Here is a 72089-nt window from a genome sequence, read left to right as displayed (position 1 = left end):
TCTTCAGGAGCCTTGGAGACTGGAGAACATGCTGTGTCGCCTTGTGAAGCTATTTCCATCAAGTTCAGCATTTGAAACATTCTGCTTTCCCTCAGTGTCTGTTGGCTACATATTTTTATAACCGCATCTTGTAGCATCATTCTACCCCAAAGCTTAATTCTTTACTCATAGCATATGGCAAAATATTATGGCCCAGAAACTGAACAACTAAGATCAGGGACTGTTCTCAGTTATAAGGTAGTTCAGATGACACAGATATAGTTACATTTTTAAAAAAAACATGAAAATAAAAACACAAAGACTTTAATTCCAACAAACAAGTCTTGGAGTCCTAAAAAGGCATCAAAGACCTTGGCCTCAACTTGAGATTCACCACATTATAAGGAACAGCAGTGATGGTCAGAATGTGTATGCAGGGGGAATGGTCAGGGGTGATGCTCTGATTCACTGTTTTCTCACCTCCCTTAGGTAACGCTTTCATATTTCCATAGAAATGGTCCAAAAAGAAAAAGCAAAAAAGCTGCCATGTCCAACAATGTTTATAGTAAACCTTTTCATAAATATAAAACATTGGAAAAAATGGTACCTCCCTAAATCACTTAAAACTGTATGCGTATTTTCAAATCACACATTTGTTGCAGATGTCATTCACATCACTACTTAGAAACTATAACCAGTTATTAGATCTACCACTATAGCTCGTTTCTTAGTATGTTAAGAGAAGCAGATCTATGACTATATCGATAGCTTTAAAAAATATTTGAAAACTTTTTTCAGTAATAGTTTTCCTTTATTTTCTTATATATTTTTTAAATTTATTTTTTATTGTTTTTCTATTTCATTTAAAAACATAGAGACTAAAGTAAAAAAGAAGAAGGCGAAGAAATCCTGCTCTGGGGGGGTCTATTGACCCTAAGTTAGAGACCTCTCCCTCATAAGGTAGAGATCTCAAGCTGACTTAGAAATCTTCAACACTTCCCAGATTCATGCTATTGTCTATCAGATCCCAAACACATGTTATTTAAAAAAACGAATGTTTAATTTTTAACTTAAAAAATGTGCAATGTATATTTCTCATGGCTCAAAATTCCATAGGTATATAGTTACACAATCCAAAGTTTTTTCTCCTACACCATCTTTCAGACTACTCCGTTCTCTCTACTCCTTAAAGAAAACTAATCTTATTTATTTCTTGTGCTAAATGACTTTCATTTTTCTTACAAGTTTGGGAAATAAAATTTCCAATTCAGACTCTATCATGGAAAATATAAACTATATATAATTTCAAAGAAATTCATAAGTTAAAAAAAAGAAAAACACCTGCTTGGTTCTAGCATTTTTCGTTACCAATAAGATATCTTAGAGGGTGATCGTAAACCCTGTTTTTAGATTACTATGGCTATTTGGTCTCTTATTATTAACTCAGAGGTTGTTTATGACATCTGTTCGAGTTGACCTAATAATATGACACACAAACTTGTCATAAAAAATGCCAGTTAATTACTTTGAATGTAAATATTTTTTCCCAAACTACCTGTGTACCCAAACTGACTTTTCTACAAATTGATTTAAAAAAGATAAAAGAGAAATAGGCAAAAAAGGACAGGGCAAAGTCAGAGAAGAAATATAAATGTTCAATATTTAAAGATTTCTTAAAATTGTTGTTCTCTTACAATTGTCCCCATTTTTCCCCTCATTGCTCTCCCCTGCCCTGCCCACCCCCAGCCCTCTCCCACAGCCAACCCCCTCCCTGTTGTCCATGTCCATGGGTCATTTACACTAGTTTCGTCACTAGACCCTTCCCCTTCTTTCCCCCCTTTTCCCCTCTCCCCTCTCCTCTGGTCACTGTCAGCCTGTTCCTTGTTTCCATGTCTCTGGTTCTACTTTGCTCATTGGTTTGTTTTCTCATTAGATTCCTGTATGAAGTGAGATAATATGGTATTCTTCTTTCACCACCTGGTTTATTTCACAAAGCATGATACTCTCCAGTTAAATTTACAAGTAACCAGAAAAATTCAAATTCAGATGGGACCCCTTTTATTCACTCATTACATCAGCCAAAAAATGGAGACTATCAGTGCTGGAGATGAATGTTGTCGTGGCCTACTACTGCCTGGAGCATAAGTTGGCACAACTTCTTTGAGGGCAGTCAAAATGTTATATCAGTATACTCTTCGCCCCAACAACTCCATTCCTAAATGTCTATTCTGCAGAAAGCCTGTCCATGTTCACAAAGATGCATGTACAAGAATGTTCGTTGCAGCAATACATGCAACAGGAAAACTAGACATAATCTAAACATCCACCAATAGGGGGATTTTTAACTGTAACACACCCATCCTGTAGAATATTATGCAGGAGTTTAAATGAATTGGTTAACCAGGAAGGAAACAAATCTAAGACATAGCAAGAGGTGGAAGGACCGAGTTGTTACCATTTATGTAAAAAAAAAAAAAGAAAGAAAGAAAATCACACAACATGCCTATTGTGCTATCAGTATGTAGGCAAAGGCCCGGGGAAAGGTCTGCAAGGGCACACAGTAAACAGCTCAGAACAGCCTCACCTTAAGGGTGGGGGACGAGGGCAGAAGCGAAGGTTTCACTATGCCTGTATTTCATTTTTATATACTGAGAATATAAACATGTATTACTTGTTACAGTGAAGAATAAGGTTAAATTGACTCATTTTAAAGAGAGCCTGCCAATTTAATTTTTTAAATAAACACAGACTTGGAATCAATAGAGGTTGATTTATGATATGGAGGTGAATACCTTTTCTCAGAGCTAATGACCTCAAAATTGGGGACCAAGAAGGACCTTACAATGCAGTCAGGTTTGCTTGTTTGTTTGTTTGTTTGTATACATTTTTGGAGAGAATATACTCACAGTTTCTCAGTTACATGGAAGAACCTCCATGAGTCCTTATCAAGGTGAGAAATAGAGTTGCCTTTTAAATCGCTGCAAAGAAACACAGTTAGTATCTTTAAATAGGCAGGAAAAGAACAAACAGAGTAATTAAAACAGTCATGGCAACCTTGTGGGGATTAATCAAATGAAGAAAATACCAGCTTTCTAATTTCCACAGCTATCAGCTTTCCCAGTCTGCACAAATTAATAAAGACATAATGTGGGGCCCCTGGCACAAACCATGAGGCATCTCCTCAGAACCTCAATTTCTTATTTGGCTAGGTGTTGCCAGTTGATTACTTTGAATGCATTTTCTCCAAAACCACCTGTGTCTAAAATGACTCCTTGTACAAACGAATACAAAAATAATAATTCCACAGAAAAATACCAAAAATGTATCATTATCAGCAAATTAACACAAAGAAACCTTGCGTCAGCCAGGCCACAGCAAAACTTTGGGTCAGTGCCCTCTGTGGGAATCTTTCCAGGTGTTAGAAAGATAAGGGCAATTAGAAATGAGAAGGACTGATATGGAAAGATCTGACAGACATATGTGACAAGGGAAAGCACAAATCACTGAGCAAGGAGTAAAGTATTACCTCTTTAGGGGGGAAACTGCAAAAGAAAAGGAAAAGAAGAAAAAGAGAGAGAGATTGCAAGAACAGACACATGCCAAAGTGGTAACAGGAGTGGCGGGAAGTGCTGTGTGGGATTTTCACATTTATCCTGTGTGTTTCTGTGACTTTAACACCAACACCAACAACACAGGGAGGCTGTACCCATGAATTACAAGCGTTTAAAAGAATCTGTGAAATTCCCGAGGTTCAGTCTCAATCACTAACTCCGTGGGTAACTTTGAATCTTCACCTTTAGCTTTGTCCTCGTCCCTCAGCGACAACTTACCTGTCCAGTTTATATGCGCGTTTCCCAGGAAGGTGAGAAAAGTCAAACAGGTCCCTGTCTGTCCCTCTGCACAGTGGACACTTCCACCCAACCAGAAACCTTTGGTTGCTTTCGGCTCCCCAATAAAAGCTGCCCAGTCTGAACTCATCGCCTTCAATCTGGCTCTCCTCTCCAAATGCTCTTTGTCCACCTCGTACACCACTGTGGTTCTCCTCATCACCCAGGACAGAAACTTTACAGGGTCGTATTTGATTTTTATCTTTCCTGTACACCCCATTCCCCAACTCCAGCCAGTTACTACAGCCTGTCAGTTTTTCTTTACACTGTTCCCAGGATGTTCTTTCTCCTCCTATCACAACCACTCTTCTTGCTTTACTGCTAGATTTTGCTCAAGTATTCTACCGGTCTCCCTGAATCAAGCTTTCCTCTTGAGATCACTCTACATATGGAATTTAAAATAACCCTCTTATTTTAATCACCTGTCTCTCTCACTTGAAAACATTCAGGGGCTCTCCCAGTCTCAGTGCAACTTCCAAACTCCTAGAGCCAAAGTTTTTCATAATCATATTTTTCACCGCTTCCTAAACCAATTCTTGACAGCAAGACTAGCCTAATAAGTCCTGGTCGTTCCTGCAGCCATGCTGTTGCCAAGACTGTACGCATTATTTTTCCTCTATGTAACAAACCACAGGCACCTTTTAGTCCCAGTTAAAGTTATAGCTTAACCATGCAGTCTTCCGACTTCCATAGGCCAGTGACTACCGATTCTGCTGAATTATACCACCTCTGGTCTGTATCTTTTTTAGTACTTAACTATATATCATCTCCCTTTTTAGTCATATTCCCTTTCTTCCCACCTGTCATTGTCATGTTTCATAGACAATGTCATACTTCTGTGGCTCCCATAGTACTTAGCCCTGGCTGGACACAGAATGGGTGATATATTTAGAAAGCCAGGTGGCAAATGTGAGTTCTGGGTATAACTGGATATATGATAGGCACTGACATAGGTGAACTCATCTAAATCTCACAACAATCCTAAGAGATGGTAACTATCATAATCTTGACTTTACAGATGATGAAATTGAACCCAAACACTAATATATGGCATAACTACATTCAAACTCGGGCACTCTGGCTCTAGAGTCTCTTCTCTTAACCAATTTGTTGTATCACCACCAATGAGATTCGGAGAGGGCCACGAAGCTGTAAAGAGGATGGCATAGAAGTGGGAGGAGAGTAGAGGGTTAAGGAATGAAGCGATGGGGCTAAAGAAAAACCAGTAAGGACACATGCAGAGGAGGAAACAATGGTGAGAAGGGGAATGAAGATAAGGAACAGATGACAAACAAAATATAAAAGCAGGAAGTAGTCAGTGTGGGTTTGAGAAGCTGAGGAAGGCCCAGGGAGACCAGGAGGAGAAGGCTGGCAGGTCAGGCAGGTTGCGGAGAACAAAGGAAGAAAGGCAGTTCTTACAAGGTGGTGAAGATGTTCTTGTACGTGTCGGAGTCTGGCACAGGCACTCTGTGGAGCGCCTGCGTTGGGCCGAGACCAGAACAAGACAGCGTCTCATTTCGGCAGGAACAGATCTCACATATATGGATGACGGCCTTCTGTTCAGGCATTGGAGGACCGACCTCAGATGACACTGCTTGATGGGCCCTGAGAAACTGCTCAGACCAGGGTGGCTGCTGGGGCTGAACAGTCTCTGGACCTGGAAGCAACGCCTCAGGGTGTTTCGGAGGAGCGGTGGCCTGCTGCAGCGGTGTCGGACGGTCAGCCTCCACAGTAGCCTCTAGGTGAAGAGTTAGCTCCAGGTCCAAAGGCCGACCTGTCACTCTAAAATATCTATTTGGCTTGGGAGGGTGACCTGGAGACTTCTGCAGGCCTGTGGAAGGTTCTGCATTGTCTCCTGGATAAAGAGGCCATTGGAGCAGAGCTGAGCTCTCTTGCTCCACCTCAGGAGGGTCTCTCGTCTCAGGGGCTTCTGGCTCCTGAGCTCGGATCTCCGTTGGCGATGGTTCGGCCAGCAGCCACAATAGCTGCCAAAAAATCAATGGGGCCCAGAGGTGCAGCCCGGACATGCTAACAGAGGTCCGGGAGACACAATGAGCAACCCAGGAAAGCTGGGGCACAAGGAGTGACCCGGAGGGGCTGGGGCACAGTGAGTGACCTGGGGACCCAGGGCACAGTGAGCGATCTGGAGTGGGGGTCAGGGGGTCTGGGGCAGCGCAATGAGACCCAGACAAATGAGGTGCAGGCGCACGCACTGAGCAGGAGCCTACAATTTCCAGCCGTGTCACAATTGGCAGCGGTGTCACAGTTGGCAGCTGTGTCACAGTTGGCAGCCATATCATGCACGTGCCCCTTAGCACAAAGCACCCCTCCCCCACCTCAGGTTCCAACCTTTACTTAGGCAGTTATATTAGTCTGGGGTGAGAGTACTACAGGAGAGCGAGCCTTTTTCTCCAGAATCAGGGTCCTTTTCCCTGCAGAGGGGACAGCTCCCTCCTGACGGGCCTCCCCTTGCCCCTCACAGTGAGGCGGGATTGGGCTGCACACCTGGTGGCCACGGACTCCAGCAGCCAGGGGTGGTGGGACGCGGGCGGTAAAGAGGGTGGGAAGTTGCGGGGCAGGCGTGCGTGCTGCATGCAGAGCTTCCCAAGGAAGCCACAGGGCCTGGCACCCCAGGAAATGCCCAGGTGCTGGTCAGGCTCCTGCAACCTGAACTCCCCCTTAAAGCTGAAATCTGAGTGACATTCGTCCTCCCTTTGGCTACACTGCTCTCAGAAAAGTAGCTGGCCTACAGAATAAACACCAGTGTGGGTGGCTGGGAAGGGGACACACTTTATAGCTCTAAAATGTTGTCACTTCCTGGAAATTCTCAGAATCCACGTCTGGTTCTTCACTTGCCACTCTGTTAGGTGGGGGCTACCACTGAGTCAGGGACGACTCCAAAATTTCTGCAGATGGGGTTTGACAGTGAACAATGCACTCTGGGAAACAGGGTCTGAAACCCAGTAAACAATGCTTTACAATGGTTGGGGAAAGGTGCCCCTCCCACTTGGCTCAACACAGCCATTGATCTAGCAAAGTAAGGACGGCCCTTTCAGAGGTCTGCCCTGTGCGCACACGTGGAGAAGACACTCCGGTGTGAAAGCCGGCACATTAAGTCATTTTCTTCAGACACTGTAACTAGCACCCAGTTTGCTTCCCTCACAGCCCTTTCATATTCTATTTTACTTCACTCCTTGTTTACTGCCTGGCACAACCTCTGGCACATAAATCCGAGAGAGAAGGAGCAGCATCTTATTCCCAGTGTCTAGCACATAGTACTGGTTTCAAAGTGGAACTGATTCCAGGATTGCCCTCATATAGCAATGGCTCTCATGCTAGAATCAGGTTTCTGAAAATTTAGCATCAGTATGGAATCCCTTCCTCACATAATTCAAAGGAAGACAGGCTTCTTCAAGCCCAGGACAACACCAGAGCTTTTGTTTCTGTAGCCATCAGAGGTTCCAAATTCAAAATTCCACATAAGTATTCCCATCAGGCTCACACAAGGTAAATGCAAGAACTATTCTATTTCAACTACAAGTTAATTTTTCTTTAATTAGCAAATGCTTGATTTCACGGTGCTGACAGTACTTTACTAAATACCTATTCTAAATAGGATTTCTAGACCAGCCTTCTCAAGATACTGGCAAAGTATATCATAAAACCTATAGGCTGAAATAACTTTGAATTTTAACAAGAAAAATAAATAAAAGCCTTATTCAGCCAAGTACCTCTAGCTTAAGCAAGGCTAGATGATTTTGATTTTGTATTAACAAGTTGGCAGCCCTGCAAAATCAGTGAACTTTTGTGCAGTCATTTTAATACTAAAGATAGAAAATACACAACATTTTGAGCACATATGCTTTATTACTGCAAAATAGGTAAAAAAATGCAACTGAAATATTTTTTAAATTGTGTAGTGTGTGGAGAAGGGGCTGTGACTGATCGAACATGTCAAAAGTGGTTTGCAAAGTTTCTTGGTACTGTTGACATTTGAGCCAAAGAATTCTTGGCTGTGGGGTTATCTTATGCATTGAAAGAAGTTTAGCAGCACCCCTGGCCTCTACCCTATAGAAGTCAATAGCAGGAGGTAGTTCACATACTCAAATATCCAAGTCAACAAAATTACTGGTGAAAGTTAAAAATGTGTCTTTTATTTTATGGAAAAATCTAAACAGACTTTTTGACCAACCCAATAGTACAATGACATCGTTGAATCTTAAAAAATAAATGTTGATTGAAAGAAGACAGAAGAATATATAATGTATGGTTTTATTAATGTAGAGTTCAGAAGCAAACAAAACAAACCACAGCATTTAGGGATGCATTCTTAGAGGGCAAAAGCAAGAACTATGTATTGTAACAAGTATATCAATAATTAGTTTAGAGGAAAGGTTATAATAGGGGAGGGAGACAGGGCTTCTAAAGACATTTATAATGCCTCTTTCTTGATGGTTAAATGGGTGTTTGCTTTATGCTTCATTAATTTATATATTTGTATTATATACCTTTCTGGATGTGCTATAGTTCTAGTGAAAACATTAAAAAAGAAAAAAAATCAAAGGTTTTTTACTATTGCTCTTTATCTAAAAACATAACCAGATACACCTTGGTAGTTTATGTTCTCTGGTTGTCATTTAGTCTCAGGATAAACAATGGGAGCATATGATCAGCAACAGTTTAATGAAGCCATAGCATTTACAGGATTCTCAAATAGGTACAATATAAAATATGTCATAAAAATTATTAAGTGATCCAAGGTAGAATACATTTTAATACTGGCACAATGGCAATAGCAGCTTTACAAATATTTATCTACAGTATTTCTATAACATTTTTAATGAACCTTTATTCCACAAGAATGATCAAATCATTTAAATTAAATTGATATAATACACAGTGGTTTACTAACATTAGAAACACTATGAATGCCTCATAAAATAGTTTGTACAAATATTCAACTGCTTTATTCTCGGTAATCATTCTTTTTACTCACATGTAATATAAATGCAGCTAGCAGGTTTTAAAAAACTTACTGGAAGCACGTGTTTCTTAACTTTATTATCTGTTGAATTTTTATCTATAAGTGTGTTGTAGACATAAATGTGGGTGTCATAAAAACAAAAGTGTCCCCAGGTCTGCTTCCCAGTCTGGTAACTTTTATAACACTATTTGGCACCTCAAAGCAACATTCATCTGGGAAATTGCTAAAATAACTTTTTAGCCTCAGCTAACCAGAGATATTTCATGGATATCATGTATGTAGCTGCTTCCTCGCAGGCTAAAAAGTGCAGTGAATATGTGAAATCCCTTGGTGACTATCCATGAAAAACTGTTGGCCTTATTCCCGGAACTGCAGTGGGGGTTACAGCATTAAAGCTGGTCCGGCCCATCCAGGCACATTCACGCTAACGAGCGCTCCCCTCCCTCCAAGGCACTGAGAGCATCGGTGCTGGGCCCGGTTGAAGCTACAATGACGCCCACTGCTAAGCAGGTGAGTCTGACACGCTGAGGGCTCCCAGAAATACTTGGCAACTTTGCAGGGGACTGACCGACAGGGTCGCCAAATAAAATGTAGAATTTCCAGTCAAATTTGAATTTCAGGAAACAATACATTTTGTTACATGTCCCATGTAATATTTGGGACACAATTATACAAAAAAAAAAACGGTTTGTTCATTGTTTAATGGAACATATTATATTCAAAATTCATTGTTATTTATCTAAATTTCAAATTTGATTGGGTGTTACATTTTTGTGTTTACTAAATCTGGCAACCCTGGACTGGCAGGAAAGAAAACAAATACAGTTAGGTATGCATTACTACTGTTATTGAAACAACAGGGTATTGAGGACAGGGTATCAGGCCTTACAGTGAACCTTCTATAGGACTTGAAGAATCCTTCACGGGGTACTGTGGAAAATACAAGGTTCGTGTTGAGTCTTCATGAAATTTATATTTAGCTGTATGAATGTGGACAGCAGACATCAAAATAACAAATATCTCAGAATTCAGTGAGTCAGATATCACTACCTATCTAATATACTAAAAGTTACACATTCTAATTTTTAAGGTCACATTAGATCTTTTGCTTCCAAATCTCCTGGAAAATAGTTGGGTTTCGATGGAGGATGGTCTCACCTCTTAACTGTTTATAATGAACAGAAATCAAATCCAGCAGGTCTTTTTAATTGATCAAGTTCATAGTACTTAATGAATGCATGAGCTTTACAGGCTTTACAGGGTAAAAATACCCAAGATGAATGAGAACTAGCTTATTATCTGAAGGTTATAACTGCACCTACAGAATACAAATTAGAATTATAGTTAAATTTGAACAACCTCTCTATCCTCAATTGAGTAGTTCCAGGATAAACACTGCTTTGGAGATTGTATTTTCCATTCTGTTCTCTTCCTGATCATGCAAACTAGAAAATATCCAAACACCCACTTTATACCACAGTATACATGGGCTCCATACATACTGTAATTCTTTAAATGGAATTATATATTAGAATAATTACACGTACTACATTTCTTAAAAAGGAGTGAGGTGATTTTTATCAGCATATTTTACGGATGATCACAGGGAGTCGGACAGCGTTGGCATCAGTTTTGTTCATCAAAGCTGCTTGTAGAAAGGGGCAGAATTTGAGTTGGGCTTCTAGGGTGAGCCAGCTATGAACAAAAAAGAGGGGTCTCAGTTATAATGTGGACTATGTTCCTGTAGCCTGCACAGCTCTCCTTCTTCCTCACTAACAGAACCCAGGCTTTGTGCGAGGAGCGATGCATCCAGATTCCAAAAACCAATTTTCCCAGTTTCCCTCACAGCCTTTTTATATTTTATTTTATAAATTACTGTCTGGCACAACGTCTGGCCCATAAACTCCAAGAGAGAAGAGCTGCATCTTATTCCCAGTGTCTAGCACATAGTACTGGTTTCTAAAGGAAACTGATTCCAGGATTGGCCTCATGCAGCGATGACTCTCTTGCTAGAATTAGGTTTCTGAAAATTTAGCATCAGTATGGAATCCCTTCCTCACATAATTCAAAGGAAGACAGGCTTCTTCAAGCCCAGGACAGGACGACAACAGAGCTTTTGTTTCTGTAGCCATCAGAGGTTCCAAATTCAAAAGTCCACATAAGTATTCTCAGCAGGCTCACACAAGTGAAATGCAAGAACTATTCTATTTCAACTATGAGTTAATTTTTCTTTAATTAGCAAATGCTTGATTTCAGACTAAATAGCTATTCTAAATAGGTTTTCTAGACCAGCCTTCTCAAGGTACTGGAAAAATAGGTCATAAAACCTATAGGCTGAAATAACTTTGAATTTTAACAAGAAAAATAAATAAAAGCCTTATTCAGTCAAGTACCTCTAGCTTATGCAAAGCAAGATGACTCTGATTTTGTATTAACAAGGTGGCAGCCACACAGTAATGTCATCGGAGTACTTTACATACCCATTTAAAGTTTTCTCCAAAAAAGGAAAACACTTAATCTCCAGTGAATAAGCCTTTTTAAATATATAATTTTAGAAAATTAAGCTAGTGACATCAGCCAATGTCTTTGCACCATCAACAGCTATATTAGCTACAAAGTACTCAATAGATGACTAGAGGAATGAGTTATTTCTTATACTAGGAATTTAGTATGTTAGTACTTAAACCATCATTCTAGTCTATAGAATGAATATAAAGTACCAATAAAGGATATTAGTCTTTTAGCCTTGACACCATAGCAGGATTCCAATCCACCAACCACATTTGTTTATTTGCTTTTGGAGTATCTTAAACCAGCCCTAGAATGTTTTTACTTACAAAGCATACACACATATGCACATTTGCCTGACAGCCTTCTTCCCAGCCTTTATTGTCTGGAAATACACGTCACAAAAAAACAAAAACAAAAAACTAATGAAACTGCTGTTTAGCCTAGACAACTCACTGTCATGCACTGTTACTCAATTTGGCAAGTGGACATATTCTAAAAGTTGAGAACACGAAGTGTATTATCCCTTTATTTTAATCTTGAGGAATACTATGTCTCACAAAGGTAGACATCCAACAAGTTAACACCACATCCAATGAACAAAAATGCCTGGCAAGCAACATGAAATAGCAACTCAAAGTATATTAAGTCTGCTACTCAAAACATTCACTGGTCGAATTGCCTATAAAATCTAATTAGATAAAGTTTTAGTTTCCCAAATCCAAAATATTTAGAATTATGGCACTCACAGAAGAATGATCAAAACTTCATCTATTACAAGTTATCACCTACTAACAATCATTTATCCAACCAGTCTTTGATGAGCACCTGCTACTGCTACATGCAAAACATTTTGCTAAAAATGTAGGGGACATAAATTAACATAAGGATGTAGAACCCTTAATTTCATGTAAAGATAGGACAAGGTATATACAAGGTAGACTGAATGTCGTTAAGAAAAATAAAATGTCATGTGTGCTTTTTAAAGTAAACCCAACCACAAATTGTAATCTCAGTATATGCACAGCTAACAGTCCTAAATATTATTTGCTAGACCTTCAAAGGGAAGTAAATGTTAGCTTCACACTCATGATCTCGTCTAACCCTAATTACTTGCCAAAAGAAATAATACTATTGCATTGGGTGGTCAGGTTTCAACATATGAATTTGAGGGAGAGGGACACAAACACTGGACTGCAACATTTCAATTTTGGACTTCTATACGCCAAAACTGTGAGAGGATAAATTTCTGTTGTTTAAGCCAAGTTTATGGTACTTTGTTACAGCAGTTTGAGGAAATTAATAGACTCCAACTACCCCTCAGGAATGGTTTTGAACTCCAGTGATGAGTGCACATGAGAAATCTTCTCTCATCTCTCGATTGATAAAAAGTTAGCTCACATGTCTGGCCAAAATGGAGGCATAGGTAGACACGCTTCACCTCCTTGCACAACCATAAGAAGGATCACAACTAACCTCAAAACAAAGAACAACCAGAACTGCCAGAAAATCAGACTGTATGGAAGTCTAACAACTAAGAATTTAAAGAGTAAATATTCATCCAGCTCGGTAGGAGCGGCAGAAATGGGAAGGTGGGGTGAAGAGGACACGGTGTGGCAGTGGCAAGGGAGCAGCAAGGCAGTGGTGGCGGCTGGTGGAACGGGTGGTCCCACACTCACACGTGGTGGATAGAAGCTAGGAGGGACACCTGGGGAGTGATCCCAGCCCCAGGCCAGACCCTGAAGTGCAGGTTCCCAGTGCTGGGAAAATAAAGCCTCATAGCTTCTGGCTGTGGAAACCAGTGAGTTTGGGGGTGTGAGGGAGAAGAAATCACCCATGTCTGTCTGTTCAGAGGGCCACCACAGTCCTAGAAAGCACTCAAACCCACCTGCTCAGGGAACCATCAATAGGGCAACAGCTAGAGGGGCACCAGTCATATATGGAAAGTGAGTGAAGTGACTGGAAACAGGGCGAGTGCTGAGCAAGTAGCATTGTTCCATCTCAGACCCCTGCCCAACATACAACGCCACAAAGCAGTGGAACAGGTTGCCCCGCCCTGGTCAATACCTAACACTCTGCCCCTTACAATGTAACAGGTGCTCCAAGACAGGGAATTAAAGCAGCTCTACCTAATACACAGAAAAAAACACAGGGAGGCTGCCAAGTTGAGTAAACAAAGAAATATGGCCCAAATGAAAAAACAGAACAAAACTCCACGAAAAGAACAAAGTGAAACAAAGATAGCCAACCTATCAGATGCAGAATTCAAAACACTGGTGATAAGGATGCTCAGAGAATTCATTGAGCATGGCAAATAAATAAGGAAATAAATGAAGGCTACACTAAGTGAAATAAAGAAAAACCTACAGGGGACCAACAGTGAAGGGAAGGAAGCCAGGGTTCAAATCAATGATTTGGAACATAAGGAAGAAATAAACAGCCAATAGAGTCCCAAACAAGTTGGACCCAGAGAGGACAACACCAAGACACATCATAATTAAAATGCCAAAGGTGAAAGATAAAGAATCTTAAAAGCAGCAAAAGAGAAGATGAGAGTTCCCTACAAAGTAGTTCCCATAAGACTATCAGCTGCCCTCTCAAAAGAAACTTTGCAGGCAAGAAGAGACTGGTAAGAAGTATTCAAAGTGATGAAAAGCAAGGGCCTACAACCAAGATTCCTCTATCCAGCAAAGCTATCATTTAGAATGGAAAGGCAGATGAAGTGCTCCCCAGAGAAGGTAAAGTCAAAGGAGTTCATCATCACCAAGCCCTTATTATATAAAATGTTAAAGGGACTTATTTAAGAAAAAGATCAAAACTATGAACAGTAAAATGACAACAAACTCACAACTATCAACAACTGAATCTAAAAAGAGAAAAACAAAAACAAACTAAGCAAGCAACTAGAACATGAATAGAATCATAGATATGTGGTTCATATGGAGGGTTATCAGCAGGGAAGGGGAAGAGGGAGAATGGGGGAAAAGGCGCAGGGATTAAGAAGCATAATTGGTAGATACAAAATAGACAGTGGGATGTTAAGAATATTAAAGAAATGGAGAGGCTGAAGAACATAAGTGCATGACCTATGGACATGCACTAAGTGGGGTGATTGCTTGAGGGAAGGGGTGTACCAGGTGGAGGGGGGCAAAGGGAAAAAATTGGGACAACTCTAATAGCATAATTAAAATTGCTTTGAAATAATAATAAACGACTGAGCAACTTAAAAGAAAGTTAACTGAAAATGGTATATACTTTGGAACTTTTCTTAATCTTTAGCAGATGAAAGGATTACTTACTACCTTTACAAATAAAAATTTCTCAGCCAGAGCCCACAATTAACTCACAGTTTGGAGCTGGCAGAACAGAATCTGCATATTTTGAACCATGCCCCCAGGGAGTTGTGCTATCGGTAGATGATCCACAAACCACCAGAGAGGAGGAATTTGAAGAGCCCCGGATGAGGTCAGTTAATTTTAAAACATAAATAAAATTTATTACATATCATATACCACAAATGCAAAAATGATGCAATTAATCAAATCAATTATTTTCTAGGGATCTGTTTGGCAGGATAGCCAATCAAGGCAGGGAGTGGGAGGGAGACATGTCTCACCCATTAACTCAGCAGTTCTGAGTCTGGTGCAGTAAGACTGCCAGGTGTTCCAGAAATCACAAGGAAAAAAACATGAGAGCGCAGGAGGGGAGCCCTTGAAATTCTTTCTGTATCATTTCCACTATCTGGAAAAGGCTTTTAAACTGTATATTAATCCCAAGGTCTGAAGATGGGAGGAGGGGAAACCTAGAAACTGGCTACGAGCAGAAAACCCCTAAAACCCCAATAGGCAGTACACTCAGACTAGCTGGGTGCCCACTTGCAGCTTTGTGCTCAAGTGTATTTCATAAATAAACTTGCTATTTCCACTACACACGTTGTCTCTCGCCTGAATTCTTGAGAGTGAGACAAGAACAGAGGAGGGGGACCCCCCAAAAAAACTATATTCCCTATACTGTACTTTATAACATCATGACTATTTTTATAACTGCCAATTTGCACTTTTTAAACGATTATTTATTTATTAATTGATTGATTGATTTTTAGGGAGAGAGGAAGAGAGGAAGAAAGAGAGAGAAACATCAAAGTGTGGTTGCCTCTCGTACACCCACAACTGTGCACCTGGCCTGCAACCCAGGCATATGCCCTGACTGCAAATCGAACTGACAACCCTTTGGTTCACAGGCTGGCACTCAATCCACTGAGCCACACCAGCCAGGGCTAATTTGCACTTATTAATCAAAACTTACATAACTGCCTTAAACTATTAGTAAGACATTATGCGAATGTTATATTTCATATATTTTAAGACTAAAATCTCTAATTTTATTTGCCCAGCATTTCAGAATCAATGTGTTTAGGAAAATATAAACAATTACACTAAAACTTTGGTATGTTAACTCATTTTGCACATTTATCTAACTGGTGATATACCAGTGTTACCAGGTTGATGCTCGTGAGTCATCATAGATTAATAAGATCTGTATCACTTAAAAATTGTTTCACGGTATTGAAATTTTTAAAGAATAAAGTGTGTAATATTTTGGATTGAAAAGATTTAACTCAGATAGCACTCATTTAAAATAAGGTATTTCAGCAGTCCAAGAATAAAATGGTAAAAAGAATAAAGAATCTAACTCAGGTAACAAAATTGTAAACCAAACAACAGGGCTTGTTTCAAGATAATTTCAACATCAGCAAGATGAAAAGGAAACCAACCATATGGGAAAACATATTTGCCAATGACATCACAGACAGGGGACTGATTTCCAAAATATATAAAGAGCTGATACGACTCAACATCAAGAAAACAAACAACCCAATTAAAAAATGGGCAAGGGACCTGAACAAACACTTCTCCGAAGAGGACATACAGAAGGTCCATAGACACATGAAAAAATGCTCAACATCATTAGCCATCAGGGAGATGCAAATAAAAACCACAATGAGATACCATTTTACACCAGTCAGAATGGCCATCGTCAACAAATCAACAAGCAACAAGTGCTGGCGAGGATGTGGAGAAACGGGAACCCTACTGCACTGTTGGTGGGAATGCAGACTGGTGCAGCCACTATGGAGAACAGTATGAAATTACCTCAAAAGGTTAAAAATGGAACTGCCTTTTGAACCAGCGACTCCACTGCTAGGATTATACCCGAAGAATCTTGAAACACCAATTCAAAAGAACTTATGCACTCCTATGTTCATTGCAGCACTGTTTACAATAGCTAAGTGCTGGAAACAACCTAAGTGCCCATCTGTAGATGAGTGGATCAAAAAACTGTGGTACATTTACACAATGGAGTCCTATGCAGCAGAAAGAAAGAAGGAACTCCTGCCATTTGCAACAACATGGATGGAACTAGAGAGAATTATGCTTAGTGAAATAAGCCAGGCAAAGAAAGAAAAATACCATATGATATCACCTAATACAGGAAACTGAAGAACAACACAAACAAAGGAACTAAATAGAACAAAGAGCAGAATAGCAGTCAATAGGGGGGAGGGGAGAGGGAGAGAAGGGGAAGAAGTAAGGGAAGGGATTAGTCAAAGAACCCGTATAAAAGACTCATGGACATGGACAACGGGGAGGGATATGTTTGCGGGAGAGGGGGTGGGTTGGGTGGGGGAGAGAAATTAGGGGGAAAGGGGACAACTGTAATTGAAAAACCAAAATAAAAAATAAATAAATAAATAAATAAAAAAGATAATTTCAGGAACAGCATCTTAAGGAAAATCCCAGATAAAACATAATTTTAGCAGTAACAAAGTTTTGGCTCAACATGATTATGCAACATTTAGTTTTGATAGAAACATGTTTTATTATGGACAGTGACACAGACACAAGAGAAAACAGAGGTATCAACCATATATTTTAAGTCCTTTTCTAGAATGACCGATGTTTATTAGAGAGTTGTAGCCCCACTGACAATAAATATCAATGTTATCACGGAACAGTAGAACAATTATTGTCCGAATACTGAGCTTCTGTAAACAAAACCCGCTGTGGGTTCAAGAAAACACTGTATACACATACCAAATCAATAACTCCGTATACACCAGAAACAAAAACCAGCTCAAGTCTAGAAATGAACTGGCTGGAACGCACTTACTGTGTTACTGCTTTAAGAATCCCATGGAGCACCTTGTAACTCATTAACTGCACGCTTTCCTTCGGGGGCAAACATGGCTCTCTCTCTGTCACATATGTTTAAGGAAATCTCAAAACCCAGAGGCCATCTGGTGGGAAAGTGATTTCTTGTTTTCCTGGGTAGAATACTGGACATGGTGGTGGGCCTGGTTATACCCGAAAAACAGATAATAGAATTATTTTTTTCATTTTTCAATAAGAAACACCTGAAAGGTAAACGCCTAAACAAACAATAGATTTGTAGGTAATGGGTACACTCCTAATTTTAATCATATCTAATACGTCATTATTTAGGCTCAAATATTACCCTGCTTTTCTACAAATTTTAACTTCAAGTTCTGCCTCAGCCAATTGATGTGAATTGATGGCATGAACTGATTAACACATAATTTATTTTTCAAGAAAAAGAATATTAGGTATAAAAAGTATTTAAAATTAAGGCCTGCTCAATTAAATAATTACTTTGCCATTATCCTGTACTTTTTAAAAACAATCAAAACAAGCATCAGGCCCTGGCCAGGTGGCTCAGTTAGTGTTGTCCCAATGTGCCAAGGTTGCAGGTTTGATCTCCGGTCAGGACACACAAGAGGCAAATAATCAATTAATACACAAATAAGTGGAACAACAAATCAACATTCCTCCTCCTCTAAAATCAATAAATAAAATTAAGGAAAAAAAGTAACCCAAACACTGGCAACAGCATTTTTGTTTCTGAATACGGAAAGGGCCAATTTCTCACCTGAGGCATTAGTAATATCTGCAAAGGAGCATCAGGAACCACAACAAAAAGCCCCGTAAGTTGAGCATAATGTGGTTTTAGCCCTCCGCCCTGAGACAATGACAGCATATATAAGGGCATATCACTATTCAGGGCTTTTACAGCTGATTCCTTTGGTCCACTTCCTAGTACTTTCACTACTTTGTCAGGCCCTGAGCACATAAACCTCTGACCTCAAGAGTCTTCATATTCAAAGCCAACAGATGCTTGAGCTGTGTCATCTCCCCGTCCTCCTCTTCCCATTATAACTGCACTTCTCTTTCCAGGAATAGCTTTATTTGGTGCATAAGGCAGAGTTGCCTCCAACGCCCTAGGCTTGGATGGAAACTATTCTGTCCAGCAGAGGTCTCACAACCACGGCGGAACAAATCTATCCAGGACACTGTATTTTGTCTGGGGGATAAGGGAGGCGGCTGTTCCCTCTGGTGGAGGATAGCACAAGACCTCTGTCCTTCATGTTTTTCATTGAGAAGGGTATGCATGGGAGATACAAGGTCAAAATTTATGAATCATCAATAGCTTTTAGGCACTCGGATTACAGTTGACAATAACAGATTACAAGTACCAGTACACAGGGCACAGTGACCAGTCTGTTTCAGGGTCTATTAAACATCTTGATGCCACACTAGCATTAGTGCAAATATTGGGAAATTGATACAATCCAATTTTCCATAACCTTTTTCTTCCAGAAGCTATAAAGGAAGAAGTGAGCGGGGCGGGGTTGGGTGGGGGCTATAGAGTTTTTCATTTAATATAACACAAAAAAAGTCTTCATTCAGAAAAGATCAACAATTAATGAGTAAGCAAATAAGTACATGTCAATAACTTTCCCTTGTTTACATACCACACAGCAGTCACATTTATTTTTCTAGATATTTTACTTCTGAAAATATGATTTTACTCAATTGGTAGTTAACAGGAAAAAAAGGAAAAAAAAAAGAAACAAGAAAAAAATCCAGTCCACCTGATAAAAGTTAGCTGCCTTGATATCAGAGGGATCATCTCGAGGTGCTTGTTTCCTTCCACAGTTACAGGCACCAGTGGGTCGAGCGTGGCTGTTGTGATATAGCACAGGAGGATTTCTTTCAGCCTCTGGTTTTCTCCTGGAAAATGTAAGTCACTAATAATTTCACACACACAATGGAGAGTCAAATTTATTTTGCATTCTTAAGCTTCTAACCCCCAAATTTCTCTAAATAATATTTTGGAAATAAGAAGGAAAAACAAAACAAACAAACAAAAACCCAAACACCGAACCTTGACTAAATACACATAAGAGAAACAAGTGACAATACATTAGGCTTCCTAAATAAATTTTATCGTTATGGTGACCTTACACTTCATTATATTCATTTTAGTTCAACAAAAACTACATTATAAAAATCTTAATATGAAATTTCTGGAACTGTATTTTTTAACAGTTCTCATTTACTAATCCCTTAGGGTTCACTCTTTATTTTATTTTATTTTCTCTTTTCTCTCCTTTTTTTTTTTCTCTCCTCTTTTTTTTATTTTATTTTTTAAATGTTTTTTATTGATTATATTGTTACAACAGTTCCAATTTTCTCCCCTTTGGGTTCACTCTTTAAATGCTCTTGTAATGCTCTCATGAAAGAGCCTTCTGCATTTGTTAAATATACTACATCTGTCAAAAAAGAAGAGACCATTTTTGATTATGAAGGACTCATGGGACAGCTTTTTGTCAGTCCAAAGCCCTACATGCCAGTCAAATAAGTTGGGAACCAGCAAATATCGGAATGTTGTTCAGAGAGGAGAAAAATAAACCCCAACTTAAACCTGATTGGCAACACAACAAAAGGAGAAAAGGTATGTTTTTAAAGGGCGTTATTGACTCAGGACATTCCACAGCGTGAAATAGAGTAACTATGTTTAGGATGATTCCCTTGATCCCCAAGGGCCAGTTGCCAGGTACTGAAGAAAAACCAAGGCTGGAAGACCCCACTCAGTTACACTCGCTGCAGATCTACTGCGATTCCTCACATTCATGGTCCCCACCATGTCCTGCTCAGATGCAGAGGGAGCACGAGGCTTCCCCTCTCTATTTTTTTTTTAATGTGTTTTTTTTATTATAATGTTACATTTGTCCCAATTTCCCTTCCCTCTTCTCCCCTCCACCCGGTGGCCCCCCTCCCTCCAGTTGTCCCCCCCCTTTTAGACCATGTCCATTAGTTGTGCATATAGTTCTTCTCAACCTCTGTCTATTCCATTCCCTCCTACCATGCTCCTTAATTCCTATATCATCTCCCTCCCTCTCCCCCTTCCCCCTCCCTGCTGACCTCCCCCCAATATGCTCCCCATACCTATAGTTCTTTATCCACTCTTGTTGCCTGTTTAGTTTGCCTTTGTTTCAATTCCCTAGCTTCTGTTGTTGTTTCTTGTGATGCAGTTTTCATTTTAGTATTCATAGTTTTGATCCTCCTTTTTCTAAACCAGTCCCTTTAACATCTCATATAACAGTGGTTTGGATCTAATGAGCTCTTTCAGTTTTATTTTGCCCTGGAAACACCTTCTCTGCCCTTCTATTCTGAATGACAATTTCGCTGGATAGAGTATTCGTGGTTGTAGGTTTTGGATTTTCATTACTTTGAATATTTCTTGCCAGTCCCTTCTTGCCTGCAGGGTCTCCCTTGAGAAGTCAGCTGATAGTCTAATTGGGACCCCTTTGTACATGATTCTTTTCTTCTCTCTTGCTGCTTTTAAGATTCTCTCTTTAACTTTTGACATTTTGATTATAATGTGTCTTGGAGTGGTTCTCCCTGGGTCCAGTTGTTTTGGAACTCTCTGTGCTTCCTGGACCTGTAAGTCTGTTTCCTTCCCCAAGTTAGGGAAGTTCTGCTTTATTATATTTTCACTTAATTTTTCAATTTCTAGTTCATCTTCTTCGCCCTCTGGCAAACCAATGATTCTTATGTTGGGCCTTTTATAGCTGTCCCAGAGGTTTCTGATCCTCTCATCACTTTCCTTGCTTCCCGTTTTTTCTCTCTGCACTGGTTGACTGTTTGTTCCTTCTTTGTGTTCTGGTTTGTTGATTTGAACTCTGGATTTTATTTCCTCACCATCTGTCTCGTATGTGGTTTTGTTCCTTTCAGTATGCGTGTTTTTCGATTCTTTCTCATCTTTTTCCAGATCTTTTGTGAATTCTGTAAGCCACCTGATAACAATGGCCCTGAACTGAGCCGCTGACAGGTTTCTTATTTGTTCATCTGTCAGATTCCTCATCTGTTGCCTGGTGAGCTGCGCCACCGGGATTTCTATAGTAGTCTGCCTCATTTTGACAGATGCGTTTTGTTTTCTTGGGCCGGCTATAGGGGGCAGTGCCTGCGTACTCGTCACAACCCAGCGACCTGCGCCGATCCGCAACCTTTCTCGCCGGCGCTTTGTCGTCACTGCCCAGCGTCCACTGGCGATCCGCAACCTATTTCGCAGCCCTGTGGCGGTTTGTGTGGGGGCGGGGGTCCAAGATGGATTCACACAGTTATTCCGCTAGGAGACCGGGGATCTGTCCTCCTGCCCCCTGGGCCTCACTGTTCGAGGCGATGTGGTGGCTGCTTCTTCCAGCGTTGGGGTCGCGAGCCGCCGGGGTTTGACTGCAGCCGGGATTGTCCTCCCTGCCGCTGGGATTGCTCTCCCTCCCGCTGTCCCTGGTGCGGCCGCAAACAGCACCGCCCACTTTTGCTCTTACTTGCCCAAAGAGCGCCGCTGGTTTATAACTTCATACGTTGGGCTTCCGTGTAGTTTTATTTTCTGGAATTTCTAGTTATCTTTTGTTTTAAAGTAGTTGTATTCCTCTCTAGTTGTAGAGGGAAGCCGAGCATGTGCGTCTAAGCCTCCATCTTGGCCGGAAGTCCCCCTCTCTACCTCTTTGTGTGCTCGTGGTCTTGCTACCATCACAGGTGAGCGTGATTAAAACCCACGGCTAACAGGTCTTCATCGGGACATGCCCTTCTCCACTTACCCACCAAAGCATTAGCTTGGTCACTGCTTCCACACATCCCCGCCCCCAGAACAAAAGGCCCTATACAGAAAAATAATTCTTGCTCTGTGCTTAAATTTAGGCAGGCACCTGGAATGCAGGTGGGTTAAGAGACTTGGCAGGTTGTGTGCCAATGTGTGCTAATGTGGAACGTTCAATACATCTATGGAATAATACTTTCAGATAAATTTAAAAAGCAAAATCAAGCCTAAAAACATTAAGAGTAGAAACCCTATGACATCCGCAGGAGTCCCATTTTGAAGCTGGGATGCGGAAAGGTAAAAGAACAGAAACGCAGTTACCGAACCTCTTACCTGCTGATGTGCTCCTTCGACATAATACGTAGCTATAAGCACAGCGAGCAGCAGTAAACAAGACACCACAGTGTTTTGACGATGCCATAATCTTAAAAACATATTTTAAAAAATTAATGAAATAGCTCAGTTTCATTTTCAGGATTCATCATTCTCAAAAACAATATCCTGTCAAAGCAGTTCGGTTTTTTTAGCTCAGCTACAGGATCAGTTCTTTCTGGGATGAGCTCTTTTGTCCTTAATCACTATGGTCTCTTGGGGTATAGAAGGGGTCCAGGGAAGATACATGGCTACAGAACTCAATTTTATTCCCTTATCCAAAGACTAATCTTATTTACACCAAACTTCTAATTAGGAGAAGCACTGTAATACACTGGAGAGCACTGGCCTTCAAGTCAGAAGACTTGGGTCAGAATCCCAAGTTCCTTAAATACTGCACTTGGAGTAAGACACTTAACCAGTCTGATTCTGTTTCTTGTTTTAAAAATCATGATAATCATATACTTGTTTTAGCTTCTTTATGGAGTTGCTTTAAAGATCAAATGAACTGAAAAATGTTACAAAATGTTTTATTAATTGTAAGTATAATAAAAATGCAAGATATTATAGATAATAACTTGGAAAGGCAAGTCAAAAATGATAAGGCAAGTAAAAGTTCCACTTCCTCTTTATGATGTCTGAAATAGGGCTTACAAGTACTAAATTCAAGATAGAACACATTTTCTTGGCAGTCTTTTCTCATTGGCTCAAACTGTCAGTAACAGTGCCACGTATCCTGAACCTTGTCCTACTAAAGAATCAGTGTATTCAATATACACAGGTCTTCCTCCTTAAAGCAAAGCCAGAAAAAAAATCTCGTTTTCAGTATTCTGTTTTGCATAAAAGATTCAACATGAGATAGCGGTCAACTGTCAATAGTATGTTCCCTTAACCTATTTTTCTGCAAACTATGGGAAAGGAAAATAAATATATTCCCATAACATTCTAAATTCAATCCATTTCATAAAGCAGGTGGCAGGGAGTAGGAGCTTGCTGAAGATTTCTAAAATTAGTAAATAAGAGTTATATAAAAGATTATGGAAGACTCTTTACTTTGAGGTCCATCCTTCAAGATTACTAGGATTTCCAGAGAAAAATACTGCAAGGTAATGAGTGGCTGTCTCCACAGGACAATATTCTGCCTTTCTTCCCGATCCCTCTTCTTCTTTTCATTCATTGAAGAGGGATCTGAAAAACATTAGTGCGGAAATTAAAACAAAATGCTCGCTTTTTCCAATCACTTTCATAATTCGTCTACTTTCCCATCCCACATTTGAATGACGGCATATGAACCTCAAAAAAACAATGTGGTTCACACTAGGACAACTCTTAACATTTTTTATGCAATTATCTTACTGTTAGGACACAAGTTTCTCTTTTGTACATTACTGGAATACTACATTATCCCACCTCTACGGAGTGCAATTTAGCTTATATCGTAGAGCAAAGTGATTTAGAGCTCAAAATGTGAAGGCAAATTACTTCGTTCCAAATCCTGGTCTTGGCGCTTAACTAGTCCTGTGACCTTGGGCAAGTTGGTTAACCTGTCTATGCCTCAGTTATCTCTCTCTGAAATGAAGACGAAAATAGTACTTACTTTATAGGGTCATGATAAAGATTAAATTAATTCATATAGTAAAGCTCTCAGAAGTTTGACCCTTAGTTAAGGGCACAATTAAGGTTAGTTATTATTGTCATCATCTATCAAAATTGCAATACACATAGAGTAGCCCCACCTTATACATGGTTCCATTTTCAGTACCCATGGTCAGCCTTGGTCTGATTCCAGAGATCAGCAATTCATAGGTTTTAAATTGCGCACTGTTGTGAGTAATGCGATGAAATCTGGCGCTGACCGTGCTGTCTCTGCTACCTGCTCACTAGTCACTTCGTAGCTGTCTCGGTCACCAGATGGACTACTGCAGTTACCACAGTGCTGGTGTTCAAGTAATTCTTATTTAACTTGATAATAGCTTCAAAGCACAAGACTAGTGATGCTGATAATTCGGATACGCCAAAGAGAAGCCATAAAGCATATGAATGCATGAAAGAAAAACAGCATATTTAGGGTTTGGTACTATCCATGGTTTCAGGCATCCTCTTGGAATGTTTCCCCCATAAATAAGGGGACCTACTGTACCCTGTAATCCAATAATTCTATTTTTAAGAATGATTAGGTGTAAGGAGAAATAAGTTTTGTACAAGCTTATTCAATGAGGCATTATTTGTCCTAGCAAAAGATTATAAACAACTGAAATGTTATCAACAGAGGACAGAGGGATGATTCTAGTATGGTATACTCATACAATGGAGTACTAAGCATCTTGAATAAAGAACAAGGTCTTCATGTACAGTTATAGCACAACCTCTGGCAAATATTTAGTAAAAAATAAAACCTGTGGTAAAGAAGAAGAGTATGTCATAGAAACATTAATTTTAAATTTCTGGGGGTGAGGCAGTAGGGGGAGCATATATAAATGTGCTAGTTGAAAAGACAAAAAAACATGTAAAAGCTACTAATGGGAGAGACCGTGACATATACGATGCCTATCTCTTAATCCTGAAACGCCTAGTGAAACAATGTAAAATTTATTGGCAAAGTAACCCAGAAGGCAGATCAGTGCTACAAAATGTGTTCTGCAAGGCCATTCAGTGATCAAAGCAAACATATGGCAACTGTTTCAGATAGCTTACACCTCTTCCAATAGAAGAAAATATCTGCTATAATAATATTACCATACTGGAGTGTAATTTGTGATGTGTTTGAGATGCTAAACAATCTAGAAGTTAAAAGGAAATCCATTACAATGAACAGAAAAGGAAAACCTTTCATTTTCCTTTAATATACAAAGGAAAGATTTTTGTTAAATCATCTATATAAATAAATTCTGTAATTTTCAGGGTATATGTATGAATAAGAGTCAAACATACTGCAATTTACCCCACAAATTTCAAATTTGGTTAAAATATAAATTTGTCTCAAGATTTTGAAATAAATCCACAATAATCATATTCTGACTTTTTTGATAATTATATAATTTAGGGTTCCTGTAATAAGTAAATTTATAATCTATCTCTAAAGTTACAAAATAGCATCATGAAATTGGGCACCAAATACTTTTCATACAATAAAATTAACAATAATAATCTTGTACCTAGAATACTAAATGTGACGGTGGCCAGGCTGCCTCGACTATCACTGTGAAAAAAAATCACCTTATAGGCCCGGACTCATAATTTAATTTACTCTGAAGAGTAAACAAAATATAATTAATCTTATATAAGAACCTTGTATTATTATATAGAATATTACTTTACTATAAAAATAACAAATAATAGATATATTTCTATTTTATTCCAGTGAAAAGCATATAATTTAAACCCATAGATCTTCTCCCTCCAAACTGCCATACTTTACCTGTGAATTTTCCATTATATTGTTCCTTGTTCATTGCTACACGTCTCTGGTCACAATTTTTTCCATTCTCTGCCATTTCATAGATCAATAACTCTTGAGGAGCTAATAAAGCAAAATAAAATCCAGTGATACATTACAGTATTCCCTCACTTATCACGGGCATTACATTCTAGATCCCCCCGGGACAGGTGAAAATCCACGAAGTAGGAACCTTACACTTATTTTAGTATTTATATATATTTTAAGGCTTTATAAACCCTTCCCACACACTATAAAGCTTTCCCAGTCCCTTATTAACCTTTCCCACTCCCTTATTAACCTTTTCCACACTTTTATAAACACTACTTATGTTCTTAAACACATTCTATACTCTTAAACCTACATAACTTTAACAACATATGTATACAGTACCGCAAAATCCCACAATACAGTGAAAAATCCACGATAAATATAATATTTTTAAAAATCCTGCAATACAGTGAGGCCACGATAAGTGAACAGCCATATAGAGAGGGACTACTGTACATAATTCTGCTTTGCACCCGTGACTAAATAAAACTGCATACAGACACAACATGGCAGTACTACCATATCTTTACCTGAACAATGTGTTTACTTTATTTGTAGTTGGAGTAGTTAAGGTTAAATGAGATCGTAAGGGTGGGGCCCTAATCCAATAGAACCAGTGTCACCAGAAGATGAAAAGAGACACCAGACACCTCTCTCTCTGCAAGCACATAGAGGAAAGTCCATGTGAGGACACAAGAAAGCAGCTGTCTGCAAGCCAGAAAGAGAGGCCTCATCAGAACCCAACCCTGTCAGCTCCTCAATTTCATATGTCCAGACTCTGAAACGGGGAGAAAATAAATGTCTGTTGTTTAAGTCAACTAGTCTATGGCATTGTTATGGTAGCCCTAGCAGACTAATCCAACACTGATTAGTATAAACAAGGGGAACCAGATCACAGTACAGTAATATTTTTCTTGGTAATAGTAATAAATTGGTATTCTGGTTTGTGAACTTGGTTAGAATAATTCCATCCTCTGGTGTCCATTCAGATATACACTTACTACTTCAAATTTACAAGCTAAAAAGCTGAGAAGCAGACACTAAAATGTGGCATCTATACCAAGATCCAGATGCCCTGAGTGGACTAAACTGCGTAAGCCAGACCGTCTTTTATCCCAGATATACCCTAAGTATTTTGCAGCCCGTGTCTTCAAATCACAACAGTGACTACTCAGGCTAGCATTAACATACCCTGTTAATCTTACTCATTATCATTTTCAACATCATAAAAGGACCAATTTTATAGGGGAACAGAAAAACTTGGTTCCCCAAAGCTGCCAATACATCTTGATGGACTTCAGGTCATATCAGAGCAAGCAGCCCGTGGACTTGGTATGTCACCTGTCTGTATTCCACACCCTAGGCCGAATGCATTCTACCCTATTCTAATTCTATTCTCCTTAACTGAAAGTTGCTTTATTTACTGGAGCTAAAAGAATCCTTCCAGCATCATGTATTTATTAGCTGCACGACTTGAGTAACTAATTTAAGCCTTTGCATTTGAGTTCATTTGTAAAATATCCCCATTTCTATATTCATGTCATCTTTAATTTGTGTGTGTGTGTTGGTTTGGAGTATTCTCAGTAATTTAGTCTCTCTACTTCAAGAGAAATTATAGATAACTGTCATGCACAGTGACAGGTACACAGCAGGCACTTAATGTTAGTTTCTCCAAGCCCATTTCACGAATGTCACAATTTCCCAAAATAATCATAGTGAATTCTTCCCTGAGTAGTCACTTACAGACACTTGTTTTCCACATACTACACATGAACTTGCAAAACTGGTTTCCAGAGAAGCAGCCAAAGAATCAGAAAAATCTTACTTTGTTATGTTGGATAACAAAAATGAATTATCATCAATCTAAACATTTTGAAAAGTACTAAAAGGACAATTTGTTAAAAATCATTATGGAGTAAAGGGCTCTAGCCTACCTATGCAGCTAGGTAGGGTAAGAGGAAGTACTAATTTTTAAGGAGAGCCACTTTTCACGGTGGAACGCAGAAGCATAAATTTTGGAAATCTATGATGGAATAGTGCGTGGGAATAAATCCAAAAGGACTGAACTCTCCTCAAACAGGAACCTAGAATATCTTCCTGATATCCAACGGAGCTTACTGTGCAGTGGAAGTGTTGTAATATCAATTTTAACAGCATGTATTGAGAATTAAGTTGTTGAAATAAACTCTATAGGTCTGTGGATGAGATGAGAAGGTAGAAACAGGAAAGCATAATTCAAACATCCAATATAATTTTCATTGTGAAGACATATCTAGATACAAGAAATGCTTTAAAAGGCTGTAAACTTGCAGATTTTAAACACAGCTGAAGCATTCAAAATAAAAGGTTGACCTTAAGATATATGGGTTTTTTTGTTTGTTTCTGGCAGAAGTCCTTAGAAAATACTGCTAAAATCAGCTCACAAAGGTTCTTTGTAGGCTGTACATCGGTGCTAAGACTATAATAATCCATTCATTTTAAACATTAGCTGCATTTGTAATGCAAACACTGTGAAACTAAATTATTGTGAGTTCTTCAAAGAAACACAGAAACATTTAAGGAGAAAATGAAAACAGCAACTCCCTGAGTAATAGAAGAGCTACTGGGGAATTTAACAAGATGAAAAGGAAAAGCAAGTAAGATGAGTGAAACCACTGATTCTAATTTTCTTAGCCACTGTGTTGCAAAATAAAATGAGCACACTTCCACTTCAGAAAATAATCTATCCAAATGATCCCACTTTCTCACATACAAAAAAACTAATAAAACAGATTTTCCCATATAAAGCATATAAGGCAGCCAACTTGATTAGTATACCTTTCTTGCTTTCAGAAGTGTGTATCCTTAACTGGATTATTTAGTAACTTCGGTCATAGACTACTCCAAAATAGCTGTAGATTTTCCTAAAATTATTAAGATTAAGAAATTGCAATTTATTCCTGGAAACTTAATAAATAAGTGAAGAGTAACATATCTTGACTAGTGAGGCTTTGATACAGCATAAAGCCAAAGAAAACTCAAACACCACGCGCAATATCAGAGTGACTATCAGATCATCTGACTCAGAGTCAGACAGTATCTAACACATGCTTGTGGCAGTTCAAGAATGTGTTCTAAGAAGATGCATTATTTGAATGAGAACATATGAGATAAATTCTCTGAATCTTTTTGAACTTTCTAAGTCTTGGGGAATTCAACAAATTAAAACTCCAAGTTAGGATAGAATTTAAGTGTTCAAAATCTCAATAAATCTCCCAAAAATGGCTTAGTAGGTTATGAGGGTATACATTTCCAGCCTAAACTGTTCCCCATATTAGTGAAGCATGAAGTACACTAACCTATGGGAAGGGGAACCACCAGGTGCTGAGAGGCTCTGGCGCCAGAGCCGGTAGGAGACATACCCCGGAGCTTCGGGGCCAGAAGCACAGCACAGAGTTCCTGTGCGCACGGTGGGGGGAGGGGGGTGGTGGTCACAGATGGCAGATCAGCTTCCGCTGAAGTCAGCTCTGTGCGCACAGGCTTGAAAAGCACTTGCCCTGGGACCTGTCTGTTTTCTCTGACTGCTCTTTGGAACCCCCGGCCCGTGTGAAAAAGGCCCCGGCTAACCTGCTGAGGCAGAGGGGACCATGTGGAGCAAAGGCATCCCAGCCAAGACCGGCCTAGCTAAAGAGCCACGCTAGCCCGGACCAGGACTGCCCAACCTAACTCACAGAATCACGAGAAATATCAAATGAATTTTTAAATCACGAAATTCTGGAGCTAAGTTGTTACACAGCAAAATACTCAATAGTGATAACTGCTACAGTGAAAAGTAAGGAAATTTGGGAGTGTGTATATGCGTGTGGATCGTGCACAATTTTTCACAAGGTGGGTAAAAGAAGCTTTCTCTGAGAACTTAACATTAGAGAAAAGCCACGGAAAAACACGGGGAAGAGCACTGTAGGGAAAGAGGAAAAGAAGTACAAAGCCTTTGAGGTGGGAGCCTGCGGGCATGTTTCACCTCCCAACAGCTACTAAGGTTACTGATTGATTCAGATACTTAAATTTATAAAAATTATAGAGTTTTGCAGGTACAGAGATTCTAGCGATATCTGTAATTAGTATAAACTGAAGAAATTCCTCTACCCACAGAAGCAGCGCTAAAATCTCCTAAAAATTAGATCTTAAAAACTTACAAGGGGCAGGAGAACCTTGTATGCTCTCCTGATTACACAGCTTTTGCAATGTGGAGACTTCAAAGTTTCTGGAAGGAAACAGACTCAAAAATGAGGAAAGAAGAGGTCAGTCAGATCCACCAATTCAACTTTACTGGACTTTATTCTGTCTTCTAGACCACAGAGCAGCATCTGACAGAGCTGAACATTTCTTAAAAGAATTCTGAGTAAATCACATGCTTGATACCCAGCCCCCTAAAAAAAATGACAAACCTCGCTCACCCCTCTGCCTCATCTGTGTAGCTGTAACCACTTTTTATTAGTGTTGGATTTTCTGATCATTCTTTCTTCAAACACTTATTTATCAGTGTCCTTTGCTGGCTCTCATTTACCTGACCTGACCCATTGCCAGGTTTCTCCAAGTGACTTATCTGGTTCCATAGTTTAAAATACTAGCATGGATTTGTACTTCCGGTCCTGAGCTCTAGATTAGTATTCCTAATAAAGTACCACCTGGACGATTCCCAAGCATCTCAAATTTAACATGTTCTTTTTAAAACCCAGCCTCATCCCTCTTCCTCTTCTGGTAACACATCCAGTCCTTCCCAAACCCTCCCTCTCCCGGTGCTTGGCACAACCATCCACCCAGTTATACCACACAGAGAAGCACAGCTATCCCTGACTCCTCACATCTAATTCAGGCCCCAGTACTCTTCCAAATATATTTAGCATCCACCCACTCACGGCTCTCCACTTTTGCTACCATCTGGATCAGGCCATCTTCATGTCTCCATTTCTATTCTTGCCCCTTCAATTCATCCTTCACATATGAGCAAGAGTGAACTTCATATAAATCATATTACTCCCTACTTGAAACTGGAGAATGACTTCCTATTGCTCCCAGATAAAATTCAAACTAATTTACATAGCCTGGAAAACTACATAACCTCAACCACACATGTGTTTCCTACCTAACCTCGTATCACGGTATTACAGGTGTACCATGCCAGAGTCTCAAACAGGCAGATATCCACATTCATTCTCTCTCAGACCCTTTGTTGTTTCCTTTTTAACATTTGTTATGCTGTGTTTATTCTTTCACTTCTGTGTTTATGTTTTTCTCTATCAGGCTTTCGACAAAAGTATCTGTTTGCCTTTGTTTTCATTGTTTTCCCCAGAACCTAGGACACAGGTATTTTGTTCAATGATTGGATGAATGAACAGATGTCAATGCAAAAGGATCGGATCTTTCCATGCAAAGACGTAAGCACTAGAACACATCCCTAAACAGCAAATCCCCCGATTTTAATTCTCAAATTCCGTGTTATGGCTTACCCAGATAATGCTGTGGGGAAAGGGAAAAAATCCTTCCTTCCTCCGGTTCCTTTTGGCTGGCTGAGGAATCAAATCAATGAGACAGATTGACGAGAGAAAATCAAATTTAACTCCCCAGGCACGGGAAGCCCAACTACATCACAGAGTTCCCGCGCACACGAGGGATCCAGAGACAGAAAGGGAAAATGCCGTATATACGTCATTGCGAGCTTAGGATGAGACGGGCACCTTGAGGCTTGAGTGTCACTGCCAGACGATTAGAGCAGTTGTTCCGTAAGCAGTAGTTTGCCCTGCCATACAGACAGGTCAAAGGAGGTTATGTCTGATAATCTCTTATTGTGGGCAAGGCCTCTAATTCAAGTTCTTCTAGAGGTAGTTGGGGGAGGAGAGGCAGGAGTTTCTCTATCCTGCAGGGGTCTCAGTTCACTTCAGCTCAAAATAACCTTCATACCACAAAGGCACACCTTGGGGTGACTCATTCTGGATCCCTATAATGTGAACTATTGACAATAATACAAAAAGGTTAAGAAAATGACCTATAAGAATGACTCATTTTGTTAAGAATCCCACATGTAAAAATCCACAAAATAAAATTGTGTATATAAATACATCTATTTACCGAGATCTCATTAATAATACCAAACAATAACCAAGTAAGCAGCGACAAAAAGATGTGCTTTCAAAACAGGGTTGGGAAAGAGTTCATAGCAACTGCTCAGCAGGCCACAGGATGACGACAATGATGGTAATCATGGTTAGCTGTATGCCAGGCACTATTCTAAATGCTTAATGTAAATCTATTCACTTAACCCTAACAACAAAAACACTGACTACATTGTCAAGGAGGAAATGGAGACAGCAAGAGGCTAAGTAATTAGCCCAACGGTTGCGCAGCAGTAGAGCTGGAATTTGAACCAAGGCAATTTCGCTTCATAGCCTTCTTGACTCTTATCACTACCTACCCAGTCCTTTCAGAAAAATGTGTAAAGACCCCGGTTATTGTTACTAATGAACCTCAAGAACAAGAGAAAACATCACAAAGCATTACTAAAAAATATATGTACTTTTGGAAGACTCCTGACAAACTCCACAGCAATTAGTTACATCAGCTGGGATAGGATTACTCAATCGGTTGCTCTTGCTTAATTTAAAAATGCCTTAAGCTTTAAGAACATCTTTTATCTGATACAGAAAATTATCACCTATTCAAATTTCCAAAACCTTGAAGAGCATATTTTAAAATGAGCTTTTCATAATAAGGGTTTACACAATACATAATATCAGTTCACTCTATACAAAGGTGCTTTCTAGACAATTAAGTTTCTTGAAGCAATGAACTCCTTAAAAGTTTAGCCCCCCCCCACCAAATATTTTCAAGTCTTTGTGAAAGCACAGTATTAACCAACACAACAACAAATTATCACTTCCATTCATCTAGTTTGCTTCTGAGGTTAGTCTGGATTCTCTAATCTGGAGTTTATTCCATACCAGAGAGAGAGAGAGAGAGAGAGAGAGAGAGAGAGAGAGAGAGACCTGCAAAGAGGGTGTGGGCAAAGCAGCAGTGATAGTAAGTACCTGGCACTACAGGCTCTAAGAAAGGGGAGAGAGACTAAACAGGTTTTGTAAAATCAATGGAAGCAAAAAGAGTTCCCAAGAAGACAGAGAACTAACTCTTCTACATTGTCTATTTACCCAGAATGAAATAATTACAGAAGTGATTGCACAGATTAAGAGAAAATTAACATAACAATGATGAAATTACAAACAGCTTGGAGAAATTTTTTTAGCAGGAGCAAAGTAATTAATACAGCTTCCTCATGCTTAGTAGCAACAACCTTCACTCACTGAGACATGTTACAAAGATCCTGTCTTTTCCACTTGCCAGAAAGAAGACATCTCGATACCTGATAGTAACTAAGCATCAACTCAGAATAACTGTTCTGAAGAATAGAACTAATTTTCTTTCTTTCTAACATTCCACTGCAAATCTTGCCAAGCACAGTATTTTTGTTTTCATAGAATTTACAACTCAGTCAGCTAAAAGGGGGGTGGGGGGGGGAGGAATGTATATACACATATAGATTTCTTTAAAATATGAGAAATATTTTTTAAATTTAATTTATTTTTAGGGGGGGGCGGAGGGAGGCAGAGAGGGGGAGAAACATAGTTCAGTGCCTCTGGCACACCCCAAACCAGGGACCTGGTCTGCAGCCCAGGCATGTGCTCTGACTGGGAATCGAACAGGCAACCTTTTGGTTTGCAGACTGGATGGAATTCAATCCGCTGAGGCACACCAGCCGGGGCAATACATAAGAGAAACCATTTTAAGGCAAACCAGTAAATATTACCAAACCGTATAAAGATGCCTGAAGACAAGTTAGCAGAACAGAAAGAACACTTGGGAATCTCATTTCCAGTTCAGGTACCGGCACTGCCTAAGCCGTATGACTTCAAGCAAGCCAATTACTGATTGTTTCTGGGCCTCAGTTTTCTCCTGTTAAATAAGAATCTAACTATATGTTCAGAGAGGTTGCTTCTACTTCTAAATACTGTGTTCAGTAGTTTTCAGTGAAATGATAAAGTGTCTTACTTAATATAAATAAGGCTATTTCTAACCTTTATTTAACTATATGTAAGCACCGAAAGCTTCAGCTTCCTCTGCACTTGTAAATTCTTATGTGACAATACATGACGACCAGAAAAGACCAGTCTTAAACTCTCAAATGCAAAGCTATACTCATTTTCCAGTCATCTACTTATCAATCAAGGTGACTAACTCAATGTTTTACAGTATCAAACTATTCCTGGCTAGCTTTTATTGCATTCAAAAGTAGGGCAAAGATCATCGCGGTAAAGTGTATAATAATATTTTCAGATAAAGAGCACACAATATAAAACATGAAATTCTGAAACGATGCAAAGCAACAGTATTCTGCACTTACATATGTCCATATTTCAGAGTAAAATGACAATATTTTCATTTATATCATGATTTCACATTTACTATCTCAATCACTGTGACAATCCTATGAAGTAAAGTGAGCTGTATTTTTATCAATACAATCCAGACCAGCTCAGAAAGTCAGGTAACCTGTCAGCCTTCACTTAATAAATGCTGAACCTGTACATCAATCTAGGTTTTCTGATTTAAAGTCTGATGATCTTTTGCAATCCTAAAAAGTGGTTAGAAAATTTGAATCATCGGTTCCTGAATAACTGAATTGAACAAAAATATAAGGTCAGGTTCGGCAATTATAGTCAATAAGCAAATTTACCAGATGTTAAAAATAATAATAACCTCTAATTTATATAATTCCACATCTCAAAACTCTTGTCACCTCGTCTCAGACAAGTGTGAAATTTTTTTCTAAATAAAAATATGTAAATTAAACAAACTGATTAAACTCACTGATTCATCTGGTTCTGGTGTTTCTGCTGTCCCGCTATTATAGTTTCCCAACTGAGCCATTTCTTCCAAAGGATCCTTATTGAGCCCCAGCTGGCTGATGATGTACCTGGGAATGTCAGTTTTAATACCCTGTCCTTCTTTTGCATGGCCCTCCGCTGCTTCTAATAGGTAGTAAAATTCTTCAGGATCAAATTCCAGGCACTCTAGTAACCGAGCAGGGCGGGCAATAACAATCAGGATCTTTCGGACTAGCTGTTTTATAAAAGCCAATTCGCCACTTTCTGAACGATCGTGGGCCTCCTGTAGCAACTTATCTAATTTGTGCTGTAATTCAAGGAAGTATCGTGAGGTGATAAGACCCTGGTGGGATTTATCCAAGCAATCTCGAGCCAGTTCAATAATCTGATGGTGAGTGAAACTCAGCACTCCGTCTGCAAGGGGAAGAACGTGGTCAGGAGAGTAGCTGGTGATAATTTCCTTCAGGCGTTCTTCCATCTGAGCTGTAGCCTTCGGGAACCTTTCTTTGTAGACGTGGTTCATCATAATTATTTCACGGTCACAGCAGGCGGGAGCACGTCCGGGGCTCAGACTTCGAGAACGGGGGCGCATGGGCGTGTTGCTGCATCTGTTCTCTGCGGCAATGCTCTCGGTAGTACAAAAATGTTTCGATAAGAAGTGTAATTCATCCGGTGTTGGTTGGTATGGTAACTGATGCAACTTCTCCTGGGAGGAACAGGATGAAGACACCGTGGAGCTGGGCGTGTTTGTCCCATAGCCAGAGGAGGGGAGGGAAGCCAGGGACCAGCGGCGTCCATCAGTCCTGCGTGCAAATGAAAAATGGGCTGAGGCACTGGGCACTGATTAAACTAGCTATAGGTTAACTGTTAAAAGGCATTTATTAAGGACTTCAGAAACTTGGTTCTTCTGGAATGAGTGCCACAGAAACTAACGTATCAAATAGGATATTAATAGCATATTAATCAGATAGGATATATCCTCAAAGAAAATGTTCCCATGTTTTAAAACAAATAAGACATAAAAGATTTCCAGTGTGGAGTCATTTCACACCTACATTTGTCTGGATACCAGCACCCGTCTTCCAAAGGTCAATAAAAACAATCTAGAACGCACAAAATGTTGCACAGTAAATAACAGTTTCTCTACCATCATTTCTGTTAATATACAACCAAAATCAGAACTAAGATACAATAGACAGCAGTCAGAACATTAAATTATCATTACAACACTAAAAAACACTTGTACAAGCTTCTCCAAAAGATCAGTGCACTCTGTCTGCAAAATTTCTGACAAGCCCCAAAGGAGAACTGAAGTACAGTAGATTAAAGTTAGGATTAAAGGATCTATGTTGCCCAAATGGGTATAAACAGTGCCAGAGCCTATACACCATTTGATTTCCCAATGAATTTGCAGGAAAACAAAAGATAATAGGGTAAACCCTACTAGAGGTCATAAGTTATCTTAGCAGTGTGACACAGGACCACAAATGGCTTCTTGGAATTTTAGAGATTAAGCCGACCTCCACTGTGATAATATACAGGGGTCAGAGGGGTAAGGGATTTGGAAAAGGTAGAGGACCCCACTTTTCATGAAAGTAGTGGGCGATGTGTGAAGGTCCTCTGCGAGCGATCCTCGCAGCGAAGGCCCCATTCCCTTTAACACCAACGCTTTAGAAGGAACCTACACATCTAAATTGTGTTCAGAAGCGGGTGTGTTCAGCGTCACGCGCTACTGCTTGGGTAGGCCAAGAACCCAAACTGACAGCTCCTGAGAAACAGCTAGGTCATCAGCAGGGGAGATCTCCATTTACCCTCAAGTCCTAGACGCCCGGGAGGGAAGAGGAGACAGGCACTCCACAGAAGCTCAGAACAGGTTCCATATGCGTGGCGCTCACAGCAAAAGGTCGGGAGTCTAGTGTACGTGTTCAGTAACCTGGTGGCCAACCATGGCGAGGTGTCCCAAATAACCTGGCTACCGCCCGACGGAGACGTCCAGAGTCAGCAGCACCCGAAAACACTGCTTGAAGTCGAAATCGTGGTGCCCCAGATCTGCACGGTCTAAGCAGGCGAGCTCAAGAAGAAGCCAAGCTCAGAGGACAGTGTCAGGTTTCTGCCCGCAATCCCCCGCGCTCGTTTACCTACCCGCTGTGACTCCGGCTTCTCCGGATCTCCGGATCCTGGCGGCGGCACCTGACCGCCTCTCACACCCGCCTCTGGGCTCCAGCCAGCCGGAACTCGTTACGTCACTTCCGGCCCGCGTTCCCCCGGGAGCCTGCCTCCTAAAGAGAAACGTTCCCGCCTCTTTTCGGCAACCTCCGCTGATGGTCGCCGGATTTCGCCTAGGGACCTGTGGGTGGGGCGAGAGGAAGAATGACTGATCTCTTAGTAAGTCCTTATCCGGAACTTGTCAAGGGACCACGGAAGCGGTAGCCAGCGCGTTGGAAGCGTGGTCGCTCCTCGAAAGTGAAGACCCTAAAGACGCGAGTGCGGTGGGGAGAGGTGCTGTAGGTAAGTAGGCCCAGTGCCCCTCACAGGGCGACGGAGAAGGGTGTCGTTCTCCATTCTCTCTGCACTTGGAATGTTTCTTCCCACCTCTTTCCGAAACCCCCCATTGCCACCCCTTCGTCTTTGTAAATTGCCTTCCGCGCACTGGTCGCTGGGGCCACTGCTTGTTCTGCCAGTCGTCCTTTCGAACAAGGGACCGAGATGCTGGGGAGTGCAAGGACCCAGCGTTTTCAGTCCCCAGACAAAGCCTCCGCTCAGGCAGCATCGATGTGCTCGCCCCGATTGTGAAAAAACACCGAGCAGGCCTCACACTCTGCCGAGTACTGTGAATACCCGCAGCGTGTCAAGTTGTTGCCCGAGGTCATGCCTAGAGAAGTAGTAAATTCTTCACTACCGCACGCCAGGCACTGTACTAAACCCTGAGACTCTGACCCAGAGTGATTATGTGTAAGTGCCACGGCAGCTCTGAAGAATAAGTAATTAAGGCCAGGGATGGTCAAGATTTCAGAATCAGCCATTTGAACTATGCCTGAGCCGGCGAAGAGGATGTTCTTGTTTGTGGTTGTGTGTTTAAGTGGAGGAAAATAAAAATAATAATTGCGGGGAAGGATGGCTGCTTGAAAGGACCTACTAATTTGTTGTGGCTGGACGGCACAGTATGTAGCAGGAGAGTAGACTAGGATGAAGTAGATTGTAACCAGATTGTGTAAATTCGTGCAAAGGGATTTATGTTTTATTCTTTAGGCATTTATCCAGTGATTTCTGAGCAGGGAAATGAGAGAATCAGATTTGTGTTATAGAAGTATAATGATAATGGCAGATGGACTGGAATGAGTAGAGCGCCTTAGCGAAGCAAATGTGGAAAGATTAGAGGCAGTGAAGTTAATTAGGGCACTGCTAGCAGAGATAAGGAGATGGTTTAAGACAGATAAATTCAACAAGTTTGGTGACAAAAACAGGAAAAGTGTAAGGTTACTCAGGAATCAATGATACATAAAAAGGAAGTCTGAGAGGAAAGGGACAAAACTGAGTTCCATTTAGGACCCGGTTTAGAGTACTTCATAGACATCTCTCTAAGTGATGAAATCTAGCAGAAGCTGGTTTGAAGTCTGGAGCCCCAGAGAGAGGCATTAGGAATCCTCAGATGTGATGATTTGGGAAGAAGTGAGACTGTTCATCTGACAAACTCTTTATTGTCTGCCTCCTTGTACTAGGATGTCAGTTCCATGAAGAGTGGGATTTGTTTTGTTCAGTGCTCCAGCTCCAGAGTCCAGAACAGGGCCTGGTGCACAAGAGGCCCTCAGGAACCATTGATCGAATGGGAAGAGAGTATTTAAGCCAGCACTGTCCAATAGAACTTTCTGTGGTCATGGAAATGTTCTATATTTTTGTCTGATAGAGCGACCATTAGCCACTTTTAAGTCGTTGAGCTATTGAGCACTTGAAATGGGACTAAGTGCAACTGAAGAACTGAATTTTTATTTCATTTTAATTAAATTTAAATAACTACATTTGGCTAATGGCCACTATATTGGACAATGTAGGTAGAGACTGAAAAGAGAGCCAGATGTGTAACCTTAGATAATGCAATACATACAGCAGGGGAAGACAGAGGCAGAGGAGGAAACTGGAGAAAAGCGCTCAGAAAGGTAGGATAATGGGGTGGGTGATAATGGGGTTAAAGCATTCAGGGGACGAAAGTTGAAAGAAATAGTTATCAGTGAGCAGTGCAGAAAACTCAGGATGAGGCTTGAAAGGAGGCGACTGCCTTTGGCTGTTTGCAAGTGTCTGATTCCTTAGCAATTTCAGTTGAGTGGAGAAGGGAGGCAAGTAATTGAAGAAGTTAGAGGTCAGTGGAAGAGGAAAAGTGAGGCATGGGTTTCAGGTCCAAGAGGAAAGAAAGATTTTCTTTTTAGGTTGGAAAATGCCAAGGGGCAGTAGCCAGTGCGGTGGGGTTAACGGGTGGAGCATGTTCAGGAGGTAATTGGGTCAAGAGTATTGGTGAAAGGGGTCAAGTGTGGCAGAGGAACTAGAAGGCACCAGGAGGAGGGTTTCCTGGGACAGGATTTGCTGTGAAGCCGTCATTGTCCAAGATTAACTGAGACTACGAGTAGTTCTTTTTACCTTAGTTTCAAGCACTGGGTTTCTCGGTATGTTTATAGTAGATATACAGGAAAGGAGACATGCTGAAACACCTTTTAGTGCAGAGTATTAATTTTAACACAACTGGTCAGTGTGATACCATTATAAAACAATATTATTAATCTTAACCTTGCTTTTACATTTCTTTGCAATCCTGTTGGGGTTTGGTGCAACTTTTATTTCAATCTTCCTCTTCTCAGCTCCAGCTTGACTTCTGTTTGTACACCTCCCTCCTTCCTGGGAACAACTTTCTGCCTCCAAATCCAGACCTACTTGCATCTGAAACTGTCACATTGACCCCTGACTGGGTAGTATCTTGGTCAGGGCGCATACAAAGAGTCAACCCATGAATGCATAAATAAGGGAATAATAAATCATGTTTCTCTTTCTCTCCCTTCCCTCCCTCTCAAAAATCAATAAAGTTAGGTCCTCTCTCTTCTGCTACTTTGTATTAATTTCTCTATCCTGAGCATCTACTTACTTACCTTTCCTCTGGCTCTATTCATTGACATTTAAATATGCTTAACCTTTAAATATATGCATCTTTCCTTTTCTCCATGCGCCCTTCTATCTGTTGCTCCCCCACGCACCCGCTTTTTCACTTTTTTTCTATTTCTCGATCCCACCCCAAACTAGCTTCGGCCCCCGCAACTACCCCACATTAGTTCCTGACCACATTGTCCTGGTCTTCCTGCTTCTGTATCTGTAAAAGCTGGGCATTTAAAAAGGTAGCTCCAGAAAGGATTACAACTAGAGAAAGGAATGAGTGAACTACTATAAAATGCACAGGTACTTCAAAAAGTGTCCAAATATTAAAGGACACTTTAATCCCAGGAAGTGAAAATAGTTACAGGTTTTATAATGTTAAATAGCAATTTCAGGAAAATTAGCATTTTCTGGGAAGGGCAAGGTTTGCATTTGGGATCACTTTTAAATTGACTAGCTGCACCTTTGATTTAGATGCAGCCTTTAAAAATCAGGATATAACTCAGCAATATGTGTTAAATTATACTTTTATAATTTGGATATGAGTTTATAGACATCTTTCTTTTCCTTCAGATAGAGTGTAATCTATTGTTTTCTAACAAATATTAAGGTTTATAGGCCTGGCTTACCTCATTTTTAACTCTCCCAATCCTTTGAGATCTGGAGATAAGGCTTTGAAGATCTGTTTGCAAAGGCATTGTTTTGTTTCTAAACTAGAGATGAGTCATAGGGCACCAGAGCAGTGGTTCTCAACATTATCAAACCCAACATATACTTTTTTATAATGAATCATCTGTAATGAGTGAAAAATGGTTCAGATACTTTAGAATAGTTTGGCAGTTCCTCAAAGTCAGAGTTGTCACGTGACCCAGCAATTCAACGCCTAGATATGCAACCAAGAGAAATGAGAATATATATCCACAGAAAACTTGTACTCATAGCCAAAAGGTGGGAAAATCCCAAATGTCCATTAACTAATGGATAAATAAATTGTGTATATTCATACCACGGAGTATTATTCATCAATAAAAAGGAATGAACAGTGATACATGCTACAAAATGAATGAACCTTGAAAACGTACTAAATGACAGAAGCCTGAAACAAAAGGCCACATATTGTATGGTTTAACTTACATGAATGTCCAGAATAGGCAAATTAATAAAGATAAAGCAGATTACTGGTTGCCAGAGGCTGGGGGCGGGGGACGTGGGAAGCAACTGCTAATGAGTACAGAGGTTTCTTTGGGGGGGCGAGGATAACGTTCTAGAATTAGATAGTGGTGGTGGTTGTTGCACAACCTTGTGGACGTATTAAAAACCTCTGAACTGTACACATTAGAAGTGTCAATTTTATATGTGAATTATATCTCATAAAGTTTAACATCCCTTCCCCTATACTGTCTTCATATTAAAATAGTTGATATTACTGTGTAATCTAACATGATTTTTTAAAACATTAATGTCCTAATTTTAACATGAGAATAAAAACTTTATAATAATATACAGCATGTTATTTCCAGGACTTGTATCACAGAATCATGAATCCAACAGACTTAAATGTAGAGTACATTTTATTGGTGACTCAAATACCATGAACAGCTTTGCTGGGGTAACAAGAATTTCTAAAGGATGATCTTCCTTTATTTTATATTATACACTTATGGTAAATTCAGTGTATATTAAAACTATCCAAAAAATACTTTGTGTTTGTATGTAAAATGAAATTGGGCTCTAGTCTCACATATTAAGTTGCACCACCCTGGCTGGTGTGGCTCAGTGGATTGAGTGCTGGCCTGCGAGCTGAAAGGTCACTGGTTCCATTCCCGGTCAGGGCACATGCCTGGGTTTGCGGGTCAGGTCCCATTGGGTACATGTGAGAGGCAACTGATTGTTTCTCACACATCTATGTTTCTCTCCCTCCCCCCCCCCTTTCTAAAAATAAATAAAATCTCAATAAATTTTTTAAAAGTTTTGCACCTACAGTAATGCCCAATGGGACAAATTTTCACTTGTAAGGCTTATATCATTCCATGCTCAGGTCTAATGTCAGCAAGGCATCTCACTCCAGGTCCATTATGTAGACAACCAGGGACTTCTCTACAAAGCCGGCACCATCCCCAAGAGAACCACTCATTATAAAGACACAATTAAATAAGCACTGTATTCCAGAAGAAGGGTGGAGTTCTTGGTCTCTTTAGATCCTTTGCCCATCTTGGTGAAACAGCATTTCCTTGCTCCACAAGTTAGAGAAGACTGAGGAACAGAGCTGTGTTGTATCCAAGAACAGAGAAATAGTCCTCACATTGAGATTCAAAATGACTAAACTGTTTCTTCTGTGCTCTTGAATTTTTTCTAGAGAAAAAGTGGTACACTCGTAAGATCCAAAATATATTGCCTTTTTTCTAGATGACCTCATATAGTTTTTTCTTTTATTGATTCTAGAGAGAGGGGAAGGGAGAAAGAGAGAAACATCAATGCTAGAGAGAAACACGGATCGGTTGCCTCTTGCCTATGTCCCAACTGAGGACCAAACCCTGCAACCCAGGCATGTTCCCTGACTGGGAATCAAACTGGCCACCTTTTGCTTTGCGGACAACGCCCAACCAACTGAGCCACACTGGCCAGGGCCTCAGTTTTAACTATTGTTGCTTATATACTATCAAGGTGTTTCATCTGATAAGCCTCTAACTTTCCACAGCTACATGATGATAACAGTTTTCCTTTTCTTTAAGATGCTCTCCAAATCCTTGGTTATGGAATATTTGGCTCATCCTGGTGCACTCAGCTTGGCTGCCGGAGTAGCATGTGGCATGTGCCTGGGCTGGGGCCTCCGAGTGCGCTTTGGGACAGTCCCCAAAAGCTCAGTGAATGAGACGCACACAGAGACTGAAGCTGAAGCAAGCGTCTTAGGAGACAGTGGGGAGTACACAATGATTCTTGTGGTTCGAAATGACTTAAAGATGGGAAAAGGGAAAGTGGCTGCCCAGTGTTCTCATGCTGCCGTTTCTGCCTACAAGCAAATTCAAAGAAGAAACCCCGAATTGCTCAAACAGTGGGAGTACTGTGGCCAGCCCAAAGTGGTGGTCAAAGCCCCGGATGAAGAAACTCTGATTGCCTTGTTGACCCACGCGAAGATGCTGTGACTGACTGTAAGTCTAATCCAAGATGCGGGACGTACTCAGATTGCACCGGGCTCTCAAACTGTCCTAGGAATTGGCCCAGGACCAGCAGACCTAATTGACAAAGTCACTGGTCACCTAAAACTTTACTAGGTAGAATTTTGTATGATGACTGTCCCCCTACCACAAGTGTTTGAAACTCAAATTCTAACAATAAAAGCTGAACTTCTTCCCCCAATTTAAGTATTCTTGAGGTGAAAATCTGTTCATGTTCTTCTGTCATGTACTCGGCACAGTTACACAGTTATCTTGGGCTAAAAAACAAAACATTGGGTTAAATTGTCCTGGTGGTTTAACTCCTGAAACAAAAGAATAAGAGAGAAACAGGTCACGACAAAAATGGGTTACAAGGGAGGGACAGCATTTCCTATGAATTGTTAGGTCCCTCTGCGTGTTAATAGCTCTTCTTCCCTGAGACTGTGCTGCTGTCACCCTTGGAGAAGACCTGTGGTGCAAGGGTAGTCCCACTGGGTGCAACTGCAGTTTGTTTTTACTACCGTAACATTTTGGGCGACTCAGAGGCTACTTTATAAATAGATGGTATAGCCACCCGCAAAGGGTTTAGAATCTAACCCACTGGGTTTTTAACTTGTCTTATAAGTTGAGGTTTAACAGCATTGACATAACCCACTTGCGCAGTGTTTCATGTTCATTTCCCTGACTCATAGTGGCCAAAGGTTCTCAGCAGTGGTTCTACATCAGTCTAAAAATTTGCTTTGCTTTCCCTCTTTCCTCACAGGGAAGGCCTTGAAACTTGTGAAGTGACTTGTATGGACCTGGAAGGTGGTAATAGGCACATGTAAGAATTTATGGTCATTGTAAAGTGGAAGTAGTGTCATCTCAACATCCCACTCTTTACCTAGAACTTCAGGAACTTAGATAATTCAATTACTTATGGGCCACTTTGTTTCCCTTTTGATCTTTCTACACTTAGCATGACATAATTCCAATAATTACTGTGTTACCAGCTGCCCAGAATATAAAGAAGGTTCCCAGCTCCCAAAGCTATATAGCTCCCATCCTTGCAGAGAACCACTCCTGAAAGCCTTTTAGGGGGATCCTCACAGTATATCCCTAAAAACTATGATGATGCCGGGGAGTATTTGGTAACAGGCACATGTTGAATGGCTCCAGCTCTCCATGGTTAGCCTTGGTTAGCGGTTAACTTCACCATAAGCAGCATGACAGCACACCTAAGGTCTGAGGTCAGTGGAGTCTGCAAGCAGAACTCTAAAGACTACTGCAGCCAGTCTTAAAGGTTCTAATGTTTGCTCAGTTTTATACCATTCACACTGGTACATGAGAGCACAGGAGAAATTGTAACTGTGAATGATGCCATAGTAGCAACTGTTTCTAAAGAGTGTTTATGCTACTGGATTCAAAAGTGATGCAACAGCCTGCAACGGAATTGATGAGAACTCAATGCTAAATGCAGGGTTCTGGCTCAGGTAATTTCTGAGGCCTGCCTCAGAGACTGATGGTTCCATGTTCAAAGGACAGTGCATTCCCCATAGAACGGCCTGCTGTGGCTGATTCAAATAACTGTAATGAGTTGTGGCATATCCACTAGGATGAACAGTCCACAGATTCTCGTGATTCTGGCAGTACATCTTGTTTCCAGTTCACCTGCACTTAGAATTACTTTATAGGATTCATAATCTTGAGTTCTCTAAGACTCAGGAGGTCAAAACTATTCTTGTAACATTGAGACATTGTTTTTCTTTTTCATCACGCTGACACAGAACAAACGATGGGTAAAACTGCCGGTGTGCTTCACAGATTGAGGCAGGGCACCTACCTGTACAAAGTGGTTTCACTGCCCTCCGCCCACAGTAAGAGAAAACGTTTCATTTAATGTCCTTGAGGAAGCAATAACAATATTGTTAAATCTGACCCTTGACTATAGCATTAAACACTTCTGGTGCACAACAAAGTATAAGAAAAGGACCTGTGAGACTGAGTGGCGAGATGAACTAGCTGCCGTTGTCATGGCAACTTTTACTGGCAAGGACAACCCACAAAGGAGTTATCCAGATCTGAGTGTTTGGCTGTAACTGCCTCATAGATAATAATTGACAAGTATTTAGGAAAACTTGTATCTGCCTCTGTAAAGGTTCCCCAAACTTAAGATTTTTCTGATAAGATCAGTGTTTCTCAAAAATGACTTTAAAATATATAACATGTCAACATCTAGATGAACTATGTAACGCAGTAAATCAGTATTTTCCACATAACCAATGCATGAGGGTACAAGTCACGCATGGGTGAAAGACCCATTCAAAGTAAAGACAGACCAATGGATTTTAATGTAACAGTATAAAAAGTTCACTTTTATGGCTTCAGATTCCACATTTCAACTAACCCCAATTATCTGAAAAGGCTATGAAAATTCTTTCCTAATGACAGATCTATATGAGGCCATATTTTTCATATCCTTCAACAAAAACAGGCCACAGACTGAAAATAAAAAGAGATGAGAATCCAACAGTCTTCTGTTAAAGACAAACTTTGAAGAGACGTATGATTAATTCATAATTCTTTGTTAACACAGAATGAGTCTATTACTGTTACATTTAAATGGGTTAATAATTTTTTTTTAAGTTTTAGCTACCAATACAGTAAGTATCAATAGATAGAACCACTACACTGGGAATGTCTGCACACGACTTAATTACAGGAAAGCTAAGCAGCCCTACTTGGAAATCACCGGGTAGTCTCTTGCTATTACACGAATGTCTATGTTGAAATAGCTGTCAACAATCACCACAGGTTTTTACCTACAAAGGCTGTATTTGGATATTAGGAAAGATCATTGAAAGAATGTTTACCTTCTGAAAAGTGTCCCAGTAACGTCTCCTCTTCCTCTCTCCTGTTTCAGTTACATCTACAGTGCCAAGGACTCTTAGGACCCTTGTTTACTACTTTTAATTCCTTCTAGACTGTCTTATTCAGAATAATGTTAGGAAAGATCCCTTAAAATACAGTTTATTACGAATTCATTCTACTGTTTACTGTACAACACTTATTATTATCCAGTCATGATCTAGGCATTTTGTGATTTAAACATACTCCTGCAAATAATTCTGAAAACTACTTACACTGTTATCCACACAAGAGAACAATCTCAGAAGTTCATCTTGCTCAGGATCTGAACCTAAGTCAAAGCAGTTCAACAGCAGTTTCTCCTTCTACTATGGCCCATTATATAGATGGCTTAAGTGGCAACTCATTATCATAGGCCCAGATTAACACAAGGCTTTTCTTTTGTTTGTTCTTACAAACATTTTTTTTTTTTTAAGTATGCTGTAAGGAAACCTTTACCGAAGTGTTTTAACTTGTTTCTATTAGGGAAGGGAAGGAAAAGAATAACTCCAGTGATAAAAACTGGTTTACTCAAAACTACGGGAAAGGTCTAGAAGAAATGTTGCCTCTGAAAAGGAGTTTTTCACTGGGACCATTATTATTCTCCCTCTTGATTTCGATAATGATGAAGAAAGAGAGCACAGACCCATCAGAAACAAAAATATAGCCAGGGCCTGAACAGCAAGATGTCGTCAGTATGACAAACCAAAAAAAAGGATTTTCTAGCTAATACTCTAATTTCCTATAGGAAAATGGGTGTGGAGGGGACTAAAGATGGGGTAAGAAAAGAGGTTCTTAAGTTTAAATTAAAAACAACAACAAAAAAACCTTATTGGGGCAATACAAGTCTAGGTAGGGGACCCTCTAATACTACTGTGATTAATACTGAAATGAATTTTCATGTAACATTCTTAGCCATTTGCAAAGAGTTGGATTCAAACACTGTTTCAATCACCTTAAACGACCCATAATCTGGGGACCCTTACAATTTCATGGCGAGGACAGCACATTAACTTCATGTTTCTATACTTTCAAGTTAATATAATTTAACATTCCTCACCTGTTACTTAAGTGAAATGCTCAGATAAAACTTAGACGTGCCACTTGGTTAACATGATGGCGACAGGTGGCGTGTAGCCCACGACAGCAATGACTGGTCCTTCACACTCCTGCATGTCCCTTATTCACTACAGCAGTTCTGCACATGATGTGAAACAGTGGCTCACACGTCCCCATCCTGATTCCGCTTCTGCTCTCAGACCTCCCTGCACCCTTGGGATCCAATATAAAACTACCAAAACCATGGTTCTTTTGGTTTATGTTTGAGAGGTATTTAATTAAAACTGCCATTCCACATGTTATTTCCACAGTCCAGTAATTTATTTTAAATTTGAGTAATTTTAAATTCCACAAACAAAACTGAAGAACAGCAATATTTTGTTTGAATTCCCTCTTCTGTACACTCAGTGATCTAAAACACCACAATATCCCACATACACAAACCTCAGGGCAGGGTTAGTAAATACACACAGGTTGGAATCATGGTGCTCTTTGTTCCCGAATGGAATGGTCCCACGGAAAAAGCACAGGACACAGCACAACATAAGGGCACCTGTTACATATGAGGTGAGCAACAACACACTAGCGTTTTCTATATGCGGAACGAGGAAACCTGCATGGGTCAGAGGGCCTTTTATGCTCGTTTGAAAGTCAGGCAAGTTGTCTAATGCATTTTTCAGGTAATTTGGAGAGCACTGCAGTCCAGTGTAGCAGGTGCTGTTAGTGTTGTCTTTGTTGCAATGACAGTCTTGCACGGTCACACACCGATATTTTCGCTTTAGCGTGTCTAGCGTGTCTTTGAATAAGAGATTTAAATGCATTTAGACAATACAGATTGTAAGCTGTTTACATACACTAAATTTAAGAGCTTCGATATTAGTTTGTCTTTAAACACTACAGAGTGCAAATCAGGTTCTTCACAACAGATTGAATATTAAGCAGTTTTTCAAAGAACAAAAGGGAAGAAAAAAGCCCAAGTGAATAAAACATTGAAACTAATCTCCTTTGAAAATAAATTCTAAATGATGCGGAATGTGGAATAAGCTTTTAACATAGGAGATCCAAGTTAATAGTTAGAAACAAAAAGTAGTCCTTCATGAAATAAAGGTTACAAGAACATGTGCCTGTTTTCCTCTGTTATAAACTGAGAAGCGGGCAGAGACGATGTTTCAGTACGAAAATAGGCGACTACAGGATCGGCTTTCCGTCTCACATGCTGTACCCAAAGCCAGGCTGTGGCTGCCCATAGGGTGGCGCAGTATAACCATAGCCAAAAGGCACCTGGGGAGGGACTGCAACACTGGGTCCCGCTGTCAGCATCAACTGGGGCTGACCTAGAGATGGGAAACAAAAAGGAGCGGGGCAGGGGCAAGGAGGCGGTAAACACTGTTAGTATCGAAGGGTCATCAACGCCAAGCTCCCCTACTCTAGCAGCATAATCAACTTCCGAATTTTGTGGGGGCACTTATGACTTAAAATTTCGGCATGACCATCACCCTAAAGGTCCTGCCTAAAAAGCCAACGAACAGTGCAGAGCCAAATGCCAGAACTCTAACAGTAGTTATGTTATTTCATATCATCTACAGCAATATGCACATGCATGCTTGACACGATCAGGCAAGACATCTGCTAATAAGCCTTTTACTGTTATTTGCAAATACTATGTTATTTCCACATGACAGTATTTGCACATCATGTATGATGACAATATAATTAGCAAAGGAGAACAGTTTTTTAACAAACATGGTTTTAACATAACTTTTAGTTATAAATTTCTGATGTAAACACATCTAAATGATAATGGAACCTAATGCATTTTGAGCAAACAGTCCACTACTAATTTAGAGAAAGCGATTAAAAAAAAAAAAAGACATATTCAAATACACATTAGGTATGAACTACATTACTGTACACAGCATCTTTCAAATCCTTTGTTACCATTCTCAGGAAGTGTGAATAGCTGTTGACCACATACAGAAAGTGACCTAGAGAGAACCTGGCTTATTCGGAGGGAGGAAACACGGATCACCTTGTCCCAACCCACACGAGGACTCAATCTGCCGCTAGAATGTAATCCTAGAGCATGATCTCTCCCAACACAAGTGACCCCTTGTCTCTTTTTTGTGAACCACCACCAAAATTGTCTTTAGTGAGACCATTCTTTTTGGAAACTAGCAGTTTATAAAAATCACTTCTAACCCTTGATACTGACATCTGTCCTGGAACTTCAACCCCACTGTCAACTGCTGACAAGGACCTGTCTATATAAACAGCCTAAAGGCAAACCAAAGTTAGTAGGTGCTTCCAAATCAGCACACCCACTCTGTTTTTGTTCCTACTGTATTTCCTATCTCAAATATGTGAAATATCTTGCTCCCATCTCTAACAATCTACTTAATCTTCTCCAACTTTATCAAAACTACTCTGGTCCTCTCAATAGCCAGTCTTTTATGTTTATACTATAAAGGAGATGATGCATAAAGGATTTGAATATCATCATTTCCTTTAGCAGGATGAGATATAATGGCCATAATTTCATATCCCTTTCCAAAGAACACCTGGTTATAGTGCTCTGACCTATACCTCAAATTCATTATTCAGATAATCTGCTCACCATTAGTGAAATGGAAAGAAGTAGTTCAGATATGCACGTGTAAGAAGAAACTAAATTGCCTTAAACATTCACTGAGTTTGAAGATCCTATCTCTCTGGGGAGTTCTCAAATGGAAACTCTACCCAAGCTTTCTGTCCCAGTTATAATGTAAAGAGAGCATATACTCTTTATGTAAAACAAACTAAAGACAGCCTTGGCACTTCCGCAAATTGAATTCACCAATACGTCTTCCTCAGTCCTTTATGGATAAGCAATCAATCAGTGACCAGGCAACAGGAAAAACTGAGGTTATGCTTTTAAGTATTTTGAGATTGTCTTTGCATTTAAGATACCTTAGTGAATAATGTCAATGCTTGCTTTAAGACTGATTTTGGGGGGGAAAATGACACTAGAGAGATTTATTAACTCTGCGAACCATTTGCAATTTAGAAGCTATTATTATACTTCTGTTTTGAGGCCGAATCCCTAAAGAATGAAACATGTATCTACTGTATTTCTGTGAGGTGAAAAAGATAAAGATTACCATAAACAATAGGTTGCGTCTCTGTAGCTTGTTCTTCTTTTCTCAGTGATTCTGAAGCATCTAATTTATCCACCTGGAGAAAAACAGGTGATGTTACTTAGCACCTCAAAAGTATTATAAACCTAGGTTTATGGCAGAAAGTGGAAAAGCCTTAGTATGTTAAATTTTGTCAAAATAAACGGACTAGAAAAAACATTCTCAGGCCCTCTCTCAAATTTAATGGCAATGTCCATACTTCAGTCAAGGTTGATTTTTAGCACTGTCATTATAAACCCTCAGGAAGGAGGGATTTATAAATGCCATAAAGCGCACACCAGGCTAAAACTGGGCATGCTAGGTTGCAGCCAGCCTGAGGGAGGGAGGGAGGTAATGAAAAGGAACCACTTTTGCAGATGAAGACTAAACCCTACCAAAGATAGTAATAATGAACTCATGACCAGGCAAAGTCATCCCAAAAGGAAACGATATTCAAAAAAGTAAAACGAGTCTAATAATTGGACAGACATTTGTGCAGCATAAGCTCCCTTTTGCCCAGTGTGCACAGTGAGATTGATGACAGGTACAGACTGAAGCTTAAGACTCAAGTGGCTCCATAGTTGATATTCTTATATAAAGACAGGCTGCATGTTTTTATGCTCTACTTTCTAAGAAGTAACCAGGAATCTTGATTTTGCCTCAACCTCTTTTAAGAATTTTTTTGCTCTTAATTAAGCCCAAGTAAATGGCTATTATATGCAAGCTACTCTAAATAAAAGTGGATACTGTCTGACAGCATAAGACTGTAGGGGAGTTCAAATGTGTTAGTGAAAGGAGGGAGCTAGAATACATAGGTCCTTCCACTAACTAGGTGTGTGACCATCACACTAACCCTCAAAACACTTCCTTGTCTATATAGTAAGACAGCTGAGTGAGATAATCTGCCAACTTCCTTCTAGGACTAAGATTGGATTCTGTAATTCTGTGAAGAATTAGGAAGAAGTGACATCAGGCTACAGGGATTAGGGAATCTCCACCACACAACTTCCACTTGCCTTTGGAACTATACTATATTTGTCATTTAAACTATATTTAAAAGGTGGTATATCTCAACCAAAATAAACTTTCACTATACTTGAAGTGAACTTAAGGGTTGGGGTGCAGACTCTCTGGGCATTGAGCACATCCAGGTGAGCAAAGCTCCCAAGATGCAGCGCAGAGCTTACGGCGCTCATGGTGGATTAACCCCCACAAGGGCTCTCAGGCCTGCCGCACTGAGATGCTCCTCCCTGAAAAAAAGCAGATTGGTCCTGAACCAGAAGAGGAAGATGCATAGAAAATAAAAGAAAAATAAAAAGTCCCATAAGGAACTGAAGAAAGAAAAACTTGAAAGTAAATTTATCATAAAATAAATGCTTAGAAAAGTTAAAAAAAGAAAAAGAAAAAGAAAAGAAAGAACTAGAGGAGAACTTAGAACTCTACCTCAGTCTCATTTTACAGTGAGGAAACCGCTAAGTTTGGAAAGAACACTTGTTAACCCTGGTGCTTTGCCTGGACTTTGCAAAATGAGCTCCGTAGCCAAAGCTGACAGAGTGTGTGACTGGCACAGATGCATCTGCTGCCACTGGTCCTTTAAGGAAACAGGGAACAAAGGGGGAGGTCTTGGTTACACTTGTTCCTGCTGGTGGTGGAAGCTCTGGGGGAGGGATAGGAAAAGCCACGTGGCCTTAGGGTAAAGGCTCTGGTCTCCTTCAAGGCTGACGAAAGGTAGACTATATGAGTCCTTCCTGTAAGGTGGCAGAAAAATTTCCCTTCCCGTCCTCCTGGTTTTCAGGCCCCTACTCTCTCTATTCCCTTTATCCCAACCTCATAGAGTTTTAAGTGGGCAAGGCCTTACGCAGTAGTTTGTCTTTTTTTAATAATAAGGAAACAGAGAGGAGGAAGGGAAATATCTTGCTCCATGGCCACACTGCTAGTGAGTGTCAGAAAGAAGATGGTGCCTTTCCAGCTGGGGCCTCTCCATTGATCACCCCGTGCTTGGGCTGTGAGCTACACTTTATGTCAGAACTCAGTACGCACGCACCGCACAGACATAAGTCGTTTCTAAAACAGACTCATTATGCACTCTGATTTTTTTCTATTCTGTTTTAGTCAAAAAGAATATTTTGTATTCTAGTGCTGGTTGTGACTTGTAAACTGATTTCACAACTCACTCAGCAATGACAGCCTGCAGTACGAAAGTCAGCAAGCTAGCTAACTTAGCTAACTGCTATTTGGACTCAGGCATTTAGTTGTGTGATTTAACTTATAGGATAAAGCAGCTAGAAAGTTGAAAGCACCTTCTTACCCTCAGCCCCACCCCCAGCAAAGGGTGCATGTGGGACTAAGTCTAAATGGGACGGATGTGAAATGCTTCTGGAGAGAGCAAACTGCTTCTGCCCAGTGTGACTGTGCATCCCCACCCCACCCCCCACCCCAATGTACCTCAGGGCGCTTGACCAAGGGCCAGGACAGTGAGTGGGGCTGAAAATCCCACCTGTACTCCATGCCAGACCACACACAGAGGTCACCCCAGAGACATGGCAGGGACATTTTAAAGAGACACAGAGAACCCCTGGAAGCCCAGTGTGCAAAGAATCATTTCCAAGGTCCCAGGTCTACAGTGATTTTGCCTCTGAGTATGGACCCAGGTACCCATTTAGTCCTAATAAGGCCAGGGACAAATCACTAATTGTTGGTATGCGTTTTCCTCCAAGGGGCTTTTTCTCACGACTCCTGAATAAGGACCGATCGGTGGAAAGCCAGATGGAGGTAAATTTCAGGAAGATCAAGCACTGTGGCGGGACAAAGTGGGGGACCGGCAGGATTCATGTTTCCCTCTCTGTTTTCTAGGAGGGCGGTTTCTGGAGCTGGCTGCGGGGTGCATATGGCCCTTTCAAAAAAGAAGAGGCACAGCATTTGCAAAACATGGGTTCCTCTGATGAGGAGGAGCCTTCCGACATGTAAATAACTGGGAGTTATTTAGAATTCCTGTCTAAAAGGGGGAAATAATGAATAGTTTCATTGTTCCTTTCAAGAGTAAAAGCTTTGACCTTCTTTTTCTCTCCCCAGAACAAAGGAGGGATCCTCCTATGAGGACTTGGACTCAGTAGTAGTAGAAAGTGACACCTGATCCTCCTGCTGAGTGAACCAGGTTACTAATAAATTGTTTTTCTCTACTGAAATGTGTACGTTTGTAACCACCTCTAGCCATGAGGGAAAGAATTAAAATGTAAATAGATAAATACATATACACACAAATAGCACGAGCCATAAGCAAGAAAAGCAAGGCTGAAGCAGGACTCCTGGGGTAGCCAGCACTTCCTCAAGCAGCAGTGTGGTCAAACAAGGGTGAAGAGGGACTCCTCTCCCCCGTGTCCCCCAATATAGTCTGTCCCCGAGAACTGGAAGATACATCATCCTCCAGGGGTGTGGGTTATTAAGTCAAATAACAATTTATCCTGGTGCTCTGGCCCCTGGCTCACCAAGTGCCAGTTATGTACAACATACTTGACCCCTGTTGTGGCCCCCCATCATCAGGTCTTAGGGCTGTCAGAATATTTGGATCCCTGAGCCTGCCTTTACGGCGGGGCCTGTCTTCTCCCCTGAGATCTTAAACTTGCACAAATGTGTGCCCTGTCTTGGTGTAACGGGTTCTCCATCCTTACAAGCTAGTAGAGCACAGTTAAGGGAAGAAAGTCATTTCAGATTAAGACTCTAATTAGATAAAAGTCATTAAGAAAATAAGTAATTTAGTAATGTCAGCTAAATTAATAAAAGCTTTATTCATCTTTCAGTCAAAGGTTGAGTATACAGTAGCAAGCTAACATAAAAAATCGAGGAATCCCTAAGGCTCGGCCCCTTACAATGTAACAGGAGCAACAGCTCTACCTAAGACACAGGCAAACACACACAGGAGACTTCCAGCCAAGATGGAGGCCTAGAGTGACACGCTCCATCTCCCTCCACAACTAAGAAGGACTACAACTACCACAAAACCAGAAATAACTAGAAGTTCCAGAAAATAAATGGAAGTCCAACGTAGGAAGTTATAAAGAAGTGGTGCTCGTCCAGAAGCGTAGGAGGTGTGAAGCTGCGGTGGAGAGGTCAAACTGTGCTGGTGGCGGCAGCAACGGCAATGGTGGTGGGACGGTGGTAAGCATAGACACCCGTATTTAAGGGGAGGCGAGAAGCGCCTGGAGAGCACCCCTGGCTGTAGACCAGACCCGTCAGCTTGCGATTCCAACTCCGGGGAAGGCAGACCCCCATTGCCTTGGACTGTGAGGCCCAGAGTGGGTGGGGACAGAGGAGGAGGCTCCCAGTCTCTCAGCGGAGAGTGAACGGCAGGAATCCATCTTGGACCCCTGCCCCCACAAAAATGCCACAACATGGTGAGAAGGGTCAGCCGGTTGTGATGAGTGCATGGGGCTCCGCCCCCTATAGCATAGGAGGTGTGACAGCCCTGCCCAGAAAGCAAAGGTAAACATAAAACTGCAAGGATGGCACAGATCATGATAGAGATCACTAAGTAGGCAACGAGAGTGGGAAAAGAATGATAGGTATGGAGAACATTATGGGGGGAGGTCAGTGGAGAGGAGGAAGCGGCGAAAGGGAGGGAGATGGTACAGGAATTAAGAAGCATAGTAGGAGGGAGTCGAGTAGACAGGAAGATGTTGAGAAGAACTATATACACAACCAAAGGGCATGGACTAAGTGGGGGTGCACTGGGCAGAGGGGAATAAAGGGAAAACAAATTGGGACAACTGTAACAGCATAATCAATAAAGCACATTTTAAAATTGAGTTAATTATTTAGATAATTTAAGTCTAACATTGCTGGTATTTAGGAAGAGAATATTGTTAATAGGATCATGATTCATGTAAACAAACAATCAACATTGACCAATTAACAACCTCCTCATTTCACTTCAAATATACAGCATTATTTTAAAGATTTTTATGGGAATATGTTACAAGAAATCCTCCATGTTAAATGAAAACCACAAAGGATTTTTTTACTTTATTTTTATTGTCGACACTATTACAGATGCCCCCATTCCCCCCAGAAAAGATTTCACAAATCAAGCAAATAGCTCACCGAATATCTTCTCTTTTTGCCTAATAAAATTAGAAAACAAGTAAACAAACAAAATGTAGGACCCGGCAAGAATTATGTTAAATTCTGAATATCTACCTTTTTCCATACCTTTCTTAAAAATGATTTTTGAGAAAGAGAAAAGAAGAGAGAGAGAGAGAGACACAAACAGAGAGATGTTGGATTTGTTGTTCCACTTACCTGTGCATTCATTGGTTGATTCTTGTATGTGCTCTAACCAGAGATCAAACCCGCAACTTTGGCGTATACTCTGACCAACGGAGTTACCCGGCCAGGGTTTTTAGTTTCTTTTCTAATTCACTTTATTTATTGAGCGTTTACTGTAAAGCAGTCACTTTCTAGGCCCTGGGGATACAGAGACAGACATAAAAGGCAAGATCCCTGCTCTTCAGGTGCTCAAATTCTGCCAACGGCTTTTTTCTCTCTTAGCATTGTATGGGTATAAAGTCTTATTTCCTGTTGGAGATGGAATTCACATTAGAATCACTCCGGCGACCGGCGAGCTTTGAAGAATTCCCAGTAGCACGACTTCACTCCAAAGTTACAAATTCAGTGGGACTTCGGTGGGGCCTGGGCTCAGGAATTGAAAAATTCCTGGGGTGATGTTCATGCACACAGGTGTGAGAACCACAGTCGGGGTGCCGTTGAAGGCTGTTTTGGGCCAGCCTCGGGGGTTCAGCAGCGATACAAGTAACTCCCTTTCAATTTTTCAAGGCTGGTGGTCGTTTTTGGTCAATCCCACTGGACGGCTAATTAGAATCCAAAAATGTGTCAGCCAGTGTCACTTTTTTAAAAAATGTAATCTTTGTGGTATTTTTTTCCCCATGACCATTTCGTCCCCTTATACTCCCCTCCCCCCAGCAATCCGCACGCTGTCGTCCAGTGTCACTTTAGGAACGCCTTTGTGGAAAGCCTCGCGCAGCTCAGCCCCGGGAGCCCTGGTCAATCCTTTTCACCGCCACACCGCTCCGCCATCGCCCTGACTTCCAGCTCCACACTGCCCTCTGCTGATGAAGCAATGCTGCAGCATGGAGGTCACCACGATTAGCTCCCTGCCTCTGACTGCATCCCAGGTCCGCCTTCACAAAGAACATGATTGTTCATTTTGTTCACAAGCTAGAGTTTTAAAAAGAGGAGTCTGAAAAGGGGGAGGATCAGGCTGCTTATGTACCCCACTATTTTCGTCCTTCCTAGTCTCCCATCTTTCCACTTCTGCTTATACTAATATTAGCTTGGAGAGGAGAATTCTCTCCCAGATCACTGATTCTCAATGAGCTGGATTTGCAGGCAGCGAGCCAAAATGGACTCTTATAAGCAAATGACATTTTTTCCTTCTCTGCTCTCCGAGGAGCCAACTTCAAAGTGAGCTAATCTCTTTCTCAATAGGCTTTACTGATTTATGCAAGAAGTAACCGGACTACAACATCCTGACTTTTTCTTCTTGATGCAACCTTGGTAAGAATCTGAAACAGGTCATGGGGGTAAGCAGCTGCTGTGCTAGGTAGAGGTGTCCTCACTGCCTTCAACTCCTGGCCCAGCCAATCCCAGGTTTCGGGGTCTGCTACTTGCAGCACTGCGGTCTGTATCAGTTAGGGATGGTTTGGGTTCTAGTATCAGAAAAGCTGACTCAATCTGGCTTAACCAATAAAGGGAACTCATTCACTCACATAACTAAAACTTGAAGAAGTAACATTAGCTTCAGGCAAAGCTTGATCCAGTGGGCCTTGAGTGCCACCATAAACTATGCCTTCAGTTTGTCCTTCATTCTAGAACATCCAACTGTAAAGAGAGTCACTTTGCTTGCAGACACTTCCACTATTTACAAGTTGCCTTCCTGAGACCCCTTCCAGAGGAGAAGTGATGACCTCTCCTCCACAAAGGTGGAACCCACTAGGCTGGCCACTCTCTTCTGTTTGTTTGTTTCTGTCTGTCTGTCTTTCTGGCATGAACTTGATTTGCTGCACTCCCATCGCACGAGGTGATTTTCCCATTGGTCAAGTGACCCTGTGGAAGGTAGCTGAGCTTGACCCTTCCTCCCGACGACACTGCACATAGGTTGGAGAATCATATACAACCTCCTTACCTGGGGAAAATCCAGCTTATATCAGTTGTGGCAGCATAATTACTAACAGTATCCCCTTTGCCCCTATTGAGCAAACATTAAAATGCACGTACTACTTGACCTAGGTATCATCGGCCCTGAGTCCATCTCTAGGGATCTATTTTGTAGCAGCACTGCCAAAGGACAGGAATATACAGGGTGGGACGAAAGTAGGTTTACAGTTGTTCATATGGAAAATAATATAGTAATTAATAAATAACAATACAAGAATAAACCATGTTTCATGTGTTCACAACTGTAAACCTACTTTTGCCTCACCCGGTATAGGCACAGGGATATTCTTCTCAGCATGGGTTCTAAACAACAAACAAATGGAAACAACCAAATAAGGATTAAAGCAGTAGAAGACTGAGATGCCCACCAATGGAATATTCTGCAGTCAGTAAAAAGGATAAACACGTCTATATCTATGGAAAGTGTCCACAATATTATGTGCAAAAGTTATCTCTGTTTACACCTAGTATATGCACACATGCTCCACAGGTATGCTATAGACCTGTATGTATTATAAAATGCTATTATTTTTAAAGCTACATATACATATGTGTATTTGCAAAGGCAAATTTTTGGAAAGATACATATCAAATAGCTAACTGGTTTCTTAAAGGAAATGGGATTAATACATATTTCTTTTAGGAATGGCAACTTTTCTTTTTTGTTTTCTGCACTTTTTAAATTTGATTTATTTTTCAGTGAGCATGTATCATTTACCTCTCTGGTTTCATCTTACCCTCCCTTACCCTACCCCTTGATGGATCATACTCTATCCATTGGAACCATTTTCTGGTTGGATTCTGAGTGGACACAGAGAAGACAGAGCTCAGCTTGGCCATTCATAACCATCTGTGTGCCACAATGGCTTTTATATAACGAGGGCAATGCAACGAGCAAGTCCTTTTGCCCGCTTCTCTCTCTCCTTGGCTCCCTGGCTACCTTCCCCTTTCTTCTTCTTCTTCCTTCTTCTTCTTCTTCTTCTTCTTCTTCTTCTTCTTCTTCTTCTTCTTCTTCTTCTTCTTCTTCTCCTTCTTCTTCTTTTCTTCTTCTTCTTCTTTCTTCTTCTCCTCCTCCTCCTCCTCCTTCTTCTTCTTCTCTCTCTCTCTCTCTCTCTCTCTCTCTCTCTCTCTCTCTCTCTCTCTCTCTCTCTCATGCATGCACACGCTTGTCCCAGGCAACATTTACAATTCCCATTTATTATGAGGGCCACATTCCCCTAACACCAGTACCCCCCACACCTGTGATATGTGTGAAGGCACTACCGGAGCTTTTGTCTCCAAAGAAGCAGTGATGATGTCCCCGTTTATTCCCCGTTGGAATCCAGCACTGAGGGACAAACAAAACCTGCTCATTTACACTGAACTATTTCTCAAGGTCCAGCAACCCAAAGCCAAAAGAGAAGCTTAACCAGCTCAACATTCCCTAAATACAAGTGTTGAGAACAAAGTAATAGAACAAAGGCCACTGTGAGGAAAGGGGGAGGATGGGGATCACATTGTTAACCTGTGTACAGGGCCTTTCAGAGTCTGAGATATGACTGACTCTTGGTCAGCCCCCTGGTTGACCTCCCGGGGAATGTTCTCTATGGACGCATGCATGTGCTTGGGAAGAGCCCTTTTTTCTGGGGGCTGCCTACCTCCTGTCCACGTGAGTTAGGAGTCTGGGGTTTGCCTTGGGTGCTGAGCTATCGACAGCCGTTTGAGGCGGTCTTGTGGTTTCTTCGGCAACGTAACACTCTTCTAATAGTAGGTTTCTGAACTCTTTGCTTCTGACCAATGCCATGGGCTAGAGAATCAGAAGCAAAGAGCTTGTCCAGTCTTATGTCTTGCATTTCAACGGGTGCTGGGAATGTGTCCTTCCTAGTGCGGGCCTCAATAGTACAGTCACCTGGACCCCACCTCCTGGCCCTCTGGCGAGAGACCTCTGCCTCCATCTTGGCCCCTGTGGAGATGGGGCAACGTGCAGAAGCGATAAACGTGCACAGAGCCATGTCCTCCCTACACATTCACAGGGAGCTGATTGTCCACTTCAAGCAGGGAAGACAAATATTTCATAGGAGAGGATGGGGAGGGGGAGTTAGGGTCATAGTTAGACCCCAGGTTTTTCTCCTGTTAAGTCTCTCACCTCACCTGCTTCTGCTCACCCTACCTTGAGCTTGGAGTAGAAATGTCTGTATTTACAGCCCTTCTAGACTCCAGATTACTGGTGAGAGTCGACAGGAAAGGCCTTTTTTTAGCAAAGCTGATTCTTTTCCTTTCCTGATTACAGATGAGCCCATTTCCAAGTAGGCTGAACTCTTTCTTAAAGGACCTTACCGATGAATGCAAGAAGTGCCTATTATATGACAATATTCAGAACCTTACTTATCAAATTCTATAATGTTGCAGCCTTAGTATTTGGCACAGGGCCTTAGCACCCACCGACGGTATCATAGACCACGGTTCAACCCACAGCAGTGATACCGTGTAAGAGCGGTTCTCAAACGGGGTGCCCAGAGGACAGCATGAGCAACACCTGGGGGCTCACTAGAATGGCCAGTTCTAAGCACCCCTCCCTCCTTTAGAAGGTGGAACACAGCAATCTGTGTTTTAACAAACCTCCAGGTAATTCTCATGCCCAACAAAGTTTAAAACCCAGTTGCATTTAGCAAGGTACTCTGCAAATCCCCTTCTGCTGTTTCGGTTCAGCTAATTCCACTCTTCAGCTGGGGGCTGTCACTTTTAACAGACCCTGTATCTCCGCATAGATACAAGACTGTATTTCTCAGGATACTGGTAGTTTCAAGGAGGAAAACAAACAAGCAAACAAACCTAACTCTGAGAAGCTTGAATAAATGTCCCTTGTGGCTCCAAGAATGAAGGTCCTGGGGTGGCTCTGGGTCCAGGCCAGGCTGGATGCGGCAGCCCTGTGATATCCCACAGCTGCTATTTTCTTCTCTTTCTGATTGCCTTTCCATGTGAGAGTCCAGGTACCCCCCAGTGTTACATGAATCCTTGTTCATTTTCTTCAGGGAAGAGAGAGGCTATGTCCCCATTGCAAAACATCACTGGGTTCTTTTGGATTTGACTAACGTAGTTCAGAATCCTTATTCCTAACCAATTGCTGTGGCTATGGGAATGTGTTTCACCAATTTGCTTAAGTGAATCAAGGCACACTCCTGGATTGTGAGTTGGGTAAACATCACGTAAAGTTAGAGGATTACGGGGAAAAGTGGCTTCTCAAAGGAACTATGGATTTCTGGCACCAGGAATGATATAAAATAGATGTTGGTCAGGAAAAACATGTTTTTATGATAATAATGTGCTTGTCTTTTTCCTGTGGGTTTTTTCCTTGATATATGAAGGACACTAACACTTTGCATGTGCACATTTCTTCTCCTTTGTGCTCTAAATTTGAAACTTTTAGTCTTCAACCTTCCTCAAATACTTTATTTTTAAGAAGATGCTGACTTGGACTTCTGGCCAGATGGAGGCCTAGACAGACACGCTGCATCTCTCTCCACAACTAAGAAGGAATACAACTACCTCAAAACTAGAGACAACCAGAAGTTCTTGAAAATAGAGCTGCATGGAAGTCCAACAAACAAAGATAGAAAGAAGAAATACTTATCCAAACAGAAAGGAGGAGCAGAGCCGAGGCAGAGAGGACTGTCGTGTGGTGGCAGCAGCGGCGGCGGCGGCGGCAGTGTCAGGCCGGTAAAAGTGCAGTCACACATTTCAAAAACTAGGGAGGGACACCTGGGGAGCACTCCCAGCACCAGACCAGACCATGCAGCTCATGATTCCAGCGCTGGAGAAAATCAAGCCTCATTGCTTCTGACTGTGCAAACCAGTGGGGGTTGGGGCGGAGGAAGAGTCCAGTCTCTCAGCAGAGTCCGCTTATTTAAAGGGCCCCCACAGTCCTAGAACGTCCACGGACCCACCCACTCTGGGAACGACAGCCAGGGCAAAGCTAGAGAGGCACCAGTCCCATCTGGAAGTGGGAGAAGTGCCTGGAAAAGGGGCGGGTGTGGTATTGTTTCCTCTCAGACCTCTCCCCAACATACAGCACCACAAGTTGGTGAAATTGTTCACCCTGTAATGACAAATACCTAAGGCTCCACCTCTTACAATGTAACAAGTGCAACAGCTCTACCTGGGACACAGAGGCAAACAAACACGGGAGCCTGTCAAGATGAGGAGACAAAGAAGTATGGCCCAAAAGAGGGGACAGATCAAGATTCCAGTGGGAGAACTAAGTGACGAGGAGATAGCCAACCTAACAGATGTAGAGTTGAAAACACTGGTGATAAAGATGCTCACAGGCTTGACACATATGCTTAAGTATGGCAAATGCATAAGGGAAGAAGTGGAGGCTATGCTGAATGAAACAAAGGAAAATCCACACCAAACCAATGGTGAAGGGAAGGAAACCAGGGTTCAAATCAATGATTTGGAGCATAAGGAAGAAAAAAACAGTCAACCAGAGGAAACGAGAATTGAAAGAAACAAGGAGAGGCTTAGGAACCTCTGGAACAACTCTAAACGTGCCAACATTCAGACCATAAGGGAGCCAGAAGAAGGGGACGGGCAAGAAATCGAAAGCTTATGTGAGAAAATAATGAAGGAAAACTCTCGAAATTTGTTGAAGGAAATAGTCATACGAGTCCAGGAAGCACAGAAAGTCCGAAACAAGCTAGACCCAAAAAGGACCAACCAAGACACATCATAATCAAAATGCCAAAGGTGAAAGATAAAGAGAGAATCTGAAAAGCAGCGAGAGAAAAGCAGAGAGTTACCTACAAAGGAGTGCCTATAAGACTATCAACTGATTTCTCAAAAGAAGGTTTGCAGGCAAGAAGGGGCTGGCAAGAAGTATTCAAGGTGATGAAAAGCAAGGACTTACAACCAAGATTACACTATCCAGCAAAGCTATCATTTAGAATGGAAGGGCAGATAAAGTGCTTCCCAGACAAGGTGAAGCTAAAGGAGTTCATCACCACCAAGGCATTATTATGTGAAATGTCAAAGGGACTTACTTAAGAAAAAGAAGGTCAAAACTATGAACATTAACATGACAACAAACTCACAACTATCAACAACTGAATCTAAAAAATAAAAACAAAATCCAACTAAGAAAACAAGAATAGGAACAGAATCATAGGTGTGGGGATCATTTGGATGGGTATCAGCTGGGAGGGGGGGAGGGGGAGAAATGGGGAAATGGTGCAGGGATTAAGAAGCATAATTTTAGGTACAAAATTGACAGGGGGAAATTAAGAATAATATAGGAAAGGGTGAAGCCAAAGAACTTATATGCATGACCCATGGACATGAACTAAGGGGGGTGGGATTGCTGGAGGGTAGGTGGGTACTGGGCAGAGGGGAACAAAGGGGAGAAAATTGGGACTACTGTAACAACATAATCAATAAAATATCCTTTAAAAAAAAAAGAGGATGCTGACTTGTGTACTTCCTTGTTGCCCTATAAAGGACTATTGTCCAAATCTTAAGCTCTTTGTGGTACCAAAGTTACCACCAGAAAATGAAGCTACATGTTGGCTCTGGACATGCAGATTAGGGTGGAACTGGCCCTGCCACAAACACCATCTACTCATCTCATGTAAGCAGAAGCCTGGGGACAGGGACGGGGATGGAGAAAGTGAAAGAACTCTCAGAATAATGAGCCATCATTACTGCAATTGCCCACATTGGGGAAGAGGGGACAGTCCTTTAACATTAGGTGGTCAAGGGGGTCGATGACTGGGGGAACCTTCTGTTTGATACTTCTATTCTCCTTCTTTCCTTGGACCAGCATCCACAAAAAAATATTGTATGGAATCGGCGACATTCCCGGACACTGGGTGGGTCCTGATTAAAATAAGCCAATTTGTATCTTTGTTTTTGTTTTTTAACTTATTATAACATAAGTGTTTCCCACATCATTGCATTGTTTGTAAAAGCTCCCAAATAGACAACCAAATGAAGATGCCATAATTTTCTTCGCCATTTCCATATTGTAGATGCTTTAAATTGGGTCCAGTTTTAAATTGCTATCGATGTGCTGGATGCCATAGATTCTTATGAATAAATCTTTTTTCCATATTTGAAGTTACTTACATAGGAAATAGATTCCTAACCATGGATTACCTTGGCCAAAGGCTAAGATCGCCTAAGGTTCCTTATGCACATTAGCACCACATCTAACACATCTTCATGCCCTTTTCCTTGTGTATATTGGGGCCCTTGATGGATCTCTCTCGAATGAACCGGTGTCTGAGAGGCTGCCTGTGCTCATGACTCCTGAAGCCCAGGCTTTGCTAACACAGCTCTGTCCCTGGATGTGGTTTCGGTTGGGTTGTGCTGCCCAGGGCTCATGGCATCATTGCACTTTGTCACATCTCTGCAGTTAGAACAGCTGTAGAATAACAGAGAAGTTTCTGCTCTGCTAAGGGAAACAATGACAAGAGTTCTAGTGAGAAGAAACAGCTCAGTGTTGCCCCCAGGGTGACATCAACATCTCACCTCCTCTCGCTGTGGAAACCACTTCCCCAGAAACAGCCCCAGTCGAGTGAGTACTTGGAACTATTCTTGCAAATACCCTGAGCCCTGTGGTGACCCAAGACCCCTGTTGCATGTACAAGTCAACAGGCACCACTGTACTTAAAACTTCCTTTCTCACTCAGCTTGGACCCCAGAAGGAGGCTGGCATCGGCGAGTCTTGGTCCCTCACTGTCCTCCTCACCATGGCCCTCTGTCCCCAGGCCTCCTCTGACAAGTGTCCTCCTGCTGCCATTTGCCAATGTTCCCCCTACTCTCTGGCTCCGCTCAGACCATGTACCAAAGTTCTATGGACAGAGGCACCCAAATGAGATCAAGAACTTCTTGAAGGGTTTTCAAAATTCCCTGGGCTATCTGTTTAGGGGGCTTTTCTTTCAAAGGACTTTTAGTTTTCTGTTCTATATAGCTGCCAGGAAGGGTGGGGGCTTGTCTTATTTTGGAAATGGTAAAGTGGAGTCGTTTTCAACAAGAGGTAGAATCCAGCTTCACCTGCTTTCCAGTGATCAGCTGAGTAACAAACTCACCTCAGCGCCACTTTATGGGTGGTTTACAAAGACAGTCTCTTGCTGGAAAAATCTCCCTGGACCAGACTAGGTTTTCCAACTAGAACTGGCACAAGAGGCAGACCGTTCAATTGTATGCCTTCCCTGCAGAGAGAGCTCAAGATCGAAGCTGAGATTAGAGCAAAGATAATACTCAGAGGTGTCCAAGGCTGTGAGCTAAAAAGAGCCTGAATTCCCCGCTTCCGCGGACACACCAGATCGACAGCGGCGTATGAAACAATGTCCTCTGGGGGGAAAATCCTGAAAACTCGCTCAGCTGCTGCTTCACATCTGCAAACGAGAAACAAGCCGCATGGAGGTGGTTAGGAGGGGCTGAGACGCGGCTCCCTAATCCACAATCGCGCGGGGACTCACAGGCCCAGGGCTTCTCCATTGGGACTGACGGGCGGGTGCCCCACATCAGTCACCAACGTTTTTAGATTTGCACTCGAGAGACAAGCTCCCCAAACGTCTGGCTGTGAAAAGCAACGGGGCTGCATCCCAGAGACCCAAAGGCCCAGCGCAGAAGCAGCCTTCTGAAAAGCGCCCAGATTTTCCACGCGAGAGACTCTCCTGCTGATCTTAGAGCCTTGGCCCGAGGGGCCGGGCCTGCTGGGAAACCCTCCAGGACAGGGGCTGGTGGCAGCCGTTCTCACACTCTGCCCCGCCTTACTACCTTTTTTTTAGCTCTCGGTTTTCTTTTTTCTCATCAGGTGCCGTCTTTCCGCTCCAACAGGCGGGCACCATCATCTCTGCGCTCTCCCTCTGCAGCGCTCCACAGCGCCAGCAACACGCGGGCGGTGCCCTGGTTTTTGCAGCTGCCGCTCAGGGGCTGCCCCTGTACATCTGGCTCTAGTTGGCCGTGGGAGGTGGGGACATGAGCTCCTGGATCCCACAGGACTGTGACAATCAGAGAGACTGTAAGACTGAGCTACCACTCCCGGGGCACTGTACAAACAGCGGCCTGAAATGCACCCAGTCTCTCAGTGAAAGGGGGCTACTTCTCCCTGGTTTTGGAAACAAAAAACAAAAAAACATTCTGTGCAGCTAATAAATAATATAACTAAGATGCAAACGTGTGCCATCATTTCTCAGAGCAGCCCAGAACCCCCTGGGTGGTTGTTTAAAATGCTCACAGTAGAATTTCTTGGGTTTAGATCTGGGAATCTAGATTTTTACTAAACCCCCATGTTATTTCACATGCAGACAGAAGACCAAAAACCACTGAATTAATCAATAAGGATTTACCACTCTTTCCTTAATAAGGTGCATATGGTAATATTTTTTGATAAGCCCCACTTCATTTTCTTTTAACTACATTTTAGTATCAAAAAGTGGAATTTTGGTAGTCAGGACTTTTGAAAGGCAATGACACAGTTTCTAGCAAATTTTAAAGTGAACTTACTCTTCAATCTAGCTATCTTATTTTTAAGAATGTATTCCAAGAAACTTTATATGAGACACAAAGGTATAGGCACACGGATGTTCCTTGTAGCCCTGCTTGTAAAAGTAGCGACAGAGAAACAAATTCATCAGAAGAAGAATAGTTGAAAACATCATAAATATGAAACCACTGAACAGGATGAAGTACCTTTAGATATTAATGTGAAACTATATGTATATAGAATATACATTCCACATGTGTACCAATAATCATACCAATATTTATATGATCACATATTCGCTAACCCGAGCACCTTAAGAAAAGGCACCCTCTTGGAGCACCCGGCCCTGTGCCAGGTGCAGGACTTTACAGGTGAGGGGCAGACTGGACTTCGGCATCTTTTGTCCACATAGCCAGGGACCTCTCTGGACATCAGCCCTGAGACCATCCCACCAGCTAGCTGTTAGGGTCCCTCCAAGCAGGGATCTCCTATTGGTCGGATGAGCCCATTTTGAGAGGCAAAGGGGATACTGTTAGTAATTATGCTGCCACAACTGATATAAGCTGGGTTTTCCCCAGGTAAGGAGGTTGTATATGATTCTTCAACCTATGTGCAGTGTCGTCGGGAGGAAGGGTCAAGCTCAGCTGCCTTCCACAGGGTCACTTGACCAATGGGAAAATCACCTCGTGCGATGGGAGTGCAGCAAATCAAGTTCATGCCAGAAAGACAGACAGACAGAAACAAACAAACAGAAGAGAGTGGCCAGCCTAGTGGGTTCCACCTTTGTGGAGGAGAGGTCATCACTTCTCCTCTGGAAGGGGTCTCAGGAAGGCAACTTGTAAATAGTGGAAGTGTCTGCAAGCAAAGTGACTCTCTTTACAGTTGGATGTTCCAGAATGAAGGACAAACTGAAGGCATAGTTTATGGTGGCACTCAAGGCCCACTGGATCAAGCTTTGCCTGAAGCTAATGTTACTTCTTCAAGTTTTAGTTATGTGAGTGAATGAGTTCCCTTTATTGGTTAAGCCAGATTGAGTCAGCTTTTCTGATACTAGAACCCAAACCATCCCTAACTGATACAGACCGCAGTGCTGCAAGTAGCAGACCCCGAAACCTGGGATTGGCTGGGCCAGGAGTTGAAGGCAGTGAGGACACCTCTACCTAGCACAGTAGCTGCTTATCCCCATGACCTGTTTCAGATTCTTACCAAGGTTGCATCAAGAAGAAAAAGTCAGGATGTTGTAGTCCGGTTACTTCTTGCATAAATCAGTAAAGCCTATTGAGAGAGAGATTAGCTCACTTTGAAGTTGGCTCCTCGGAGAGCAGAGAAGGAAAAAATGTCATTTGCTTATAAGAGTCCATTTTGGCTCGCTGCCTGCAAATCCAGCTCATTGAGAATCAGTGATCTGGGAGAGAATTCTCCTCTCCAAGCTAATATTAGTATAAGCAGAAGTGGAAAGATGGGAGACTAGGAAGGACGAAAATAGTGGGGTACATAAGCAGCCTGATCCTCCCCCTTTTCAGACTCCTCTTTTTAAAACTCTAGCTTGTGAACAAAATGAACAATCATGTTCTTTGTGAAGGCGGACCTGGGATGCAGTCAGAGGCAGGGAGCTAATCGTGGTGACCTCCATGCTGCAGCATTGCTTCATCAGCAGAGTGCAGTGTGGAGCTGGAAGTCAGGGCGATGGCGGAGCGGTGTGGCGGTGAAAAGGATTGACCAGGGCTCCCGGGGCTGAGCTGCGCGAGGCTTTCCACAAAGGCGTTCCTAAAGTGACACTGGACGACAGCGTGCGGATTGCTGGGGGGAGGGGAGTATAAGGGGACGAAATGGTCATGGGGAAAAAAATACCACAAAGATTACATTTTTTAAAAAAGTGACACTGGCTGACACATTTTTGGATTCTAGTTAGCCGTCCAGTGGGATTGACCAAAAACGACCACCAGCCTTGAAAAATTGAAAGGGAGTTACTTGTATCGCTGCTGAACCCCCGAGACTGGCCCAAAACAGCCTTCAACGGCACCCCGACTGTGGTTCTCACACCTGTGTGCATGAACATCACCTCAGGAATTTTTCAATTCCTGAGCCCAGGCCCCACCGAAGTCCCACTGAATTTGTAACTTTGGAGTGAAGTCGTGCTACTGGGAATTCTTCAAAGCTCGCCGGTCGCCGGAGTGATTCTAATGTGAATTCCATCTCCAACAGGAAATAAGACTTTATACCCATACAATGCTAAGAGAGAGAAAAGCTGTGGCAGAATTTGAGCACCTGAAGAGCAGGGATCTTGCCTTTTATGTCTGTCTCTGTATCCCCAGGGCCTAGAAAGTGACTGCTTTACAGTAAACGCTCAATAAATAAAGTGAATTAGAAAAGAAACTAAAAACCCTGGCCGGGTAACTCCGTTGGTCAGAGTATACGCCAAAGTTGCGGGTTTGATCTCTGGTTAGAGCACATACAAGAATCAACCAATGAATGCACAGGTAAGTGGAACAACAAATCCAACATCTCTCTGTTTGTGTCTCTCTCTCTCTCTCTTCTTTTCTCTTTCTCAAAAATCATTTTTAAGAAAGGTATGGAAAAAGGTAGATATTCAGAATTTAACATAATTCTTGCCGGGTCCTACATTTTGTTTGTTTACTTGTTTTCTAATTTTATTAGGCAAAAAGAGAAGATATTCGGTGAGCTATTTGCTTGATTTGTGAAATCTTTTCTGGGGGGAATGGGGACATCTGTAATAGTGTCGACAATAAAAATAAAGTAAAAAAATCCTTTGTGGTTTTCATTTAACATGGAGGATTTCTTGTAACATATTCCCATAAAAATCTTTAAAATAATGCTGTATATTTGAAGTGAAATGAGGAGGTTGTTAATTGGTCAATGTTGATTGTTTGTTTACATGAATCATGATCCTATTAACAATATTCTCTTCCTAAATACCAGCAATGTTAGACTTAAATTATCTAAATAATTAACTCAATTTTTAAAATATGCTTTATTGATTATGCTGTTACAGTTGTCCCAATTTGTTTTCCCTTTATTCCCCTCTGCCCAGTGCACCCCCACTTAGTCCATGCCCTTTGGTTGTGTATATAGTTCTTCTCAACATCTTCCTGTCTACTCGACTCCCTCCTACTATGCTTCTTAATTCCTGTACCATCTCCCTCCCTTTCCCCCCTTCATCCTCCCCACTGACCTCCCCCCATAATGTTCTCCATACCTATCATTCTTTTCCCACTCTCGTTGCCTACTTAGTGATCTCTATCATGATCTGTGCCATCCTTGCAGTTTTATGTTTACCTTTGCTTTCTGGGCAGGGCTGTCACACCTCCTATGCTATAGGGGGCGGAGCCCCATGCACTCATCACAACCGGCTGACCCTTCTCACCATGTTGTGGCATTTTTGTGGGGGCAGGGGTCCAAGATGGATTCCTGCCGTTCACTCTCCGCTGAGAGACTGGGAGCCTCCTCCTCTGTCCCCACCCACTCTGGGCCTCACAGTCCAAGGCAATGGGGGTCTGCCTTCCCCGGAGTTGGAATCGCAAGCTGACGGGTCTGGTCTACAGCCAGGGGTGCTCTCCAGGCGCTTCTCGCCTCCCCTTAAATACGGGTGTCTATGCTTACCACCGTCCCACCACCATTGCCGTTGCTGCCGCCACCAGCACAGTTTGACCTCTCCACCCCAGCTTCACACCTCCTACGCTTCTGGACGAGCACCACTTCTTTATAACTTCCTACGTTGGACTTCCATTTATTTTCTGGAACTTCTAGTTATTTCTGGTTTTGTGGTAGTTGTAGTCCTTCTTAGTTGTGGAGGGAGATGGAGCGTGTCACTCTAGGCCTCCATCTTGGCTGGAAGTCTCCTGTGTGTGTTTGCCTGTGTCTTAGGTAGAGCTGTTGCTCCTGTTACATTGTAAGGGGCCGAGCCTTAGGTATTCCTCGATTTTTTATGTTAGCTTGCTATTGTATACTCAACCTTTGACTGAAAGATGAATAAAGCTTTTATTAATTTAGCTGACATTACTAAATTACTGATTTTCTTAATGACTTTTATCTAATTAGAGTCTTAATCTGAAATGACTTTCTTCCCTTAACTGTGCTCTACTAGCTTGTAAGGATAGAGAACCCGTTACACCAAGACAGGGCACACATTTGTGCAAGTTTAAGATCTCAGGGGAGAAGACAGGCCCCGCCGTAAAGGCAGGCTCAGGGATCCAAATATTCTGACAGCCCTAAGACCTGATGATGGGGGGCCACAACAGGGGTCAAGTATGTTGTACATAACTGGCACTTGGTGAGCCAGGGGCCAGAGCACCAGGATAAATTGTTATTTGACTTAATAACCCACACCCCTGGAGGATGATGTATCTTCCAGTTCTCGGGGACAGACTATATTGGGGGACACGGGGGAGAGGAGTCCCTCTTCACCCTTGTTTGACCACACTGCTGCTTGAGGAAGTGCTGGCTACCCCAGGAGTCCTGCTTCAGCCTTGCTTTTCTTGCTTATGGCTCGTGCTATTTGTGTGTATATGTATTTATCTATTTACATTTTAATTCTTTCCCTCATGGCTAGAGGTGGTTACAAACGTACACATTTCAGTAGAGAAAAACAATTTATTAGTAACCTGGTTCACTCAGCAGGAGGATCAGGTGTCACTTTCTACTACTACTGAGTCCAAGTCCTCATAGGAGGATCCCTCCTTTGTTCTGGGGAGAGAAAAAGAAGGTCAAAGCTTTTACTCTTGAAAGGAACAATGAAACTATTCATTATTTCCCCCTTTTAGACAGGAATTCTAAATAACTCCCAGTTATTTACATGTCGGAAGGCTCCTCCTCATCAGAGGAACCCATGTTTTGCACATGCTGTGCCTCTTCTTTTTTGAAAGGGCCATATGCACCCCGCAGCCAGCTCCAGAAACCGCCCTTCTAGAAAACAGAGAGGGAAACTTGATTCCTGCCTGTCCCCCACTTTGTCCCGCCACAGTGCTTGATCCTCCTGAAATTTACCTCCATCTGGCTTTCCACCGATCGGTCCTTATTCAGGAGTCGTGAGAAAAAGCCCCTTGGAGGAAAACGCATACCAACAATTAGTGATTTGTCCCTGGCCTTATTAGGACTAAATGGGTACCTGGGTCCATACTCAGAGGCAAAATCACTGTAGACCTGGGACCTTGGAAATGATTCTTTGCACACTGGGCTTCCAGGGGTTCTCTGTGTCTCTTTAAAATGTCCCTGCCATGTCTCTGGGGTGACCTCTGTGTGTGGTCTGGCATGGAGTACAGGCGGGATTTTCAGCCCTACTCACTGTCCTGGCCCTTGGTCAAGCGCCCTGAGGTGCATTGGGGTGGGGGGTGGGGTGGGGATGCACAGTCACACTGGGCAGAAGCAGTTTGCTCTCTCCAGAAGCATTTCACATCCGTCCCATTTAGACTTAGTCCCACATGCACCCTTTGCTGGGGGTGGGGCTGAGGGTAAGAAGGTGCTTTCAACTTTCTAGCTGCTTTATCCTATAAGTTAAATCACACAACTAAATGCCTGAGTCCAAATAGCAGTTAGCTAAGTTAGCTAGCGTGCTGACTTTCATACTGCAGGCTGTCACTGCCGAGTGAGTTGTGAAGTCAGTTTACAAGTCACAACCAGCACTAGAATACAAAATATTCTTTTTGACGAAACAGAATAGAAAAAAATCAGAGTGCATAATGAGTCTGTTTTAGAAACGACTTATGTCTGTGCGGTGCGTGCGTACTGAGTTCTGACATAAAGTGTAGCTCACAGCCCAAGCACGGGGTGATCAATGGAGAGGCCCCAGCTGGAAAGGCACCATCTTCTTTCTGACACTCACTAGCAGTGTGGCCATGGAGCAAGATATTTCCCTTCCTCCTCTCTGTTTCCTTATTATTAAAAAAAGACAAACTA

General features: G+C 41.6%; 1 protein-coding gene, 2 long non-coding RNA genes and 1 pseudogene across 3 annotated transcripts; 1 reads left to right on the top strand and 3 right to left on the bottom strand.

The window, feature by feature from the left end:
- Positions 1 to 22652: 22652 nt before the first annotated feature.
- On the bottom strand, positions 22653 to 35686 carry LOC149998626 (microtubule-associated serine/threonine-protein kinase 4-like). The gene is made up of 4 exons (XM_090291477.1): positions 35078 to 35686; positions 26111 to 26212; positions 23746 to 23880; positions 22653 to 22744 (listed from the first exon to the last, which is right to left on the bottom strand). The coding sequence occupies exons 1-2, from the start codon at positions 35684 to 35686 to the stop codon at positions 26195 to 26197; spliced, it is 627 nt and encodes a 208-aa protein (XP_090147603.1). The 3' UTR covers positions 22653 to 22744; positions 23746 to 23880; positions 26111 to 26194.
- Positions 35687 to 37358: 1672 nt separating this feature from the next.
- Positions 37359 to 43584, top strand: LOC149998625 (peptidyl-tRNA hydrolase 2, mitochondrial-like; annotated as a pseudogene).
- Positions 43585 to 47626: 4042 nt separating this feature from the next.
- On the bottom strand, positions 47627 to 50503 carry LOC149998624 (uncharacterized). The gene is made up of 2 exons (XR_016514128.1): positions 50465 to 50503; positions 47627 to 48661 (listed from the first exon to the last, which is right to left on the bottom strand). It is a non-coding gene; the product is annotated as an uncharacterized LOC149998624 (long non-coding RNA).
- Positions 50504 to 70773: 20270 nt separating this feature from the next.
- Positions 70774 to 71372, bottom strand: LOC149998623 (uncharacterized). The gene is made up of 2 exons (XR_016507210.1): positions 71181 to 71372; positions 70774 to 71099 (listed from the first exon to the last, which is right to left on the bottom strand). It is a non-coding gene; the product is annotated as an uncharacterized LOC149998623 (long non-coding RNA).
- Between the last annotated feature and the right edge of the window lie 717 nt (positions 71373 to 72089).

Source organism: Furipterus horrens, unplaced genomic scaffold (genome assembly GCF_987537825.1).
Source record: "Furipterus horrens unplaced genomic scaffold, mFurHor1.1.pri manual_scaffold_11, whole genome shotgun sequence".
NCBI classification, from domain to species: domain Eukaryota; kingdom Metazoa; phylum Chordata; class Mammalia; order Chiroptera; family Furipteridae; genus Furipterus; species Furipterus horrens.
The sequence above is the reverse complement of the archived record's forward strand: the minus strand, read 5'-3'. Positions and strand labels throughout refer to the sequence as shown.

Coding starts and splice junctions, on each gene's coding strand:
- LOC149998626 (XM_090291477.1), bottom strand. CDS start 35,686: ATGCGCCCCCGTTCTCGAAGTCTGAGCCCCGGACGTGCTCCCGCCTGC.